We start from the raw sequence: 72,089 nt of genomic DNA, 5'->3' as shown, positions 1-72,089 counted from the left end.
CTGTTTATTGGGATTGTGTTGATTAATGCAAGAGGTTTTGGAAAAACCATGTAAGATACTACATTTAAACAGGAAACAGATGGCCCTTAACTGGGCATGCAGGTGAGGAAACAGTGGCTTCCTAATTTCACTGAGCCAGCAAAACAAGAAGAAACGTAATGCCCTCTTTGTTCCCTTCAGTCCAGTATGCACTGGATATTACTGGATAGATATTACTTTTTAGCTTTTTAAAATGTATTTGATTTTTTTTACAGACACTTCTAACAAGATTACACTCTGACCATGGGCTCATTTCTAATGAGTAACCTTCCTAATCATGAGCTTTTTCAGAGATGCAAAACATTCCTGCTGAATTACACATATGGTGGCACTAAGGCAAACAACAGAAATCTGTGCAAAGTTAACTATTTGCAAGGCATGATGGGCCTGGAAGAAACCACAATAATTTATAGAATGCATTAAAACTGGATTGCAAGGAAATTTATGATAGGCAGACGCACAATAATAAAAAAACCCACAAAGATTAATTAACATAAAAATTCTAGCTGTCATATTTCTCTAAGTAGAAATAATTGCAAGGCAATTTTATTTCACTGAATGAACCTCCAAACGGGCACAGAATAAAGTCAACATGAAAATGAAAGTCACCTTTAGACTAGTAAAAGAACAGGTCACAAACTATCTGGGTGGGCTGGTAGTAATGCAATTTCTTTGTAAAATGCAACTGCACTAGCAACAGTATGAAGTTAAGGACATAAGAAAATGTAAAGCATTTTTTAAAATCTATTTTTCTTGCAGTTTTTAAAATAAAAAGCAGCCTTAAAATAAATGAATGGAGTAAGGAGAGGAAAGAAGATTATTTTTTTTCTTTTTAAGGACAGTTAGAGGGTGATTCTGTATGAAAAGTATTATAATCCTGATGTGTATAAAAACATACATATATGTTTACTACACACAAATATACAATAATCAAACACAGAAGGCCATATCTGAGGTAAAAAAATGGAAAGACACCAAGTTTCGGAGTCAAAGAGGAACTTCTCCCAGAATTTTGAGTTTACTCTCTTTTGCATCACTCTGAATCAGGAGGAACCCCATTGAAGCCAGAAAAATCCCATCTCTCAGAGTGGATAAGGGGAAAGATGAACATGTTCCTCTGTCTGACCTGGAAAACAAAACCTATCTTATTTAAGTCACTCTGCATCTGCAACCTGTGAGTACAGATATCAGATATCATTAATGACAGTGAAGTGGGAAGTGGGATGTTTTATAGAGAAAAAGTCTGTGACAGAGCACAGCTTCTAGTGGTGTGCAAGCACTGCAGAGGCTGACCTGTATGCCTTGCTTTCATCCTCTCTAATTAAGCCAGACCAGATACATTCCTTGTTGAAATTGATAGCTGGTGGCAGATCCAAATGAATTTTCACATATTTCTGGTGATGTACAATACAGTCCTGTTGTTTATGCAGCATCATGCTCTACGCCAACATGATGCACCATACCATGTGAGATTCTGGCAAACTTACAAAGGGGAGCGGGAACAATTTTAATAGTTTTCTTTCAGATTGGATGGTAGGTATCTGATCTAAATGTTAGGTGATTTCTCTTGAAGTACCTATCAGTAAAGGCTGATGATTTAAACATCTCCAAATACTTTTAATCTTCAGATATGTTAGTGCCAAGTTCTTTTTAGTGAATATAATGGATTTCAATGTTGAGAGCAATGAAGAGGGTGGGGTTTTCATATACGTGCAGCTCCAAGCATCTTTAATGTCCTTTGAAATGTAGTAGAACAAAGCTGCTTTCTTCTCTGATTTAGCCAAATTGAAGAGTTTACTAAAGGTTTATTTACACTTAGACTCATTTGGAGGCATATTTCTTCCCCTACATTGTATCTGGATATAATATTGTAGTTAGGAAATCCAAAAGGATTTTGTCTACTGTTCAAGGTCTATTTTTCACTCATTACACTAACATTATCATCAATTCTTAGTTAGCTTTTTATACATAAATATTTTAATTGGATTCCAGTTCCCAAAATTTTCACCTAAAATTTTTCTATTTATGTATTATATATTTTTGACTTTTTTCATTTATGTTTCATAATTTGATTGAAAGGCTAATACTTCTAACAAGAGAAAAGGGGCATGGTCTTGTGGCTAGACCACAAGGCCAAAAAGAGAAGTGTGTATGAAATAAGCCTCTGATTTTGTAACTTACATTTCCCCTCACATATCTGGTCCATCAGCATAGTTTCCCATCCTATCATGAACCTCCAGCTTCCTTCTTCTGGCTTCTTATCCTGTGAGTTGCACTTTCTTGGATTTCATTAATGTCACTTAAGAGTGAGTGCATTTTAGACTGCAAATCAGAAGTCAAATATATTTACTCTTCTATCACAATTGGGTTCTTACCTCAAGTTTTCCAGTCTTTCAGACTAGTGTGTTACTACCCACTTCACAGAACGTCTGTGATATTGAAATAATTAATTTTTGTTATTAAAACACATGTGGGAGCAGTGATGATGCCTCTCTCACCCATGTGCCTCCTAAGACTGCACCTTCAAAAAACAGACTTGCAAAAAAAAATCTCTGACACCTTGTATGACATTAAAGCAGCAAAGCACCGATCTCTGTATAAAGTGCCACATTTTCAAAATCACCTCACCAATCAGCAATTTCTAAAATTTGGCCTCACTTACATGAACTGAGTTCTTTGATGGACCGTTCTGATTTGTATTGAATGTGCACATTAATCAAACATGTAGAGTGTGGCATGCTGACAATACTTTGTTCTGTAAAAACGTATCTGTGCTGATAATGCTTGAGTTTGTTTTGCTCTGAACCAGCTGTGAACTCACGCTGCCGGGTGTGAAGCAGGTACGAGATGATGCCAAATCAGAACAGCCTTTATTTTATATCCACTTTCAACCAGTGATGAACCTATGCAAGGAACAAAAATACATGTGCTCTAAACTAGTCTAAATCTTGCATATGTTTACATGTCTGTGCACGTTTGTTTTGTAGAAGGATGGAGCATGGTGGGAGGCTGTGCAGGTTTGTGCTACCACTTCTCGATGCAGGGCTCAGCAACTGAGCAGCTGAACAAAACCAGACTGTTCTGAAACGGGAGAAGCAGTGACTACTTAAAATGAAAAAGATAAATATCATTAACAGGTTCCTTAGGGCAAGCTCAGGGTAGAGTGAAACAGCCATGTAAGTTGTAGTAAATAAAGAGAATGTCATTTGTAAGTCTTATAAATACAATACTATTAATAACTTCGGTAATAAATAAAATGTGCTGTACTATCTTCAATGGTTGCACACACTGAGACTATTATTTTTGGTGACTAGTCGTAAAGATTCCAGTGCATTGCTGAAATAACAGCTGAAATAACTGAAATGAAGCATCTGGGTAGTGAGGAGGCTTTTGCTTCTCCAGGCTTCCTTTTGCTGCCTATTGTTCAGCAATTTTTATAGACCTTGTAAAAACTGGAATTCCCTACTTACTAATGAGACATTAGCATGCAAAATGGGGTGATACAAAATGCAATATTTTTATGAAATGAGCTATATTCCTGTAATCTTCACAACAGTAATATTCCTTGATCATATCCACTACATGATTTTACCTTGCCTGACATTGGATTTGTAATGTGGCAAAATTAATGCATTAAGACAATAGTTTAGCAAAAACCATCTAAAAATTCGCAAATAAACTCAAACTGAAATATTATTATCCTTTCATGTTGTGTGGTGTTTTTAAATGCATTAAAAAATCTTTAATTTGTTTAGTTTTTTTTCAAAATATGATTCTAGGCTTTAATGCAGAAATAAGAGGAGATCATGAATGCTGAAAAAATATATCCATCTATACTCAGAAAATTTGAGAGAGAAAGAAACAAATAAAAGCTTGGTAGTGCTTTGTAAATTGCAATAAGCAACTCAAGAAACATTGAAAATAGAAGCAGCAGTGGCATATGCAGTATTTGAACATCCTATCTTTTGTGACTATGCCATCAAAGTCCAATACAAACACAGTATGCTGTACCTAGAGAATCACTTGGTGCAAAAACACTACATATTTTACAATCTAGATGTTCAGTTATGATGAATATCAACAAAAGCAGGCACAAGAATGACCCTCCTGACTGCACTTCAAAATCTTGCCAAGAAATGTATTCCCTATACTGCCATAAACAATCTATTTGCCTTCATTGTCTACTGATAAACATTTCCTATCCATTCTTTTGAAGCATGTAATATTGACATACTCTGAGATAACAATAGGTAGTCTAAAATAAAATCCATTTGGATTAACTCTTAAGTTCAGTGTCTACTTTCCTAATAAATAAAGTAATTTTGAATTGTCATAAGCAGTCATCAAATGCTGTGAAGAACTTTGGATGTTGTAACTTAAGAAACATGACTACATCTTAGTAGCATTATAATTTTCCAGTTGTGACACCGCTTTCTTGTGCAGAGCTGCTACTCCTAAACTGGCAGCATAGTCTGAAAAAAACCCCTAGGAATATTATTGCATCAAGCAGCAGTCATAAAGTAGTTTTTTTTTTCTTAATTTAAATGGTGGAAATCAAGTCAGAGCATCCTGCCATCTATCAGTAAACAACTGATCCATAGTCTCTAAGAGATCTGTATCTCTAAACATATTATTTGTCAATCAATTTACCTAGTTTGTATTATACTAGTATATATAGTAGTATTATACCTAGTTATACTGGCCATGTTTACAATGTCAGGAATGTTTACTGAATTAAGCATAGTTGTCATGCTGATAATAGTATTAAACCATCAGTATTAATATTGACTCACTACAGTTCCCAGCCATGCTTTTAATACATGGTATCTTACCACAGATAAAAAGAACACAGTAAAAAGTTTCTATTAATATGGATTAATCATATTGTGCTATATTAAACTGATATCTAAGTCAAATGGGTGTTTCAGAAGAAAAAAGAAAAGTTCCACATACATTGACATTTCATCTCAGATTAGTGATGCGGCAACAGTTATGGAACACTAAATAAAATTTCAAGGCTTTTTTCATGTTTTATGTCGAAGGTTTTCTGAACATGTATCACATCTTGTCCAATTCATAAGAGAGGGTTAACTTTTATCACATCCTTTTTACAGTTTGAAAGAATTAAAAAACTGGCACGTATTTATTAGTCACAATTATAAAGGTGATTGTGTAAGCCAGGCACTGGGGCTCTGTGTCCATTTATTGTGATCTTCCTACCAGACTACTGTCAATAACTCAGACAATACACAGAAATACAGGTATGTTTATGACAATTTCCAAGGAGGCAGGAATAATAGTGTTGAGACTCATATTTTTTCCAGACACAGAGATAGAAAGAAATCATGAAAGGGAGAAACAAACACAAGTTCAGTTTTGTTTTTCTTCACTCTGTAAATTATAAGGGCTTATTTCTAAAAATATCAATTTTTTTACAATATTGTGTGCAATATTCATTCCAAGATATGACATTGCTAAGACATCTCTCCGAGTCACAATAGCTGAATTATGCAGCGTATTCCCAAATAAATACTCAGAGCCCCAGCACCTGCTGCTTGAAGCCTGTAAAGGAAGGCATTTGTGAATAAGGTAAAAATTTCTTGGGAAAACTGACAGTATCTCCCAAGAATCTTCAAGATGTAGAGAAAAGTGTGTCATTTTCTCACCAATAATCTACACTTTTATCTTACATGAAACAATTTTTCACAAAAAAGTCTGCACTCCTTGTATTTGATAAAGAAGAAAAATTAGAAATAGGTCCAATTTCCTTTTGAAAAGCAGGTTTCTTCTGCTTTTGATTGGCCTTTTCCATACCCTCTATACAAGAAGACAGATAATAAATATAATGATTTGTATTGAAAAGAAAACTGTAAGGATAATGGCCCAAACAGTGTAGTTTTTTTTATAATGTTACCATAGTAAATAATAGTAGCATAGATGGCATGGTTATAGTTATGGTCATGTCTGTGTTTCCATTATAAATCCTGTTTTTCACAAGTTTATAATTTCATTTTAATAAATTTTCCCTTGGATGAACTACAGCATAAATGTTTCAACAAGGAGTGCTTTTCCTTTAATTTAAAAAATAAGGGTTTTTTTGTCTAGTCTTAAGCCATCTGTTAATCAAAAAGAACAATTTACTTGTTTATAACAATGTTTTGCACCATCTAACCAAAAAAAAAAAAACAAACCTTCTTCAAATGAAGTCATGAAACAAGGCAATTGATTAACCTATAGCAAACTGTCATCAGTCTTGACTGTGAAACAAGTTTTTCTTCTCATCTGCTAAATGTATTTTTTGACTACACATATTAATACCTCCTCCAAGCCCCTATTCTGCAGTTAAGCATATGCTTAAACTCTCTCTTGAATAGGAATGCTTTCCAGAGCTCAGACCCTAGAAATATATACATATTTAATTAGATAGTAGTGCTCGAAGATAATTCAATCCTCTCCAAGCAGCATGTGGTTTTACTGACTTCTTCATGTCTAACAGCAGTGTATTTTTGCATTTGTATATTAATGATCAAGTATTGTTTTCTTTCCTCCACGCTAGTCCTGTATCTTGATGGGCACATTCCACAGCCAAAGCAAAATGATAGTTTGCTTACATGCATTCACTTGATTGGTCTGTGTCATAGCTCTGGAATTACTGAAATGCAGAGATATGTGTTAATGGGGAATATTACTCATTAAACATATTAGTAAAAAATCTATTTTACTATATACTAATATACTATAGTGGTTCACAGTACTACACATCTATTTTGCTTTACATGGTTAGATATTAGTGACATAATTTATTAGGGATGTAACAACAATCTAAATCTAAATATAAAAATATTTCATCATTGAATAACACTATATAAATATCAGAGATCCATGGAGCTGCAACATTTTAAGCAGCCATGCTTAAAGGTGTCCAGAAAAGGTGTCCAGAAAAGATCTCAGTAAAAATGTCAAAGAACAAACTTGAGCAAGCACCAAGGTGCCAAAGGCCCCCAGCAAGAGCCGCTGATTATTACTCTGCAATGACCCTCCTAGTTTCTCCTTTTTAGAAAGGAAAATATTTGCTGTGCTACTCAAAGAGAAGCCAAGTTGTTTGACTGTCTGCAGCTGCCAAGTCCATCATGGTCTTCTGCAAAGCGGGCGTGGGATAACCCCGCTGAGGGGAGGTGGGATAACTTTGGTGTCGTATCCAGGGGAACCAACACTGTAACAGCATTGTGCAAAGACTTCTCAGGTGCTCGGTGGATCATGAGGACTCAGTCTGTGAATACACTCTATATTCAGGGTTCTGGATGAATTATGGTCTAAAAATAGGATTCAGCTTTTATTCCTACACCCTGAACACCGGACTCATTCTTGGCCTTTATCCTGCACTAGAGCATCTGCACTTACTCATATGCAGCAGAGCTGTTGCCTTCCCACTGCTCAAAGACACTCCATGCCAAATAAAGCTGGTTTATGCCAGCTGCTGGTGCCTGTAGCTGAGGGCTCAGGGTGACTGAAAGGGGCAATGCAAGGCTATGGGGCAGCAATATGGGGGCATGAGTAGGCCATGGGACTCCCCAGACATGGTCACATCCTTCACCTCATCCTTTTCCTCTCTGCTTGCTCTGATGTGTAGTCCCAATACAGTGAATCTAATAACTAAAGAGGACACTGTGCTACGGACATTACCACTAAAAGCAGAATACTAATAAAATATAGGAACCTCCATATTACGACTTGCCTGCATGATAAACAGCTCTACAAATGTTAATTTCTCCAGTGCTGCTAGAAGTACAAACAGGACATATTGCTTCAATGCTGCTGCACACGGCTTGTGCATTTAGAGGGAATGTGTTTAGTTTAGTTTTTCTATTTATTTACTAGGGACACAAATTTTAACAACATGAAATATTTTGCTTGTATGGTATGAACACCAATAGTTTAACATAAACTATGGAAGGAATCCAGGCTGTGTTGACATATTTTATGAATGTTATGGGATGCCAGATTGGAGGTGTACATCTGTGTGGGTTGGCCAGTCATCCCACTGCCGTCTGTGTATCTGTATGCTTAAATGAATTAGCTATTATAAAAACACTGCATAAACAAGTTTAATGCTGTACACTTTTGCTGATCTAAAAGTATCTCAGTTGCAGCAAAGCAAACTAACAATGATATTCAATTGCTCTTTCAGTACTCTCATGTAAAAAGTTGGAAAGCTGTGCACTTTAAACCATTTCATTTCCACTGCTGAGGACCCCACTCTCTCCCTTTGACTCCATCTCCCTCCACGTCATTGGCAGCAATCTTCTTGCAGCCCCTCACGGCAGAAAGTACCACTGCATAATCCTGCAGTCAAAATCATTACCCAGTGACTGCCATCCTCAAGGTCATTCAAGGTCGCTGAAGTCCCTTCCAACCAGCTCAGCCTGGAACAATGACTGCCAGGAAGCAGCACCAGATTGCCCTGCTACCAGTGCCAGGATACCAATATAGAAGTCAGGAGCTGTGAGATACCTTAGGGATTCCTTATACCTGAGGCCATTATGCTGGTCATCAAGTAAGACATGGGAATTGTAAAGAAATCTTTTTTCTCCTGTGTATCTGAAAATTCTACTACAACAACTCTTATTTGCTCCTTTTTTTTTAACACAGCACATGGTAACAAAGGCTTTGGCTTCAATTATTATAACATTTACATTTGTCAGAGGACAAACATAGAAACCTTGGTGCTCAACAAACTTGGTAATAAGTGAGATACTCAGCACTGAAAGAAATCACAGGGAAACAGGAAAATCAAGCAGTTTCTATCTTACTGTATAAATAAATATTTATAAGCTTGGCATTATGCATCTTGTTCTGAATATGCTGGTCAAATGAAATTAAAAATGGATTAAAAGAAAAGTTCCTGTGTTTACTTAGAGAATTTGATCTTTGAGTCAAATTAGAAACAATAAAACATTTTGAACTTTATTTTCAGCTAGCAGTTTGTAGGCTAATTTTGAATTTGAATTCATTCCAAACATGATAGCTTAGATTTGCCCCAGATGGACTTTCAGTTCTGTTCAAATTGCTTGACAGCACCATAACAGCCATTTGTAACTAAGTCTGCAGAAATGGGCTGGCACTTGCAGCCTACTAGTGTTGCTGATCTTTTTGTGTGGGAAAAGCACCCATAAATCACAGCGCATTAAAAAGGCGCACACATCTCAAGCAAACATCATGGAGAATCCATTGTCCTGTAGATAAGTATACAAATAAGTGCAAAGCATCACTTAAGTTTTGTATAAGGCACATATTTTTTGGAAGGCAACCAATGCAGTTTCACATGCTGTACTTTTTCTAATCTGACTGACTCACAGTCTTGTGATAGTGAGATAAGCTAGGTAGGCAAATTTTTACAGAGTTGCAATTACTGAAATTGTCATTACGCTGCTCACTGTAAAATAAATATAGATAGAAGTGAAATTATGCACAGGCTAGAAGTAGAAAGTGTTTTGCTTCTGTTTGCTAAATTAATCTCTTCCTAAATGGCTGCAGGCCAGGTAGGTTAGCATTTGTGGTTTCAAAGGTTTTCAGCGCTTGCAATGAGCCATGAAATTACTGCATGCTGCTGAAAATGGCAGCTGATGAAAGGAAAAGAGCGAATCCCAAAGGCAGAAAGACAGGAGGAAGCAAAATTACAGGCAGAAAGTCTGATTTTTGATGTTACTCATTGTGAAATGTACACCCAAACTTTTAATAAAACATAAAACATTAATAAACCTGCTAACAATTCCTTACAATTTCTTTTGAAGTCTCAGTATAATTTCTGAATACTTATTAAAAGAGGCAATGATTCAATGGTGGCTGAGCAGTTTCTGTCTGCCGGATATGGTATATTGGTATACTAGTGACTTTTGAAATTAGATTTTTATTGATGTTTTTTAATTGAATTATCCAAAGGATTGATGTTTTCTGTTAATAATGTGACCCTAAACTCTTGAATTGTTGATCAAGTTTAACTAATATTAAATTAGATATCCAATGGCAAAACACACTGCTGATCAATGCTGCTTCACCATTCCAAATCTTCTCAGCTTGGTTGGGAAAATAAATCTAGCTTCAGCTAATCATGTTGCTAACAGATAGTTTATTATATTACAAGTATATGCCACAGGAAAACTGGCTTCTGTTACTTCTGGGGAGGGAGAAAACAATGATTTTAAGCACAAAGAGAATACTAGAAGCGGAATTGTGAGCAGCAATAGCTGGGATACCTTAGGATAGTACCATTTTAGTTTTAAAGGAACATGCAAATGTGCAAGTCCTTTGGGTCAGTATCATGCAATCAATTTTTTGAGGTGTATTATCTACTATTTTCAAAGACTCACAGTGTGGTACGATCATCTGTAATTTCTTTGTAATTATTAAGACACAGTTTTTCATCGAAGAAGCCTTTTGAGAAAAAAAACCCCAATTTTCAAGAACATGGCATGAAGAAATTGTGTTTCAAATAAAAAATACTGAACAGATTATGAATTATCCTAGAATTTGGTTATATTCTCAAGGGCTCTGTGCAGGCCGATAACTTGCTTACTGTGATCAAACCCAATGTACAATAGGGTACTTCCTGGCAGAAATAAGCCTGCATCTAATATCTTTGGGGACTGAGGAAGCTTACACCTTTCTGGTATGATGGGTTATATAAAGCAGTGTCTATTTTTGTGGCCCCTTTAAATAAACAGATTTGAATCAGGCAAGGCAAGCAGGCAAGAACTGAATTCAGTACTATGTCTACAAGGCATGGAAAGTAGGTTCACATCCTAAAATTTCATTGATATAGATGAGTGGCTTTAAAGGTTTCTTTATCTTAACACTGGACTTCTGACCTGAATTGTCTCCAAAACATATCTAAGTGCTCTATAACACAATGAAATTGTCTACAGTTAAAGGCAGCCACCAGAAGCACAATAGAGGATGTAGTGAGGGGAGAAGGTTATTTTGGCAAAGGGACCTGGTCAAAGGCACTTCTGGAGTGCCACAGGCTCCTCAGGATCTGTTGGGTTTTAAGATATCATTCACCTAAGAAAGGAGCACACTGTAATCTGAATGAAGACAAGAAAATCATAGCCTCTCAAATGTGTCCCAGCTGCATCCTGAACAACAGAGCTGCCGTGGGCAAATATCTTCCAAACAGAAGAATACAGTGGCCAGGTAAAACTGCAGGAGGAATGCCACAGGTAAGAACAAGGCAACTGCTGAATTGGAATCACAAGCATGTACATACACACAAACTGGGATTTTGTGTGCATGAGTTCAGTATGTGGTAATACATGTGCAAAATGTCATATCCTTATCTATTCAGTTGCTCATTCATACCACACTAATCACTGTCTCAGCACCTAATTTTGAGGACTATAAATATTTTATTATCCACACAAAAATCAGAGGTGGTAACTGAGCTCAAACTGTGCCCTGAGGAAAATAAAGCAAATTGTGACACATAATAAAAGATAAATATACAAAACCATTGCATGGACATAATTCATATTCATATTGAGGAGCCTTATATTATATCTAAAGTAATCACATTACTCATTATATACTGTATGCTATAGAAATAGAGAGTGTGTATTACATACATATATTGTAGCATAAGAAGCATTTTTAATTATGTTTTTATTAAAACTTGAAACATGGAACATGCTTACATCTCAGTGTGATAGGAAGAATTTACTACTGCACTACAGAAAAAGATAGTACAGCACATGTCCAAAATTTAAAACCAAAATTGCATATACTCAATATATGTTCTTCCTTACCAGACTGAAGGAATCTTATAAGTCTGTAAGAGAAGACAAACAATGCCAGCTTATACCAAGTGACACACGCACCAAGAATAGCATTGATCTTTATGGAAAAACACAGTAATTTTGAAGCTGACTTATAAACTCACAGATATTTTTGATTTTTTTTTAAAATCTTAATAGTCAAGCCACTTTCAGCTCATCCTCCAGGAAGGAAGGAAGGAAGGAAGGAAGGAAAGAAGGAAGGAAAGAAGGAAGGAAAGAAAGAAGAAAGGAAGCTGAGACAAACTAAATGCTGCCAGTGTCACTCTTCCTCACTAATAACGTAGAAGAGAATTTTGGGTGGATGCTTCATAAGGAAACAATGTTGTGTGTGATAAGTAAAGATAGAGAAGTATGCATCATTTGGCAAATTATTCTGTAATGAATGTATGGGGAATACCTAAGTGAATTTGGGCAGAGAAATAAATGAATTCCTTGTGTAGTGTGCTATAATTTGCTGCACAGAGTGGAAATCTAATGCAGGCAGGACTTGTAGAGAAAGTTGCAATTTACGTTCAGTTTCTCTGAGGAAGAAAAGGGAAAGAGGGAAAGGCCACACCTAAATCACCCAGCAGGCTGTCTCCCTGAATCAAGAGGAAGGAGTTCCTGCTTCCAAAATTGCCACTCTTTGCTACTGAGAAAGCATTGGGTGAAGTCAGTAACTTCATCAGATTATGTGTGAGTTAAAATTGTGTGTGAATATATGTTGCATGTATGGACTGGGCAATAAAGCTTACCATCAAGTGTTTTTCTGGTAAAGGTTTAAGTCTGATGGTACACATTCTTTACTACCACCAAGTAAATAATTAAGTGTAATGACTACACCATGGACGTACACACTGTACAAAAGTAAATAGGTCTATACTGCTGTAAATCAAAGCAGTCTGCAATTCTGCCAAAATTACAGGCAACATTTTCCAACTAGATTGCTGCTTTTCTTTGTGGTGCTGTGGACTCACATGCTCCCTCAGCAGGATTCATTTTGAAGATGGAGAGGTTTAACTTAGTGATTTGATTAAAAAGTGATTTAAATCAAAGCTATTTCTTCGTCTGTAGCAGGTGGAGTTTCACAGGAAATGGTTTCATAGAAACATGGGTTTGTTTCAATTCATTTGACCTCCTCACTCTCCTGCACTGGATTAGAAATGAAAATGAATCTCAAAACAAATCTCCTAAGAACTGCCACGACCTGTATGGTTTCACCTGGCAGTGTACTCAAGGAAGCTAAAGATCTCCATTTTGCACTACCTTAGCTGTTATCTTTGAAAACAAATTCTTTCCTGTGGGAAGCAGACTTTATTTATTCCCTGTAGGATTCAACATCTTTCATCATCTATTGTTACTAACACAGGTCAATTTAATGTTTGCAATTGCAGGTATTTTGCAGCAGAAATTGTAATTAAAAGAAGAACACTTGAGTGATATGATACAGTTTTCCCCCATATGAATAAAAAAGTTCAGAAGTTTTTGGTATCACTGAATTTGAAGCTGAACCATATTTTTTACTCTAGCATAATATTGATAATATGTGCCCAGGTGGCTTCTTCATCTACCTATATATGTGAATATTCTTAGAACTAAGGTGGTACAGGCTTAGTGCAACAGTTGCTGGAACACCAAACCTTGATGAATGACCAAAAATGTAGATCTCCCTTTAATTGTAGAGAGATATAAAGCTTTATCTCTTTAGTTTGACAAAGATAATGTGAAAGAAGCAACTTGATCAGAGCCTATAAGAAAGTGCTGAGGCAGAATATTTCTGCTTGCAGAGAGCTCTTTCTACCTTCAAAGAGTGAACAAAATTCAGTATATGGCAGGTAAAGCTAGCCAAATTCCAAGTGGAATTGGTATAATGTTCTAAACACTGGAAATAATCAACTATAAGAAGTTTTTACCTAAAGAGGTGATAGACATCACCTAGAATGCTACACTTCATGTCTTTCTAAAGGCTACACTTTATTGCAAAAGCATTGGCAGCAGTGAAATTATAGCTTCTATTTTATACAGAAAGTCAAGCTAAATTATCATTATGTCTCTTCTAGTTTTAAAAAGCTGTAGATCTACAGGCAAACAAAAGAACAGGTGGCAGTTATAAGAACAGACAAATCAGAGAAAAAAATTAGGCAAGCCAAGCCAAACCTTTGTGAATTCCTTTTGTTGATTATTCAGACCACATGTTCTCTTCAAAATTTGCCAAATCATTTGTGCTCATGCAGGAGCCCATCATACTGAAACAGATCACATTTTTCCACTCATAAAGTAGTTGGCCTTTTGAACTGTTAAGGTGATTTCTAGTCAACAGAAACAGAAAAGACAAAAGTGCCTCCCCAGTGGAGAAGGGCATCAGCCTAAAAAGCGGATAAGACTCCTCAGTCTCTGAAAGCAGCAGCGCGGGAGGGAGTGAGACAGCCAACACACATTCAGCCCAAAGAGCCAGTGTCTGCTTCCTGATGTGCTGGATGGAATCAGACCTCAGCACAAGTCAGAAGCAAAACTTCAGCTCACGTCTCCACATTCCTGGTGACATCCATTAGCTGCACTGTTATCTCAGCCCAGCAAGGCCATATGAGGGAAGAAGGATAAAACCAGGCTGAAGGTGTTTCAGGTTTCCACCTTATACATAATTATTCTGCTCCCATTTAAAGCAACTGCCTGTAGACACTGCCACTGCTGGTGGGTTGCTTGGCAAAGTTGCTACTTCAGGAAACTGCAGACATTACTGGAAAACCATTTTTTAAGGACAGACTGACCTGAAGGTCCGCCTTCATCTGAAACACAAACATGAAAACATTCTTAAGATGCTGGAAGCAAAAAAATTATGTAAACTCGTCACTCCACTGAGAATACACCCCCATAGTGACAATATTATGTTAAAGGAAGTATATATATATTTTAATTTTTTTTTATGCATTCCCTCCAAACACTGACTTTTATGTAGCTCTCTTGATGCAACAATGTGCAGAAGCATAGCAGGTTAAAGCATGCCCCAGCTGGCTCTCGTGAGCAAACATGGGCCGCAGGGGAAGGCTGAGGACTGCTGCAGAGATGGGGAAGGAGAGGTCATGTTTGCCCACCTGCCCTCTTGCTCAGGGCTTTCCTATTGCCAAGCAAGGGATGGTTTTGTTATCTTGCTTGATTTATGTTTACAAAAACCCTCTCCTACTGAACAGACCTTACTACCTTTTGCTGCATTTGTGTCTACTCAGTTATTTTACCAGTCTCTGTTTCAGTACCTGCTTGGGTCATAGCCAGTGGATGAATGAGGGGAAAGCAAGACTCATGTATGCATTCAATATATGAGAAAAAAGAAAAGCCCCAACCAAGACATGGAAAAAGGCGTATTCAAAAACCATTCAGAACGGTTAAACACAGGCAAATGGGGAAATCTGCACTTGCTTTTGTCAAACTAAAGGAAGATGTATAAATTGTGGTCTTCTTTCAGGACCCAATTCTGCTTTCCTTAAAATCATAACTAAAAAAACCCAAGCATTTATATATATGCATATATACCTATATATAAAAATCCTTGAAGTGGTCACCCTTACACAAGTTGCAACATGTCCTTGAGTGTGATACTCTGTCCGGGTAAATGAAACGTTTTGTAATGGTGCAAAATTACTGCTGATTTGCTGACATCATCATGTGCTCTGAGCTTTTACATCTTTACCAAATAGTTGAATTCCCTTAATATTTTTATCCAAAATGTTCAGACTAAGAAAATAATAATAATTATACGGAAATAGAAGGAATAGATGGAATTCAAAGAACAGAAGATCTCAAAACTATGCAACAGAAAGAATGTCTCCTTATGAATAGCCTCAGTAGAGATCAATATGTCAAAACCCAAGAACGACATCCAAGGTATTTAGAAAGACTATAAAGATGTTTTATGAAGATGACATAGGGAAAAAAAATATCCCTCTCTTGTGAGCAGGGAGTTCAACTTAGAATTTCAAATTAACTTATTGTATGATGCATTATTTAATAAATGTTAGCATTAATTTTTGAAGAGTTCAATTTGCATGCTATTACTGGGCCAAATGGTTGATGAAGATCACAATTAAAGAAAGATGCACCATTCATTTGGCTAAAAAAGAAAAATCAAACGAAGTCAAACCATCATCATTACACAGAATAAAGGTGGCCTCTAACTGCCAAAAATATAGAGCTCTGTGACAGATGTATTTAAAGTTCTGATGATATTTAAATGAAATTTCTTGTAGTCTGACCCTATACAAAAGCTCAAGATCCTCTCCTAGACTCAGTTAAAGTATTTTAGAAACAAAAGCTTCTATCCTAGAAAAAAGATCCAGTGAAGGAGAAGTAAGTTAGAGCTTCTTTTAGGATGACATCTGAAATAAGTTTTCATCACATTATCTATGACTCATTTTCTGATATTTTAATGAAAAATAAAACTGAACTGTTTCAGCAAAAGTGTTAGCATTAACTTACCCTGCCAGCTATATATGTTCTACCAAATAACGTTACGGCTACAAATAAACATTGGCACTTAGAAGAAATGAACCGTAAAAGATGGTAGGTCTTACAGATTCATGGATTATTATGCTGAAAGAGATGATTATGACCCTCTAGTCTGACCTCCTGCATAATGCAGGCCACAGGACTTCTCTGAATTAACTCCTGATTGAACCAGGGCATCTCCAATAGACTTAAGAGTTCAAAGGCTCCCATTGCCTACCACCTTTTCCATGGTACACAGAGCTCTGCCATGAAAATCTTAGTTTACCACATGTCACCTTTGCTTTTGGATTCAGAGAAAAATATTAAATAAAATATTTTAAAAATACTTTTCATACCCCTAAGGATCGTTTTGTGAAGAAAAAAAAAACAACAAACCCACACCAATAAGTGAAAAATGCTAAGAATTTCCAGTCTGTCATCAAAAACTGGATATTTGTATCAAAACATATTTTGGCGAGAGGGTGAAGGAAGGAGTTGTTGGCTATAATGGTCCAGTAAAAGACTTTAGCTACTTTCTTTTCACCTCAGCACAATCACTTTCAGGGACATGAATCGCGGTTTCTTTTCTGCTGTGTCAATTCGGAAGGACTCAAACACTCAACTGCCCTGGCCTGACACAACTGCATCTTCATACCTCTTTAATCCCGCGTGCTTTGTCACAGCAACGAAAAGGCACCTCAGATGCTGTTAAGAGAAATTGATACTGACGAAGCATCTGGCATTTCCAGCTTTGGACCAGGACTGCATTGTATTTGGGGCTGCACAAAACAGAGCAAAAGGAAAACTGTGTCACAAAGACAATGTTTGGGATACAAAAGGAGCATAATATGCAATTTCAGAGTTATTCAATGACATCTTCTTTTAATCCAGCATAGAAGTAAGCACAAAAACTTGAAAATTGGCCTGCTGGGACTCAACATCCACATTTAGATATTGAATAAGGGCTGAGTGGGACGACACTGGTTGAGCCTTGTACATGACGACAAGTAGGGCTTTTTGTTTGAGGTGATAAAGGGTAGAGGATCACTGAAGAGTTGTATAGATTCAAGAGGATTCTCTTGAAAACCTGCCATTCCTGCAAGGATCTGCAAAATAGTTGTTACAAAGACTAATATTGTCTCACTATTTTCTTGATCTTCCCTGGCTACCTGCACCACCTGTTGTTTTTTAGAGCTCCTATGCCATAATATGCACAACTGAGTCATGGTTTGGGCATGAAAACTAAAAATCTGAGGCAAAGATCATGTCCATGTTAGTGGTGTGAGTAGCAGGCAGAAGGGTGCTGCTGCTCATAGCAACAGAGAAAAGTCTGGGGCAGAAAGGATATTTTTCTTAGTCATGTTTCACTCGAGTTGAAAGCCACATCCATGAAGAGATATAAAGGTTTAGCTTTTCAACACAAAGATCAATTTCAGGACAGAGCATTAGAGATACATGTATATGATTCATCTGCACAGAGATGGTAGCTGAAGTTGGGTTATTTAACTAAATTGTCCAGATATCAGATGCTGAGGAAATGTTACCGCATTAATGTCTTCGAAGAGTAGAGCTGACACACAGCATAACATTGGGAGGCCAATGTCCATGGAAGCTTTATCTGGTATTGAATGTTATGGTTCATTTTATCAGAATGGTACACTGTACTCATACTCTGTGCTTTTCCCTGGCTACCCATCTACTGCTGGGTCAAAGTGTTGGTTATAATCTTTAAATCCCTACAAAGCTTTAGGGTCTGCAGTTCTAGAGACTGTCTCTCTATTTTATATTCTCACACAACAGTTAATCCTAGTTATGGCTGTTTCAGGTAAATGGGAAAAAGAAGCAAAGGATGCTGTTTAATGAAGACACAACCTAATTTATTTGAGAACTATTATCTGCACCATGAAACCATTTGTAAATCCTTTCCTACTGAAGAAAACTAACTCCACCCCACTGAGCCACTGGACTCATTTGTTTGTTAGATATTAGAAATTTGACTCTATACCACTTTTTAAAAAGATGCCTTCCCTTTATAGCTATTTTCATTTGTGAGGAAATCTTTTTCACCATGGTCTGAATAACTTCATTAGTTATTAATATTAACTTTGGCCAGTAGAAACTAGGTAACCCCATGACTGACTAACCAGCTGGAGTAAAACAGCATACCCCATACTGAACAGTATAAAGGTGAGAGGAACAGTATTTTGAAAGCATCTAACGTATAATATCTCCAACTGACTGTGTTGATCTTGGGGTAGGGACCACTAATCCAGATATGTGAGCGGGATCAGACTTTGGAAAGACAGCAGATCTTATATCCCTTTCTGTATATAAATCTACATCCAGTAACACATACAAACCAAAGGGCATGGGGGGAGTAGGGTGGGGGAGAAGGACCATTGAAAGGACACATGGCTTCAGACTGAAAGAGGGTAGGTTTAGATTAGATATTAGAGAGGAATTCTTTACTGTGAGTGTAGCGAGTCACTGCCCAGAGAAGATGTGGCTGCCCCATACTTGGCAGTGTTCAAGGCCAGGGTGGATGGGCAACCTGGTCTAGTGAAAAGTGTCCCTGCCTATGGAGGGGAAATTGGAACTAGATCTTTAAGGTCCCTTCCAATTCAATACATTCTACTGATTATATGACTCAGTGATGATTCTAAGAAGAAGCTTTGATATCTATCTTGAAAAGCACTGGATTCATGCTAAAAATTCATGTTAATCTCAGCATTTTGAAAATGAAAGCTAAACTAACAATAGTCTCGCCACAAGTTTTTGTAGATTTTGTTATTGCTATACCCGCAAAATCTGATAGATGCCTCATTTCCAGTGAAGAAAGTATGGGAACCTATTTAGGAAGAGTTAAGTACATTAAGCAGTAGGTACCTGAAAATGTATTTTATGGAATAGCTGTTTTAGACAGATTATGCTAAGAAAGAATCCACATGAATACACCTGTGTTGAGAACCTTATTCCAACTCAAATATCTTGGCTATTTAAACTATATATGTATAATGCCAAAAGTAATTAAACCATAGAATCACAGAATCAACTGGGTTGGAAAAGACCTCCGAGATCATCAAGTCCAACCCTTGATCCAACACTGCCGTGGTTACTAGACCATGGCACTAAGTGCCACATCCAGTCTCATCTTAAAAACCTCCAGAGACAGTGAATCCACCACCTTCCAATGTCTGATTACTCTCTCTGGAAAAAATTTCTTCCTAATATCCAACCCCCACCTGGCTGCAACCTCCTTTCAGGGAGTTGTAGAGACTGATGAGGTTTCCCTTGAGCTTCCTCTTCTCCAGGCTGAACAACCCCAGCTCCTTCAGCCTCTCCTCTTAGGACTTGAGCTCGAGTCCCTTCACCAGCCTCGTTGCTCTTCTTCCTTTGCCAAATTTTCCTGCTTACATGGCAACATTTTCAATTCATACAAATACTAAAAAACCTTGATAGAGAACCCCCAAACAGCTGAACTACTGTCTTTGGAAAATAATTTTAAAATTTCATATCAACCTCAAGCTAAATCTCTGAATCTCTGGATGCCAAGTTTCAGTCTGTTGGGGTTTTTGTTTTTTTTTTTTTTTTTACTACTGAACTTTAAAACTTAGAAATGAAAGTTTTTAACTCAAGTGATTATCCAATCTGATTATTGTGATGCCCCTGGGTGGTGCTATAATTTGTAATATATTCTTAGAATATGAGTAGAAAAAAATAACAAATCATAACAAATATAAAATAAAGAAATACAGGTAAAAAGTGAACATTATTTCAGGGGTTATACCACTATGATAATAGAGACTGATTCTTATCTGTTTAAATCTTACTTTGCAGACCTTTTATAGAAGGGTCTTCCAATAACCCTTGTTACTTACAGTAATATTAATGGGATCTAAGGCAATCTGGTTAAAACAGATACTTTGGTCAGGTTAACTTAAGATTTTTTCTCTGTCACTAATAGACTAATGGGAAGTATGAAAGGTGTCATTAAACTGTTAAATATCTGATCCTTGATACCATCTGAAGGACTATTTTCTTTTTGCCTCAAGACCACTATTTAGTACTTTAGAGGAAAATATTATTTTGATTTTCTTCCAATACAAGATGAGGTGAAAGTCCCATTAATAGAAAATGTCCGTTGAGAATAAATAATCCAGGAAGGGTGCAGTCAGCTGAAAGATATTGTCACCCAACAGCAAGGATTGCATTGTCCAGCAGTGATTCAGAGGATTCTGGACTCAGCAGCCTTTGGAGGCTAACCTTTCACAGCTGTAGTGAGAGGGATAAAATGTATCCTCTGCAAACCAAGTTCAAAATCTCCAGAGTTTGGCTATGTTAGTATTTTTATAATCTCTGGTGTATTTAGAAATGTTAATTATCTATGCATGGTAGCAACAGATGAAGGATCAAGTGTTTAAAGTAAAGGCTGGTATCAAAGCTACATTTATTCTGTCAGAGATGGTGTTTAAATATTTGGCTCTTTCTGTATGCTGCAAGATGCACTCCCAGATACCTGGCCAAGTGCTTTGGTCTCACAGGACTTGCTTTCTTCAGAGGAGGTCAGTCACCTCTGCAGAGCAGAACTCTCGGCTCAAGATGTCCCAGGGCCCCACCTGTCAGCTGGGAGTTCTAGGACTGTTTCTCCTTGTGAGGGATTTTCAATTGAAAGTGCCTGATACATTGTGAGTTATGTCAGAGCCCATCAGAGTGGTGTCTTCAATAACAAAATACTGAAAGCATCTTTTGCATACCTGGAAGGATGAATGAAGTTTGAAGGTACTGGTGATATGGACAAGAATTCCAAGGCTATTTGAGGGTGTTCTTGTATCTCTTTTCATATCTAGCCTCTATTGTTCACCCTGGGGGCTCTGAACTCTTCAGGAAGGACCAAGTGAGAAATACGGTCTTGAATCACTGACAGCACAGCAACACTGCTGGGATATAACCCTATATCTCTATTTCTTATCTATCTCTTATTCAGAAATCTAATAATCAGGACAGAAACTAACCAGAAGATTGAGATTTCATTACAAATACTGGAAACCATAAGGGAAAGGCCAATAAACAGAGTTCAGCTAACTTAAATGTGGTTTAACAGAATACTAAGAAAGTGAAACAGTTTGGAGAAACAAACAGGTCTGTTCTACTATTGTGTTGGCAGATCCTAACTTGAGGAACAAATTACACATTTTCCAAGAATTTTGGTCCTTTGCCATAGGCCAGGCAAAGAACCCTTGAAAATCCAAGACATGTATCCTGTGTAAGTATTAAAATGTGATTTACATGAATTTGAATACCCATCTCCACTATTAGTATTGTGCATTACTGGTTTTATTGCATTCCATGACCCATGTTTTGCCTTTCAATATCTGTGAAAATCATTGCATATCTCAGAAAATCTCTGCCGAACATGTGCAAAAGAAGGAACTTTCTTCCTATGCTGAATAGCAGGATGGAAAATCACAACAATTTGCATGCTAATATGGTTGCATGAGTGGTCTGATATATTTTATTAGAGTAATTCTTGGTTTTAGCATAAATCAGAAGCAGAGAAAATTATTTATCATCATTTTTCACTATATTTTCTTTATTTGAATGATTAGTTAAAATATTTTAGTTACTTGTATTAAACCTTAATAAGATCCTATAGAAATTAAAAACAGGGGTTGTGAGATATCAATTAACATAAGAATCAATTTAATGGTAATTTAAATAGCTAACTTATAATTTTTGCATAATGAAGCAGCCTGTGGGCTTGAAGTCCTAATCATGACTAATTAATTTAAAGGATGTTACTTTTTATTATCATTGAAATGTCTGACAGGTGATAAAACATTTAGGGTTGCAGTCACAAACTTTGTACATCAGCTGTAATATAAGGCAACAGGTTGTATAAACCACTTCCCTGAAAAATTAATATTTAAAGAAAATAGTGTTAAGCAATTTGGATCAAATGGGTGAGGGTCCTATGAAGAAATTATGTTTGCCTATGTGAAAGTTCAATTTTACCCTGTCTTTCAGCAGGAACTGGATTGAGAAATTCTGGTTTTCTTTGTTATACATACAGAGTCCTATTGAATTGAAAGTATGTATCATGCAAGGAAGTCTTCACCACGTGACCTTTTCCATCAAATTTTTCTTTCATTTTCCTTCTGTGAGTCTGAATAAAATTAAAAGATGACCCAATAAAATCATAATATGTGGTATCTTTTAAAGAAAATAATAAGTCAGGGCAAAAACCACTCCAAGACATAGAAATTGCCCCTAAGACATAGAAATTGCAACCTGCAGTATGTGTGTGGCCACACCAGGTAATCCAGGTTGTAGGAATCTCTAATAGCAGGGAAAGAGGGCAGGTCACAGAGTATATGAGGATAACACATCTCAGAGAACTGTAGTCAGTGTCAGGTGGGTAAGAGAGTGAGCCTTCAAAGGGTAGCCTAAGATGTGCCACTCAAGGTGAACCCCAAGCCCTCTCCCTGCGGTCAGGAATTTGTGCTTATGGGTTTTTTTAATAGTTCGTCAAGGCAGCTTTTCCAAAGGTATCAACTCTCAATGTCTAGAGTAAATGAATAAAGCTATATGGAAATTGAGACTAGTCTATCTCTAGAAGCTGCAAGAGCAGGGCTGTACCAGCCTGTAAGGAACACCTGTAATATGACCAACTCATGTAACTAGATAAGCTGTCAGAAAATTTTCAAGATTTGTCAGCTGTCACCCAACTCACCGACGATGGAAGCAGCTTCTGGGAGTGAATGGAGGAAACATTTCCCTCCATTCTGTGAGTGACATCCTATGGGTAACTCTACAAGGAACTTGCATGCAATTTTTTTTTTTTTTGAAGCTAAAGAAGGAAAACTGTTGCCTGACTTAAGTGAAATCCGATGTTAGGCCCCTGCATATCAGACTGGGGAGTTACAGTGTTACAATGGCACTTAGTGCAATGGTCTAGTGACTACAGTGGTGTTGGATCAAGGGTTGGACTTGATGATCTCAGAAGTCTTTTCGGACACGGTTGATTCTATGCTTCTACAATTGAATGTTTCACCAGGACTAGTAAGGCTAACCTGGATTTTTACCTATATCTTTCAGGTGACCGATTGTTTTATGCTGCCCTCAGTGAAGAAATTCTTGATTGCTCGACTGTCACTCAACAAAGAATTCAAAATCCCTCATTTTCACACTGATTAGGAAGATAAATATATTTAGAGATTATATTTTCCAGAAGCACTAGTCACCTTTTTTTATAATACCTTAACTTCAGCAATCCATATTAAAGTTTTAAAAAAACTTCAACAAGATGAGACACTCTTTCCTTGAGAAATTAGTTAATATCACAGAATTCAATACCAATAATAAGAGAAATTATATAAATGGTGAAAATCTGAGAAAAAATGGGAAGAAAAAAACACAGCAGAGAAGGATCAATAATGAAGTGTATTCTGAAATTACTAAAACTACACAGATGAGAAGAGGAAACTTGTGTAGGACCCATGAGTACAAAACTGAATATTAGCCAGTAGTAGACAGATGGGCTATTTGTACATCACAAAAAGGACAGAGAAACTGATATACAGACAGTTATGTATGGATGAGTAGGAGATAAGACCTATATGAAAACCTTTACATCATACCACATCAAGTTACCTTGTTTGCTGGTTTTGGCTCGGGCAGAGTCAATTTTCTTCATGATGGCTGGTATGGAGCTGTGCTTTGGATTTGTGCTGAACACAGGATTGATAGTATAGAGATGTTTTTGTTATTGCTGAGCAGTCATTACACAGAGCCAAGGCCTTTTCTACTTTTTGTGCTGCCACAATGGAGAGGAGCCTAGGGGTGCATGAGAAATTGAGAGGAGACACATCTGGGACAGTTCACCACAACTGACCAAAGGGATATTCCATACTATGTGATATCATGCTCAGTGTATCAAGTGGGGGGAAGATGGAAGAATGGGGGGACTTTTGGAAGTTTGTCTTCCCATGTAACCATTGAATGTGATGGGGCCCTGCTTTACTGGAGGTGGCTGAACACCTGCCTGCCTAGGTGAATTTATCTGTTTTACTTTGCTTGTGTGCATGGGTTTTGCTTTCCCTATTAAACTGTCTTTATCTCAACCCATGAGTTTTCCAGTTTTTACCCTTCTGATTCTCTCCCCAGTCCCGGTGGAGGGAAGTGAGTGAGTGGTTGCATGATGTTTGGTGCCTGGCTGGGGTTAAACGGTGACACGTTGTGAATAAACACTTTTAGTATAATAGGTTCCAAAATAAAAAATGCCATATATTCCCCTACAATGAAGAGGGAGCATGCCCTAAATGCAACTAAGACAAGTGAAGAATCCAAATGAAAATCCCATTTCTTTTTATAGAAAGATATGCAGCTAATTTTGTTCTGTTACTATCATAGAAATTACATGTTTTCTGCTTTAACTATATTCTGTCACAGTTAATAATTAAAACACAAACACGTGAAACACTAATTTAATGGCAGACTTTGTAATTACACAAGTACCGTAAATGTTTGTTTTGTAAACATACATGAAATTCTTTTGTACATACTCTAATTAGGAGATCATAAAAATCAGAGACTATCTCAAAAGGAAAAACTAGTCCACTTTTTTTTTTTCTGAAACAACTGTAATTTTACAGAAGCCATCATCAAAACAAGTTTTTCACAGAGCTTCAAAGTATCTAAGTGCCTAAGTTAGTCAATGTGTGTTTATTGCTGATTCTACTGTTTATTTTTTAGAAAATTAAAGCTGTTGGCTTAACCTGCTCATAGCTGTAAGAGGAAACCCTCCACCAAAGTGGCAGTGCTCAGGAACTCCCTGACGAGAAGGCAGGGCTGCCAAACCTGTTCTGAAGTCTGAAGAAAAGTGACAATGGCTCTGAAGGTAAAGACTTTAATTTGAGCCGTTATGAGAAAGGATTTAGATTTACATCCTATGGTGGGTTACTCAGTAAACAACTTCAGGTTTTGAAAATATTTGTTTCCAAAGAACTTGCACAGACTGTGCTTTTTTGTTATATTACCTGTCTAGGTGTCTCTTCTTCTGTGCCTATCTCATGGCAAAGAGTAGTTGGGGAAATGAAGGAGGGCAGAAGAGAGATCTAAAAGGAAGTGACTTGCAGAAGGAAGGAAAGAAACATTACAGAAATTAACGGACTGTGCCGTAGGAGAGTGGAAGCCAAGCTAAGGAAAACACTGAGGCCAGAAAGGAGAGCAATCAACAAAGGTAAGAAGAGGAAGAAGTAGAAATACCTGAAAATTTGAGACAGAAGGGAAAAGAGAGAAGGTTCTCTGCAAGACAGGAAGAAAATGAGACAGGCTTCCAGTTCCTTGCCAGCCCCTCTTTACCTTCAATCTTATAGTCATCCTCCTCAACTTTCTACTGAAAAGCTGGCAGCTTGAGTGACCAGACAAGCTCCCCTTCCCACATTCCAGGTCCCTTCTTCCCAGGCAATTATTTTCATTTCCCTTTTGTCACTCAGTTTTTTTAATTTGATTTTGAACCTTCTCATTGTTGCAGCTGGACTTCTTTATTTTATTTTGCAGCAGGGATGCTGTTTGACAACTGTACTTTTTAAAAGGAAATACAAGATGTAACAGCTGGAATCCCAGACCCTGGAATCTCTATAATCACTGACTGTTGTCCACAACTTCTCCATTTCTCATCATGCTCACAATTTTCTTTTCATCTGAGAGTAAAGTCTCTGTAAAGCACAGACTTTAGGCTGATTTTCACCTCTCACCGATTATACACCTCTCCAGAGGATGGTACTTCCTACTCTTTTTTCTCAGTAGGACTCAGGCTCTAAAAGCAGCCTTCTCTGGGTGAAGTAGCAGAATATTCACCTGGGCCTCCAGAACTCAACCATCGCCCACCCTTTGGTTATTTTAAAACATTAGCCTAGTTTGCTATTCAGAAGGGACAACATTTGGGCACTGTTCTAATACATAATTAGGCTCAAGTAAACAGTTTTACATACTTTTTATTCCCTATTTTTTCATTCAGATCATCCTACCTTCAATTAGAGGCATCACCTCCCCTTCAAAGACTGTTTGAAAGCCATCTCTGTCAACACACTTCTCAAATCAACATCCGAACAACCAGACAAGCTGCTTCTATTGACTTCTGCTGCTGTTTCAGCACATAAAACATCTTCTCATTTCGTATCCCGTCTTCACCTGCCCTTGTAGTCATGTGGCCTCATTTCCGTGTTTCCTTTGAAATCCACTCAATCATCAGCAGCTGAAATCTTTTCTGAAATCCATCCATGCTCAGTTCATGCATCCTGGTGAGCCTTCTCATTGATGCTTATCTCAGCACTGCTTTCATTGAACTAGGCTTTTACATTCACACCAAGACTACTCTGAAAGTATATATATGTACATGTAAGCAGTCCTGCAAAGTGAAAAAAATTCAAAAGGAAGTACTGCAAACACACCCACTTCTGATTCTCTAAGGTCTAGACACTACAACAGGGGATATATGTTCAGATCTACATAGATAAAAGGGGAACATTAAATGCAGGCAAATCTCTCTATTCTTACTGAGATGAGCATCAAAACTGTACAGAGGATACTTGAATTTACTGATACATTTTGTTTGTGCCCTGTCTTCTCCTAATAATTCCCTGCTTTCTGTTTTGCTTTTGTTTGCTTGTTTACTTTTAATGGCTACTGTGTGTTAGGTTAAAGTTTTCTTAGAATTACCTATTATGACTTTGGGATTTCTTTACTATGTGGTAACAGCTCAGAGCCCAATACTGTGTTTGTAAAACTAAGCTTGTTTTTCTCCAGCTACATTACTCTGCATTTATTAGCACTGAATTTCATCTCCCATTTTACTACCCGATTACTCAGTACTGTGAGATCCTTCCACAGCTCTTCAGAGCCAGCTTTCATTTTTACTACACTGAATAATTTAACATCATCAAGCTTTATCATTCTCTGCCACCTTTTCTAGATCCTGTATGAATATGCTGAATAGGACAAGCCTTAACCCAGGTCTCTGCAGGGTGCACTATTTTCCTCTTCTAATGACCATTTACTCCTACCTTTCTTTTGCTATCTTTTGAGAAGACATTTATCTGAGCTAGATATTTATCTGTTCTTGCTAACCTGATCACAAGTAAGTTTTTACATGAAATGTTGGTGAAGATTGGTGAAACCTCTGAAATCTCAGAACACTGTATCTTTTGTCTCATCCTCGTGCACATGCTCAATGACTCTCAGCCAGATTACCTGAGACATAAGTTCCCTGTGTAAAAACCATAACAATACTTCTGTCTATGTTGGTCAAATTGTTTGCTGATTAATTTATTTTATGATAATTTCTACAGGCTTCTCAACCCAGATGTAAGACTTGCAGAGCATTCAGGAACCTGTTTTAAAAATTAACATCATATTTTCAACCTTCTGTTCCGAAGGCATGGAAGAAGTTCTAAGTGATAAATAATACACTGTAAACAAAAGGTCAAGACTTTAAATTCAAGATGTTTTATTATTATAGAATATATATACTATAGAATATCAACACATCTATTACAGAATATCAACATATCAACACATTTTCTGACATTTTTGTTTCAGGCAGACTCTCTAAGGTGTTCCCCATGAAGGTTCTAGCATTGAAGCCTCTTTACAGTGAACATAAATGCAAAAAAATTCTTCAGCTTTCCAGCTGCAGGCACATTTGCTGTGAGTGTTTGCTGCACACTCTGATCAACTGTTGGTCTCCGAGATCCCCAAGATCATTAGAAAGGCTTTTTTGATCCTGTAATATTGGTAAGAAGTACTGGTGATTAATTTTAACAAGTTTAGCAAACCTCCTTTTCTTGCTGCTTTATTTTTCCAGCCCATCTTTTATCTCTCTAGAGTCTTGTTATGTTCCCCAGATACAGTGATAATTAATCTGTGACACTTGCAATGTTACCTTTTGATTATCTATGTTGCCTTACAACTGCATCCAGGAGCATTGGCAGCTAAGAATGGGCTGAAGATCTCCTTTGGGAAGTTTCAGGAGGTGACTGAGTCTGCTCATGGCTCTGTCTGCAGAGAGTCCTTCGTGCTTAGCTGATGATCTGCTTCCCTCCTCATCCCCTTTTCTTTCCTAAGCTGTGCCCCTGCTTATCCTTTATTATCTGTTTTTTCAGTAGGCATTTTTAACAGAGGAACTGTTAAAACTATGTAAAAATAAAGGAGTTCTCCCAATATAGAGAGAAAACAAAGAAGAAAATTTTACCTGTACAAAAAAAAAAACTAAAAAGAGCTTAGCTTAGGCCACCTTTGCCTTGCCATATGCTATAGGCTTAGAGGATGTATGGCAGACCCCACATGTACACATACACTCTGCTGACATCCTCTTCATGTTTGCCACCATACACCACAGTCAGATCAAGCCCCTTTCACTGAACTGTCAAACCATTATGTCTGGGTTTAAATTCTTACCTTTGGGAAAATATTCACAATTATATTTCCTTAAGTATGAACTTGAGGAACTCCATAAAGTCTTTACATCAGGCATCATGGAGAAACAACACTTTTGCTACCCACCCTTTCCTGCATGTGTCTTTCTAGTGTAAGGTAAAATTTCAGCAAATGTATTTAAAGGTACTAGTAGTAAGCTCCATGCCATCTTTTTGATAACTTCTTTTAGACATTTACCAGAGAATCAGAAGAAAAAAAGCAGTGAAAATATTATTAGAAAGGCTTGTTTCAATACTTTTTTCATTCCTATCTTTTACCCCAAAAAACATAGCATAGCTTTGGAAATGAAAAAGGAAAACATAATATAAGGTTAGAAATATCTGCCTGAAGGAAAAGAAGGAAATGAAATAAAGAATAACAATTTGCCACCTGCATTTTCTGCCTTTGCCGAAAGGAAAAGTCCTCCTCTGAAGGGCGTATTAGGTCAAAAATTCAACCAGAGTCAGTAAGGATTAAACTATTTAAAAAGAAGACACAAAAATAAAAGAGTGTCTGCTTTCTGCATATCTCAGCTATATCACCTGTTTCTTTCACTAGGTCTGCTTCTGTCGTCTTCTCTACAGTTCTCAGCCAGCTACTTTTCCTTCTGCTGTATGCTGCTTTTGCCTCTCCAGGTTCTTAGAAACTGTACTCACTGCCCGAATTCCAAGGCATCAGACATAAGTTTCTCTTTCACTGAATATTTGCTCTCACATATCTCAATTCCATTTTTACACAAGATGAGTTGGCTCAGCACTCTCACATTTTTAGAAGCAATACTCCATGGAATGAAAGTATTTCTTTTACTATTATATGACTTTTTAATCTGTTATGAAAATTTTCATGGGAAAAAACCCTAAAGTAATCTTAAAAGAATACCTTTTAACTGAATATGCCAGACCTCTCTACAGGGGATTTGTTTAGGAATCAGAGCTGTCTATGGCCCTTCATGTCAGATGATACTCAGCTAAGGTGCACTACATGAAACAGGAGTTCAGTTTTTCTCTCATCAGCAACATACACAGTAATTGATGGCTGAGGCAGTTTGTGAACATAATAGAGCCCCAAGAGTGATTTTAAACTTGTATGCACTACATGGCCATCTGTTGTTTTTTCAAATAGAAGTTTTATTAACTTTTCCATTTTAACCTTAGTATTTCTACAAAGGTCACAATTAAATATTAACACTTCAACTTGCAAAAAAATTAATCATTCCTTTTATACTAATAACACTGGGTTTTTGCTTCTGAACATGTCATAAATGTGATAATAAAAGTGCTGGAGTGCAAGGGAGGTCTCATCAGCAATCTGGTCAGTGAGGTTAGAAAATTTGTGTATCATTTCTTTCTCTCAAGTGAAGAGTAATTAGGATGTTTTGTGTTGAGAAGAAAAATCATGCACATTTTATCTTCATGTGCACATTCTGTGTTGCAAATACAGAGCAGGTCTCTTTCTGAGCACATTATGAACTAGAATTAAGATGTTGGAACTACTAAAGTTGACACATCCAGAAATGGTTTAATTTAAGTTGAAATGCTGAATAGGATAAACACCTGATGATTCTGTTGGAATAAGGTTTGAAGCACTGTTCACATCTGGAGCAAAATGGTTTAATTTAAGTTGAAATGCTGAATAGGATAAACACTTGATGATTCTGTTGGAATAAGGTTTGAAGCACTGTTCACATCTGGAGCAATTATTAACTAATGTAATTTAAAGTATACAATGTCTGAGAACGCAGTGTAGCAAATAGGTGACAAGAATCCAGAAAGAAGCACACATTTTTGAAGATACCAGTCTTGAATGCCCAGTTTAAGTTTTCTTGCATATGATTTAAACTTCTGAAATGACTGCCTGGAGATTATTTGCTTTTTAGTTTGAAAACATCGAGCCTATAAACAGTTCCAATTCTGAAAAGGCTGAGCATATTGTATAGTGCAACATATATATATTATATATATTATATTATGAAACTCTAGGCTTTATTGCTTCCTAAACTAGTATTCTTGAAATAATTTCTGATTCACAAAAAATATGTTAAGGGATTCCATGAATCAGGGAAGATATTCTAAAAATATCAAAACAATGAAGGGACTACTGCAGTGACTGTTTGGTATCAGAAGATAATTTTATCAGCATAAGTCATCTGGGAAAAACATAGGTAAAAGGCAGAACTTGCAACAATCATATCACTAGATAGGTAGCACTAGCACATCTTTCAGCATCGAAGACAACAGTGAACTGGCAGAAAGAACCCATAATCTGTTTCCCAAAGGAAAGTTAAGTGTGACAAGAAATAAAAGTAGGTAATACTGAGTGGGAAACATGAGTACTGCAGTGCATCTTAGATTCACTTCATAATACGTGGAATTGTGAAAAATATTTGGAACCCTCTCAATATTATCCTTATCAAAGAGAGTTGAGTTAAGCCTGTAAAGACTTCTTAGAAATCCGTCTTCACATACATGTTTTATTTAAAAAAAAAACACTCCCCCCAAAAAACCCCCAACCCAAACAAAAACCAACCAACCAATCAAACAAAATCACAGTAAAAAAAAACCCAAAACATTCTGACCATCTTTGAAACATTTAGAAAATATGGAGCTGGTAATGACTATTAAACAAAACCAAACACGACATTTAACCTAGCATGGTGCAACAGATATGGCTTGGTATGGAAGTAAATTCCAGAAAAAATAGTCCACTAAAGTTCATTTTATATATTACAGCCACCTGGACTCCAGGATACAATGATACACTGCAGAGAATTATACCAAGTTAAACTGAATCCTGGAAAGGATCTGGAGGACACAGAAAAGCACTGTGATACTATGTGAGATCTACTGTTTATCAGAATAGATTATTTTAACCCCAGTAGAAAGTCTACCAAATCCAGATATTTTCTGTGTAATGTTCTGTTATCAGTAAAATCTTTTGCTGATAAATATCTTGTCAGGAAGATTTTGAACAGTCTAAACTTTGAACATACAATCCACTATCTCTCATTGTTTCATAACTTGGTCATACTTCCAAGGTATTACTTGTCTGAAGAGGAAGTGAGTCATGTCAACATGCTGGGGGAAAGAAAAAAGTACTGAGAAAGGTGATTGTACTACAATGCTGCTGCAAATGCTCCATAACTGTAGTTCTTGCAAGCAAACAACAAAGCCAGGGCAATGAATGCACTAACTTAGCTTATTTCCTGAGCATGGAGGGACTCCCTGTGAGCTGTCAACATCAAGATAACAAGTTTGTCCAAACAATGCCCTGACATGCTGGGTTGATATCCCCACAGAGGGCAGCCATTGGATCTGGCTGCGTTGTGGCACATGCCTTCCCACATTAATTGTAAGGTTTGTACAGGCATAACATTGCCAAAGTATAGGTTTTATGCTTCAAATTCTGTAGTTAATGCATCTAATGGTGTCTCAGATGTATCTGTAGGTAAGGCAGAGATCCCTCCTTTGCTCTTCCATTTCAAGTGAAAAGAACAGTAAAATACAAATTATTTCTAGGCAAATACCAAGATGTACAGAAAAGCACAACTACATGGAGAATATATTTTACAACCTTTTATCTCCTGCTGGGATGAATAAAAAAAAAACTTTCTATGGAAAGGTGATACTAGAAAAATAATGAAACAATCTCCAGAATGAGAACTCTAAAATAGGTTTTAAAAGTTGTCTTTGGATACTCTGTGAGGTTTACAGAAAGACAAATATGACTGACATCCATCCTTGTTGCTAGGGTTCATATCAACTCCTGCAGAGTTTCACTAATGCTGGTGAAACTAGAATCAATCTAAGGTCTCTGCATTCACTGGAGAAATTCAGTCCCTGTGTCATCTTCTGGAAACATCTAGCCCTCTTCGCTGGCTTCACAGAATGTCAAGGGCATCTCTAGCCCTAGTTTAGACACCACAGTCACGTACCTAACATTAGATAATTGAGTATGAGTCTTTCTTTGAAGTTAACAAACCACGGACAAGGGGAACAATACATTTAATAAGGGTATTGGGGAAAAGTATGTGGAGGTCTATCATTTAAAAGTCAGTATTAAGAAACCAGATTGGTGGAAATATTCTCTTCTGCTTTATAAGGAAAATATTCAGTTACTGTAAAGACATGCTGTTCTACACACACCATCTTTAAGTGCCATATGCAAAAACATCATGCTGCTATTATTTAACACACATGAGCTTATGTGTGCATCACTATTGCTTCTGCACCCTTACTGCATTGGGGCCTGTTATGCAGTGCTCCTGATGTTCAATAGCACATGGTCTCTAAAGCCAGGTGCTCGTGTGACTATACTTTAAATTTTCATGTATTATAGAGAATTAAGTATAATTTTTCACATTTTAACAAAAGTTTGAGGAATTTTCTATACAAGGCTTCTAATATATAAATGACCATGTGATAGAGGGACTTGAGTTGGCAGAGCCCCTCAGAGCACTTTGCAGTCCTATGCTTTTTCAATGTCTCAAGCTCTTTGATCAGTTTTGCCCCATGGTTCTATTGACCTTGACTACAGACCACCAGTAATCTGCCTAAAAAGATAGAGCCTTCAGGCTACACAGTTGCTATCTTTGAGCTTCTGGGGATATTGTAGCTTTGGGACTGGGAGCATTTGGAAAAGTTTTAAAGGTCTGTGTCAGTTTTACTTCTCTGACCACAGCTTCATAGTCATTACAGTCGGATGTAAATTCACATTGCCATTAAGGTCCTTCCCTCTATCCTCAGCTACTCCTTTCTGCTGGCTCCACAGTGCTGGCACTGGCCTTTGCACAGCTGTTCAGAGAGCTGGGTATCGTTGAGAACTAACCTGAAAGCCAACCTGAACAGCTCTGAGTCCCAGTGTCCTGTGCAGCCCTCTCAAAGAGGGCACATATTTATGGCAGATATAATTGATGTAACTACAACCTCTGCAAACTTGTAATTCAACCAAAATGTGCTTTAAAATACCATTACACAATTCAAATGTTAGGGAATTCCAGTAGAGGAGGGAAATGAGCTGTAACACCACCATGTAAACTTTTCCTGCCCCTAATCTTTTTTCTTTCCATTTGGAAAACACTATCAGTACTTTATTTACACTTATTTATGGTACATAAAGTGGATAGCATTTTATAATTGTTCTGAGACTAATTATAGAGATTGACCTGAATGATTAAATAAGCTTCATCTTTGGATTCACAAGCAACTGTTCTCAGCATGTAAATACAGGTTCATAAAAGATACAAAATACAAGAGGTTTCCTTTTGTTCACTGATTCCTACCTTCACAACACAGGCAGGCATTTCCTTCTCTGTTAGACATGCAGCATTCATTCTACTCCTGAATCATGGATTTGAATGGTGTAGACTTTTATAATTGGGATTTCCTTAAAAATATTGAACATTTTTACTATTAACTGTTATCTTCAAAATCCTAGGGCAACATTCCAAGAGCTTTGATTTGCCCCCAAATGATTTGGTTCCCAGAATGTTTCAATTTCTGGATTTAGCAGCTCTGAGCTGTGGTGCAGAAAAATATGTTTTAAAAAATCTTTGAAGCTAAGTGCAGAGAAGAACCCAGTAGCCAGCTAGAAATTGCAGCATGCTTTATTTTTTCCAGCATCAGGATTCCAGCCTAGCAGGCATATAAACATCCAGTGTGTGCCAGAAAACACAGTGAATGAACTAGATATCAGGATTTAACTTTTTCTAATAATAAAAAAGGAGAAAAAACATGACTGCTGATGTTAGTTTGGTAATTATAATCCTCCATACTATCTGTCTTGTCTTCTCTCATTGCTGATGGACACAGCCAACAGAACTCTACTTTCAAGTTTATACTCCTAGCCATAGGTATATCTGCGCTAGTACTATAAGGACTTAAATAAAGGTAATTTTCTTTCTATTGCTATCTCCTCATCTTCAGCAAAGGCAGTAAACCCTTAAACAGTAGCTGTGTGCCAAGCATCTCAGTTTTCAAGCCTTGCTTTGCTAGTTTATGTGTTGGCAAGAAACTCAAGGGGATGAGAGAGATTATACTTAGTCCTGGAGGAATCTGGATGACTATCCAGAAACTCCCACCAAGTAGAGAGGTGATTTTGATATTTTCTGAAAAGTCTTTCTGGGAAGAAAGTGATCATATTATAGCAATTGGAAGCACTATCTGGTGTATTTCTAGGAAGGCACTTTAGGTCCAGTCTCATTTAACATTTTCATTAATGAGTTGGAAGTGAAAGTAACTAGCCTGTAATTACATTTGCTGATACTAAATTGAAAGGAGTTTCAAACTTCACTGGGGACAGAGAAATAATGCAAGGGGACTTACGGTACAGATATAGGCAGAAAAATCACAAAATGAATCGTAAAGTTGGGAGTGAGGGAAAGAAGAAAGGAAATAGAATACTATTTTAATTATTTTTGTAATTGATTTGTGTTCCTATCCACTAATTTGCTTTGTATCACATACAGACAAACACTAGTTCCAGGTATTGAGTATCCAGTCTAATACTATGATTAGGTATTTGGAATATGTCTAAAAGGAATATGAAGGAACTACAGGGTGGGAATCAGGGGGCTGTGATTACAAGGACAGTTGTGGGTTCACTGTATCTGTATCTGGGAAGTAGTTTCACAACCAGCAGATGTGCTTTGTTCTTGATATAGCTTGAGAAGCCCTTGCCTGCAGCCTCTAGCAGAGGGGTGCTTTTGTAAAGGTGTATGGACCTGTATTGGTAAATCTGGTGACCAAGAAGTGATTCATTGGGTCTTTACAGGGAAGTGAACCCATTTTTTTAACTTGATTAATGCAGAAATCGAAGCAGTTTGTTTTTTTTTTTAATGCTCCCTTAGGCTTTTCATAATATGACCCTTGTTCAATGGTGAGATGATTTGTTTTCTCTTATTTACTTAGGAATTTTTGGCAGACAAATATATGCCTATGTGTGCATGTTAACACATGAAGAAATAAACCAGTTAAAAAAAATGAAAAACAAAAAAAAGGTCTTTTGATGTTCACTGCAGAAAGCATTCACCGTGTTACTATTAAAAGCCCAAGATGTCAGAAGGCAGAGCAAGTACTGTATGTTAAAATATTAATGTTAGTAAACATTGATTTGTTTAGATTTAACATAGAGGATTAAGGAATGAGGAATTGGGCATCAGGTAGTGCCCCAAGGTAAAATATACCTTCGTAGTTATGAAAATTTAATTTGACTGCATTGGGAATAATTGCTTCTGTTTGATAACAGGTGTATGCCAGCAAGATAACAGTCACTCAAATGGACATCATCCTGGGTACACTCTTAAGCAGCTGCACAACATTGTCAATTGGAGAATGATGTTGTATCCTTCTCCTCTCCTCTCCTCTCCTCTCCTCTCCTCTCCTCTCCTCTCCTCTCCTCTCCTCTCCTCTCCTCTCCTCTCCTCTCCTCTCCTCTCCTCTCCTCTCCTCTCCTCTCCTCTCCTCTCCTCTCCTCTCCTCTCCTCTCCTCTCCTCTCCTCTCCTCTCCTCTCCTCTCCTCTCCTCTCCTCTCCTCTCCTCTCCTCTCCTCTCCTCTCCTCTCCTCTCCTCTCCTCTCCTCTCCTCTCCTCTCCTCTCCTCTCCTCTCCTCTCCTCTCCTCTCCTCTCCTCTCCTCTCCTCTCCTCTCCTCTCCTCTCCTCTCCTCTCCTCTCCTCTCCTCTCCTCTCCTCTCCTCTCCTCTCCTCTCCTCTCCTCTCCTCTCCTCTCCTCTCCTCTCCTCTCCTCTCCTCTCCTCTCCTCTCCTCTCCTCTCCTCTCCTCTCCTCTCCTCTCCTCTCCTCTCCTCTCCTCTCCTCTCCTCTCCTCTCCTCTCCTCTCCTCTCCTCTCCTCTCCTCTCCTCTCCTCTCCTCTTCTCTCCTCTCCTCTCCTCTCCTCTCCTCTCCTCTCCATATATTAAATAAATAAATTCAGTTTGTGTTCAATGTAGGATATTTTGACATTTCCAGGGCAGGATAGAAGGGCCTTAACAAATCGAAAAAACAAAGTCCTTATGCTTAATCTGCCAGATTCTCTTTTTTTTAAATTTGCTGCTAGCTTCCAAAAGAAGTGAGAGGCGGGGAAGGAACCAAAAAGGTACAATATGGTTTTTCTTTCAGACCACTCTGAGATAGAGCAGGGAATAAGTGAGCAAGGAACTAGCATCCCAGTTGAAGACTTAGAGTAGCAAATCTACTCATTCACTGTCTGAATTTCCTATAACGCTTCCTTTCATTCACCTTTTTCCTCTTCTGTTTTCCACAACACTTCATGACTACTGAGAAAACGTCATTAATAACTGATACAAAGAATCACACATGAACATATAGATAAACTGGGGATGACAAAATATCAACTTGCAGCTGCTCAATTGAAAGCCGTATCTACACAACGGGTAATTACTTTTAATTTAATTAGGACTCCTGGTATTGTTTCTATCTCATAGATTACATTATAACATGTAATGTGTTAAAGCAGGAAGACAAACTGTGAGAAGACTCTGAAAATATTACCTATTTTGTCTAGAAATGCCATACTTCAATGCCTCTAAGCAATTACTGCTCACGGGCAATGATCAGTTCTTGCATCCTGCTCTGTTTGAGCACTTTAGTACATTCAAAATACTCAAGTAATATACATTTTAGCTTTGCAGAAGTAACACAAATCGGCATATATACATATTGGGCAAAATTGTCACTGATTTTATGCTACAGAAAATGCAAATTATTAAAACAAACTTCACTTAATCAGCTTCAGAGTATAATAATCAAGCTCAAAGAACAAAATATATGATTTACATAAATAAATTTTAAGATCATGTGAGCAAACTTCCTACTGATGTAAATGGGAATCATTCATGGCTAGGCTTCACAAACAAAGATTTGGGAAATGGGAATAGTTCCTTCTCATTCACTCATGCCACCAGAGAACATATTGGGTCTTAGGAGGGCAGTAAACTGAATGAAAAAAATAGCCCTAAAACTTGATAAAATGAACTCTTCATGTAACTAGACAGATTTCATTGCTGTGACTGCCTTTACACAATCTGATAGTCCTTCAATCTACTATGATACATAACTTTTTGATAGAACTTGATCCTGTACTCACAATGCAGCCTCTTATTTTAACATATAACAGAGTCCATATTTTTTGTTGATGACCTCCATTATGTGGCCGCTTGTTTTCTATTTATCAGTAAATCTTAATAAACATATTCAGCCAGAAGTGCAAATATTCTTGCTTTATTATTTTATTGTATTGAACAAACAGATCTATAGAAATAACTCTTGAAGGTTCAAGCTAGCATCTGGCCCAGCTCTTTCTCCTTCTCTTCCCACTCCTATTCACTTCTTGCATTGTCAGTGTAGAACAAACAGGGAAGGAGAGGCTGTGTACATGACAGATTATCAACCCAGATTACTGTCCAGTTTATATTATGTCTCATTTCCACTCATATCTCTGTAAGAGTGTGCCATGGAAAAAAATTTTCTTTTTATATTGCTCAATAATGGTGGCATTGGCTTCCAAAGTTTCTTTGTCTTTACTGCTAATGCTAGAAATTACTTTGGGGCTCATTTTATCCATATAACAACGTGAATTTTTTTCACTTTGTGCAATCAAACAAAAACGATTGATACTAGTGTTCTAGTTTTACAGCAAGTAAAATAAATATATTTCCTATAATATGGTCAAATTCTGACCTTGAAAAAAAAATTTATATGACTTCAACTGAAAATGAGGGTAACTTGCAATTTAGATGGGAAGAACCATAGTCAAACCACCAGGGTTTCACTGATGGCTCTTTCAATAAATTGTTCTGTGTATTGAGCAAGTTCAGCTCTCTAAGGCTGGTGCATATGTCTAATGCTAAATAAAAGCCTTCATAGCATATACAGCAAGCATTATGTGTAACTTGAATAATGAAAATGAAAATATCAGCCTTTCGCACTGAAGTGAACAACATCCATAAATCCACACTGTCCCTGTCCAAAAGAAGAAAATTCCATGTGAAACCAACTATACAAACAAAAAAACCCCAACTGTCAACTGCTGCACTTTATATACTTTCTACTAAAATGATTAATCCTCTGAGAATTGCTTTGTGAATTTTCTCTGAACTTCAGTGCATTATTCATGCACCTTGGCAATCCTATCCTGAATCTGACATTTTGTTCCTGGAGTCACTCATACCACGTGCGGCATAATACCTAATAATATTCTTAGTAAAGAATCAATATTTTTTATACACTTGTGAAAATATGAGTGATTAATTCTTTCCATTTGGACATTTTAAAAATAACCAAATAGCAGGACACTGAGGGACATGATTTCCAGAACATTCTGATGAAGGATGCTATCCTTCCCTGAGATGAGTGTGGTGGAGGACTGATAAACTCCCTGCAAACAGGAGATAACTGACAAACTTAGACCTTTCAGAGCTGTGCTGGCATCACAAGACATCATAATTCTTCAGAGACTAAGACTAATTAACAGAAAGAGATGAAGACCCAGGGCCCAGGTTTAATAGGAAGTTCAGAGCCACTTCACTGAGTCTGAACCCAAATGTCATCAGTTAAAGTCTTAAAAGCTGGTCTTGGCAAGAGTTATGGCACACAGTTTTGGAGACATTTTTTTTCTCTTATAGTTTAATTTCTGTTTAAATCCTGGACACTGGAGGTATGCCAGAAGGTGGCAATAGGTCTCTCTCTTTACTCTGACTCTTTTTGCCTAAACCAAGATTATCATTGAAGGGAACATTGAAATCTTATGAAAAACATGACTGTTCTGCTTTAAGAGGAGAAAAATGAGCAAGGTTTGAAAGGACTGATAACAATATCTCCTTTTAATCTCCTTGGTAGTAAGCATTTAGTTTTGCCAAGGGAGAACACAATGCATGTAATACATGTACAAAATTTCATCTCAGTATGAATAGACTGAAAGTAGAATCATAGAATATCTTGAGTTGGAAGGAACCTGTATGGACGATGGAGTCCAACTCCCTACTCCTCACAGGGCTACTTAAAACTAAACCGTATATGTTGCATAGCTAGCAACATTTGGCATCTTGGTAGAAACTACATGTTCTCCTCTTGTTGTATGGTCTGCTCTTCAGCAAAAGGTGCACTGGCTTCTCTCATCTCATCTGTTTATTTCTCTCAGGTTCTGCTCCACCGGTTGTCCAACCTACATGCACTCTGAATTGCTACTTGGCATTTTCCTTACAATTATTTGTCTCTGAAGTGAAACTCACATGTGACCTTGAGTGGTGTTTGCTCTAAGATGAAAGAAGACTTTACTGAAGTCCAAGTCTGCATTTGTGAGCTTTACACGTACAAGAACCTTGCCCATTTCCCATCCTGCCAGTAGTATGCATCATGTTTGCAGTGTGCCACTATAAACACCATGTCATAGGCCATAACCGAGCTGTCACATCTTAGTCACTTCAAATTGAAAAAAAATATTGTATTTTAGATACATTTCAGAGAGGTGTCTATGACCTGAAAACATCTGGAGCAAGCATTGCCTATCTGGAGGGCAGTGGGTGTAGCTGCAGTGGGTGTAGCTCAATGTGGGAGATATTTTTTTCCATTTAGTCTGTAGGTCAGAGACTGTTCCTTCAGCGCTGCAGGTAGAGCCAGAAATCATGAAACACCAAAGCAAATTCATCGTGTCTTTTACTTAATTAGTCAATGATCCTGAGCATTAATGGAAGTCATCTTCAAGGAGGTCATTGGTTTTGTCTACATTAGCAGGTAACACTACAGGAATGGATCTGTATAGCTGAATCCGAAAAATCCGGTATGAAGAATTGCTCAGAGACTTTTGCATCTTTAAGCAGCAAGGTATTTGTTTATTCAACACTGGGAGCAAGCCAGTTCAAGTTGGACAAACTTGCTGGACTTAAAAGTGCAAAATCAAGCCATTTTATACACTTTAGATGCATGGTTACATCATTTAACAGACATATTAATAAGTGGGCTAGTCTCTGGGTGGAGTCTTTAAAGACATGCACAGTCTTCTACTGGGGGGGGTTTCTCCTCAAGCCTTCATCCCTCTGGTGGTTGCCACGGACGTCTTCCTCAATTTGACCTCTTCAGTTAGGTGACCTGAATTCTTCAAGCTTGCAAAATCCTGGCTCTGGGCCTTCTAGATCTTATTCAAATGTCTAGTTTACCTAATTTATTACTGTGTGTATATTACTCCTATTCTTTCTATAATAAGGCCTTTGGTCCAGTGAGCAGAATAGAATATGATATTAGTCAGTGCTCCTAAAATGTTCTTCTAGCAAAACGGGTATTGGGGTTTCTTAGCATCTCAGTTAACTCTTTTAGGTCTGGCTCCTGTTTCATAACAAGAGGAGTTTTTCAGGCACAGTGTCTATGTCATGTTTCAGGATGAGCTAGCTCCAGCCTCCCCGGCCAAAATACCCTTTACTGGCTGGACCATACCAGGAGTAGTCCTTCTAGAACTTTGTTTGTTGAGTTTCCTCCAAGGGGAATCCAGACTTTATGCTTGGAGACCTCTCTGCAATGTCAACCTTGAGCCTGGTCAGGGATTCTCCTAAAAACCACATTCACCAAACAAGAATGGAAAGATGAACCTATGGCATGAACCTCAGTAAAAAGGACAATAAACCAGCTGATGATGAAATGTGGTCAGTTAACCTTGGCTGACAGTCAAACCACAGCACATCAGAGAAAGAAAATAGGATGAGAAAGCTTGTGGGTTGAGATAAAGACAGGAAGATCACTTACCAATTATTGTCATGGGCAAAATGGGACTGGACTTGGGGAAAATAAATTTAATTTATTGTCAATTAAAATACATTCAGGAAATAATCACTGCAGCTTTTGCCTTTGCTACTTGGTCATGTTCATTTTGAAAAGTAATAGTGATCCCTTTCCTGTGGCATATAATTTCTTCCTATCCATATTTCAAATCTTTCCAGGCAGACTATTGAAATAAATGAGGAGGAGATGTGTCTAGCTGTGATGATAGCTAATCTTATAGCCATGATCGAGGTGTCACAAACATTACTGATCAAAGCAGACATTAATACTGTCTTTTTATCAATTGCTTTTTGCTCCCATGAATCAAAAAGTTCTGAGGCTTCTCTCTCTCTGAATAAATTAATTCTACGCTGAGTTTACCGCAACTCTCTGAAGGATTCCACAGATATCCATAGATAATTGTTCTTCATTCTTGAGGTTTTAATCCTTTAACCTTTCATAATCAATTCCCATATAGAACTGGTGAGATGGCCAAACTTCCAGTCTGTGGGTTATACCCAAGAGCATATTTTCTTCAATAAAAGGAGTCCAGGTAAAAGTATTTCTACAGAAGAGTATCTGATGAAGAATGAATGAACAAATGAACAAACTCCAGAAAAAAATTATCCAGAGATAAGTTAAGGTAAAATGAAGGAAATATTTGGAGAAAGAGGAAAATCACTAACAACAGAAAAATACACATTTCCAGTGGATAAGGTTATTCAGTCTCGGGAATGAAGCAATTCATAAATGTTCGAGTACATAAAAAAAATCTGCAGTGACCTCAAACTTTTTAGTGTTATAAAAAAATTTTCCCATTTACCTGAATTTGTAATAAACAGGTTATTATTAATATTCATCATTTATCCGACACTGAGCAAGTGAACCATGCCTTCCTTATCTGTAGACTAAAAGATATGAAAATATAAGTCATGCAGACAGAAAAGGTGTTCAAACAAAATACTTTATTAGGAGGAATCTCTAGAAACTTTCCAGAGCCCATCAAGTTGTGCAGCAAAATCCCAAACAATCTTATTAAGCAGAAAAGCAATACCAGGTGGATTAAAGATCCTGGAACAGAGGTCTAAAAAAAAAAAAAAACTAAAATTAGCAGGAGAAGTGGTCAAGAGATCCCTTAAGAAAAAAAAATGGCAGGACCAGATGTTATCCACAGTTTTTGGCTTCAGTATTTTGTATATTTGCACCCAAGATTAGCTCAAAACTCCAGACAGTTCTCACAGGAGTAATCATTAAGGTGCATGTCAGAGTAGTGTTAATTATAGAAAACAAAAGCACTGGCCATCAAGTAGTTCATCCTCCAAGACTGCAACTTATACCCAATCCATAACCCTTGGGGAATTTTCTGGGGGGACTTGTTATTATCCCAATTTTCATAATTTACAACTTGTTATTTTTCAGCCTTCGAAGGAAAACTTGAATGGAAATTCAATGTATCTTGCAAAACTTCACTAATAACCACCCCACATATAGTCTTAAATGATTACTAGGTCAGGTAAAATTATCCTAACTTCATGAAAATCATCAAGTCTTTCCAGAAATCACACAGCTCAGACAAGTTGCAAGAAATTATTTATTTTTAACACCAGAGGAAGCCATTGAACTGTTATCCCTCAGAGAAAACTGACTCCTTAAACACAAAATTAGCAGAAAAAGCCTCTCTTCAAGACAACTAATTTCATATCCTATCCTGACTTATGTTGCAGGGACTTACTTTAGTAGAACTGAAGCAGTTGGAAGAATAACCAAAAAAAGTGACTTACTCCGTAAAGAGTATTACATTCAAAAACAGATGCCAAAATACTAAATACACTTAGAAGGAAAGCTGGAAGAAGCCTGAAAAACTTGTGTTTAGTTGTTTCTCTGACAAGCTTTAAGTTATTGAGCAAGGGAGTAATTGTGGAAAATGCAGGGAAGAAATCCAATCATGGGAAGAAAATCAGTTTTAGAGGCAGAAGGCCCAGATATAGGAAATGGGTGAAGAGACGTGAAAATGTCAATAAAGACTTCTCTGGGTAAGATAACTCAGCTAAAATCATTCACTGCAGTCCTGGCTGCAGTTGCACACTGCCTCTTGATACACAAAGGGAGGAGGGATAACGCACGTGAAAGGCTATAAAACATAATGTCATAATATATTTGGCACAATGTGTAAAACACAGATAGCATCAACACTGCCCTTCACTATGATCTGTGTGGCCAATATTTCCCTCCAAGACATCACAAACAACGAGATCAGAAGCCTGATCTACTAGCAGATGAAAGTAAAAAAGGGAAGAACCTTTGGGATCTTGTATCTGGATAGATCAGAAAAAGGCAGAAAAACAGATTCCAGAGACTTCAAGATCATCACCACCATTATCAACATTTCCTGCTTGTAAGCTTAACACAAGACTGAAAGGAAAGTACAGTTCCCATATTTCAGCACAACCACTTTGAATATAAGCCTTCAGGTGAGCCCTGAAAAGGACAGGAAGGAGAACGATCAGAGTAATGATTTTAACAACTTCTGTGACTCAGCCTAAAACGCCTAGGCAACCTCTTAACAACTTCAACAATGATCTGAACATTTCCATCAGTAACTATAGTTCCCAGGAACCTGGCTGTTTCTTTCCCTGACATCTTTCACACTTTGAACACACTCTGACCATAAAGATCTAGGGTTTTAGCTGGAGGTGAAACATTGCTAATTTATAAACAACACCACCAATACATTAGAATGTGATATGAAAAAATAAAAACAAAACCAATTTGTCATCTTAATTATTCCAAGAAACTAGAGGATAAACAAGAGAATATCACAAGGATAAAATAAACACATAAACCCAGTGATGACTGCAAGTTATGCAGCCTAGTGTTCAAAGGTGATAACTACTTCTTTCCAAAAAAAAACATGCTAAAATTACTGTCTGTTCTCTGTTGGCAAAATCTACAGCCATGAATCGCTGTCTGTGAGTTAAGAAGGTGTGTAAATCTGAATGCAACTTCATATAGCACAAGACTTGTTGCCATTACATGATAGAAGAGGATGGAGTTACCCAGGACAAAATGGAATGAGTTGCTCTGAGTATTAGCTACTTAAAAAAAAAAAACCAAATAAATTTCTGACTTTGGAGGACCTTAGCATAGTTCAGATTTAAAAGAAAAAAAAATGTATATGAAAATGACTGGAAGTGGTCAATAAAAAAAAAAATTACTAAAGTGCTGCCCTTACTAACATTCCTTGGGGATGACTGCTGTGTCATGTTGCTGTCGTAGTGGAGAAACTCATTTACCCACAGGGCATATGTTGTCACACATGCTGCATTTCTAATAAACAACCAATAAAGAGTTTTCAGTGAAAAGCAATCTTCATCTTCATTTCACATGGTGGAATGTGTCTTCACAGACAAAAAACTAGGATTGACTTCAGCAGTTGGTTTGGATTTGCACAAACAGACAGGATCTGGCACACAAAGCCGAGGTGCAGCAATGTTAGTGGGGAGCAGAGAATGAGAAATCAAATGCAATCTCTTGTCCTGTTTCTGCTTTTTCCAATTTTGTACCATAGTGTTCAGGTCCTTCGGTATGTATCTTCTACAGATGTTTCAGTGCCAGCACACTTAGTCTGTGCTCCTGCCAGAGTGAATTTTGTTAACACAAGCAGTGATCTCAACAGTACACTGTATTTGATCAATTGTGGCCACTGTTCTCATTTCTCTTCTCCAGCATCATTATCAGATGGTTCTGTCTCTTATACAGCTGAGAAGATATTATTTCATCTAGAAGAAAAAGATACAGTTGGTCATGGTTCTGTGTCTTCCTGCATACTGTTCAGCTACTGCAGATAGAGTTAGAGCTATTCACATCCATTGAGGCACATACACAATTGAGGTCCTATGGTGAGGAATCAATATGGATTCAACACACTGAATTATTATTTTATGGTTAACAAAACTTGTGGTAAAGAAGAGAGTTAATTTATTACTATTGATATGTCTGACCTGTAATTAATAAACTTTCCACCATCTTTTTCAATTTAAGAAATGTTCAGAAGTGAAGTGCTGCAGTAAAACTTCCTTTTCTTACAACTTTATTATTTTTACTGGACACAGTCCGTGCAGTATTATAATAAATAATTAAAACTAAGTGAGAAAAAATATTCCAAACCAACACATCTTGAAATACAGCATCTTATTTGAAAGACTTCAAATTGCCCTTTTTTTTTGTTTTGCTTTTTTAGTCAGTTTCAAAACCCAGTAAGTTATAATGAGTCTCCAAGGCCCGCAATGCAAATCAGAACATTTCCACTATACTCCTGCACACTAATTCTCTTTCCATCTAACAGATTTCACACATGATAAGTAATACTTTATAATTAGCATCATAAGTGGGATATCCCAATATCAAGTGGCATATTAATGTTATTAACTACAGTTCTCTGAAAACTGATGTCTACTTGGAGGACTGTAATAAAAGAGGAACAATGTTTAAAAACTGAGCAGCAGAAGGAAACTCCACTTCACAGCTGTGATATGAGTAGCCAACCCAAGGCCAGAACACCTGATGCACACACAAATTTGCTACTGAACCATTGTGTCCTATACAGGTTTGAAAGCTGCAGTGCTTCGGGAGTTGATTAATATGTAGTTGGGATGTTTCTTCCATAAGAGTGGAAATATTTTTCAGAAATTTGGGCAGCTGGCTATGAGGCAGTAACAAACTCAGTTATCCATTTTAATGTTCTACTGTATCTTTATCAAAGCTTATGCTTGTCATCTAGGTTCCCTCTGTAGACAGTGGACTGATGTTCTTAATCACAGAATGTGATGAATCAGTCTCTGGAATTTCCTATCTCCTTATTGACCACAGAAGAAGTCTGTATGACTAGCTTGGATTATATTTCTAAGTCTTAGATAGTCTATTTTAAGTATAATGAATCCCACCTAAAGTGCTTTATAGTTGTCATCAGGTTGACCTACGTTGGTTTGACACATGACCATGTTTCTTACCTTGGCACTTAATGCTAACTGCGTTTTAGTTTGTAATTTCCACCATTTTAAAATTTTGGTAAAGTAGTTTTGGGACATAGAAATATTAGAAGCCTGACTGCAATGCAAGTTTGATTGTTTGGATACACAGAATTTATTAAAAGCTCTATGTCTATCAGAATTTCTTGACTTCATTTTGAACAAATTTTAGTTTAACAAATTTTAGTTTAAGTAAAGGGTAAAAATCCTGATTTCAAAGAAGGAAACACATTTATAAATGAAAAGTAAAAAGCATGAAAATGAAGACATGCAGTTGCACAGTCTAAAGAGTGCATGTTATGGAATATACTTTTTTTCTGAGGAGGAGTCCATTCTGGTTTTATCTCCCCTTTATATTTGGTGGGCTTAATATTGCTAACTGCTAACTAGAGCTTTTCTAAAATACTTTATGTTTTCTCTTTTTATTTGAAAGGTCTTAATTTAAAAAAGATTTTTTTAATTTATTTGTCATTTAAGAGAATGCTAATGGAATAATCTAAGAATTCTTTAAGGCTGAATATTACAGATAACCAGAGTGAGAGTTTTGACTGATATTCCGTGCCTGGTTAATGCTGCATTAAAGCAGTAGCTGGATTACAGTTTCAAGAGTTTATCAAAATGGCATCCTTTTGCTTTTTTAATAACAGCGTAAAAGCTTCTTGGGTCTCTCTAACTGTTTACTGGTAACTTGATTTTCTAAAATATTTGCTGACTATGTACAGCACACTAAAAAATGCTGATAGTCAATTGTAGAGACTATGTGTGACTTCATTGTACCTGTGATAGACTGGGCTTTCAGAATACTTCACTCAATCTCCCCTTAGTCTTGGCAGATTTGAGGTTTCTGCTATCACAACAGGACTTCAGTTTCTCTGAAGAATTCAATATCCTGGATGTTGACTTTTTAAAATATTGTCTCTCTGGAAGGCAACAAAAGCATTTGTCATTTGAGTGGTCATGCTTTGACCAGGGTTTCCACTTCTTTTCTTCTGTGTTGGGATCATACTTGAACAGTTTTCATTCAAAGGATCTGCATAACCATCTGTGCCCTATTCTGGCATTAATGATGGCATTCGTGGTACTTTACAGCAAGAGCTTGCTTGAAGTTCCTTTCATTGACATCTAATTAATTTCAGGTACTATAAAATGCTGCCGGCTCACACTCGAAAGTTCTAATAAAACAAATTCCTTACTCCCTTTCCCCTAATTCTATCCCACTATTCTATCTCCATTTTTCCTCTTCTCTTCCCCGCCACCCCTGGTTTGACCTCAGGATGAATGAGCGCACAAATACACAAGCACACAGGTGCAGTCTCCCTCTAAATACCCTATGGCCTCTTTTGTTTTTAACAGATTTCTGCCTGTTTGGTGGCTCTGTCAGCATCACAGCTCCAGTCAAACTTGTTCTTCGCTGCAATCCTAATGGGCATTTTAGGCTCATGATGAAGAGTAAGACAAACAGGCACGCAAGCTTGAAGGGGTTTCATTGCCAGCTCATTATAGCTCCACTAATGAGATTTCCATCCAATTTGTGGAATAGCAGAGCTCAACTCAAAAGAGGGACAGAGCTACCAATACAGTGGGATTAGTATGCCTTATTAAAAAAAAATAACCTTTGTTAAATTAGGACTCAGTGTTTGGGGCAGTGACCTTAGACACTGGTACAATACGAAAACAATTGCTGGATTATTTACATTACACTCATCAGCTTGGTATAATTGCTGAAGTGCAGTAAAACTCATACAATTCACTTAGGCAATAACAAATACATACTTCATGTACAATCTGCAGTAAAGTACAGTTAGTAAGATTTTTGATAGCAGGTAAAAATGAGTGTTGTTTGAGAAAATGCTTTTACAATGAATTTTGGGATGCATAAAGTAAATAGCAAAGAGAAACAGAGATCCTGTGACACTAAAATAGAAACCTGTGAGGAAATACAGAGGCATTCCCCAATTCTGTAGTTTCACATAAGGAAGAGATATTCCAAAAAAGTGAACAGGTTCTAGAAATTTAACAAAAGTTTCTTTCTAATTCATCCAGAGGTCTGTCATCTGCACTCCATGATTGCTAACCTCCAAGTCTCAAATGAAATGGTATTTATTATTGCTTAGGTATAATGATTTCTTTTGATTAATCCAATCCCTGAGTAAACCCCCTTGAAACACAGACCAATGTCTTCAAATTCTGAACTCAGTAACAAAAGGTGATTGCTTCATTATTCAAATATGCAGTTATGCATTTCAATAGGCCTCTTATTAGGACAGATCTAGCATATAGTCAATTTGAAAATAGGTATGGATTTATTTCATTCTACCAGAAGTAGATCTTATTTCCCTAAATTGTATTGCCTTTGCCATCATCACAAAGGATGTACTTGTAGTTCTCTGTGTTTTGAGGACCTCACTCTCCTGGACTTCTGGAAGTAGCAAATAGTATTCAAACTAAGAACTAACATTTGTCCTTGCTGAACATTTCTCTGTCTCCATGGAGGCAGATATTTCTGTCTAAATCCATGTGATTTTTTTTAAAAAAAACTGCAAAGCACTGTAACAGGATTTTTTTTCACAGTAGCAAAACCTCAGTTCTGTAACCAAATGGAGTCAGCCTGGTTTAATCAGGCTATCAATCACTCTGCAGAAACTAGAGAGGAGGCAAATATTTTTTTTCCATCTCCTGCAAGGCACAGAATACACCATCAAAGTGTCTCAGTGTTGCAGTGGATCAAATTTGGCATGGGACTTCCACCAGAAGGTAGAAGTATCAGGCTCTGCTACTTTACACACTGCAAGTCATTTTTAAGTCATGCTAGAAAAAAAGGCAAAGCTACATTTATGGACCTTCTCAAAAATGCTGGAGGGTAGAAAGATCATTAGAAGTTGCTATCAGACTGCTAATCAACCAGCCATCAGCCAGTATTTATTGCAACAGGCTGGAGATTCAAAGCACCTGCTGGTCTTGTAAGGCAGGCTCTCAAAGTGACACACACCCCTCAGTCTGTTATTTTTCACTCATTGCACACCAGCAAGACCAGCTGCTAGCTCAAGTGTCCTGGTACGCACCAGACTCAGCAAGGAATCATCCATGCTGTGGACACCTGGGGCAACAAGAGAGCTGTGCAGTGCTGGCTATCTTGAGCTATATTCCCATGTACTAACCACAGTCTGCTTTGCAATTATAGCTTGATCTTAAGATGCTTCAGAGATGAACACGCTATACCAGAGATCTGACAATCCTCATAAAGAGCAGAAATGGAAGACTTTATTGAAATGTCAGTATTCTCAAGTGCTCTAGTGTAGAAACTGAAACAATTCTAGGGTGGTCTCTAAAATAAAACTATTTAACTGCAGACAAATACTGCAGGAGCTACTTGTGCCGTTAGCCTTTTCCTCAGGGCAAACCACTACCTACCTTGCTGTTTAACCCACAGATATTCTGGGAGATCTATTGAATATCGTACCCCACGGATTTTAAAGCCTCATAAGTTGTATTTCTCCCCTGGCTTGGGGGCTGGCCGTTGGGCTAAGTCAGACCTTACTATGCTCTGGCATAATGCTATTCAAAGGAAGTTGGGGGAATGTGCTGTTTCTTCAGGAATCTGAAAGTAGCTCTAACATTTTTGTGCAGAAAAATGCAACAGTTTTATAGTTTGATGAGGAAACCATCACAATCTGCTTTGGCAGCATGTTCACTGTGATTTCTGCAGTGTGTGAACACAGCAAGGAAAGTGACAGGATTTGGGAGATTTCTCAGCCAAGCAGTGTAAGTCAGAAACAAGTTGAACTCTGGTGAAAATTTTTCTGTCTTTAATTATAGTCTCTTTATATATTTGTAAAATCTACTTGCTATAGGGCAACAGTGTTACTATATACCTTTTTTTTTTTAAGTTACTAGTTTCTCATGTGTTTATTGTTTTTCATCTCAACATAAATGAGATGAGAGCTTTGGCAAGTTCCTTGTAGAGTCCAAAGAGAAAGGAAGGATTTACAATGGCTTTGTGTGCATGTTGCTTTGGAATCACAGTCTAATGACTCTCATGATGAAAATATTGAGACATGGAAATCCTCTTGATTTTACATCATTTCAGAATATTTCCCAGTAAGTATTTGTTCCGATAGATATTTCAGAATTTTGATTGAATTATTAGTCTCAAAAACTATTTTGGGTCAATGCACATGTTACATACCATTGCTATCCTGTTATTCAGTAGTACATTATTGAAGGAAACCATACAGAACTGTACATATGGAAATTAAGAAGCACTTTGAGGAAATTCATGCTTTCCCAGGGAATTACATTAATATCCATGCATCTTCCAGAAAAATCAGTTCAATACCTCCCTTCAAAAATGTCCTATTTTTCACAGAATCTTGTAGTAGTAGACTTAGATACACCAGGTAAACATGAAGTAGTTTCAGAGCATAACTTTTCTAATAGAGTCCAAAGAAAGACAGTCTGTTGCAAGGCACCCCTTGATGAACAGGTTGCACTACCTAACTCTTTTTCACTTGAAATAATCTGCTTATATCTTTCCCTGGTGTTGAACCAAAGGCAGTGTAGAGTTTGCCTGTATGAGCTACAATTGTTACATTACTTGATTCATATGAAACTTAAAGGACAAACATGGCAGTGGAAATCTCTTCTGACAAGAACATTCTACTTTAGTTTTCATATAATTGTTCCTGAAGGAAGGGAGTCTTCACAATGAATGCACCAAAGATGTAGGAATTAGGTTTTAAATCAAGTGTCTTCCTGCTGTAGGAATTAGATTTTTAAAGTGTCTTCCTACAAACAAATAATTTGTTCCATGACTGTAAAAATAAGGACAAAAAGTTCTTATGTGTTCTAGTTCACAGCTATGTGGTAAAATAAGCCTATAAACCACTTGTCAACTTGTCAACAGACTATGAAAAAAGCTTTTAAAATAAGCATAGTTTCCTTCTTTTCTCAACACCTGCTTTATGAATATTTTTTACTTTCAGATCTTGTATATACCTTACTCGTTTTTTCATTAGTATGTCTTGTGTCATAACTGATTTAGGTTCAGCTAGATGACAGGAGAATTCCTCTTTCTTTGAACGTGTTAGTCCTTTAACCCCGGATTGGAAATCACTCTTATGGTGCCGAAGGCCCTGGAAGTGAGATGAGGAACTCCATCTGCTGCTTGATCAGGCTGGGGAACGTGGGGCTGGGAAGGGAAGGTGCCCTGCCTGTGCCCAGGCACCAGGAAGCTGCCTGGATGTGGGCTGCCAAACTGGTACTGGGTGCACCATCAAGCCAGGCTCCCCAAAGAGCATGCAGCAGTCTGGTCTTTTAATTAGAACACTGGAGTCTGAGAGTTAAGGAGTCAGTTCCTTATTCTATCATAGGATTCCTATGTGACCATGCTAATAGTACTCATTTTTTCCTGGAATAAGAACTGTTTCAAGGATATGTCATACTGCAGACAGCAGTGCATTAGAAAGGTAACTGAGTTAGCTTTAAACAGGAGGAATAACTAGTACCTATGATACCTTGAGCCTATACACAAACATATCTGTACTGCTTCTGGCAGCCAGGCTATCTTGGACACCTTTACATTGTACTGCAGTTTACACTGAGAGCCTCTCTTTAGTGTGGTAACATCTTCCACAGATAAATCCCAGCCCAAGATGGGGCTTGTGGTTATGAACATAGAACAACTGCTGAGATGTACAATGGCAGATTCTTGTGTGTACTTCTAATTTAGGCAGCATTGTCTGGATCAGGCATCTCCACTCATGGCAGAGCCATCCTTCTTCTCCCTGGTTTCAACAATCCCACTTGTTTTAGACTGAGCTACTGCTCAGCAGTTATGATGGTCACAGTTTGGCTAAGTAAGGGAAACAGACAGAAACTTTAGGAAATGTGAATGAAATGTTTATATTGCAATTGTTTTCTTCATTTGATGTTGGGACATTTCATTTATCTGACTCTAACCAGACATCTTCAGTGTGCTATAGATTTTGGGAGGTGTGCACACAATTTTTAGAAATGTATTTTAGAAGTTGCCTTGGGCTGAGAGAGGGAAAGATGATGAAATTTTAAGATCCCTAAAGAAAAATTAGAGCACAAATGAAATATGGTAGAGGACTGGGGTTTTGGAACAGTCACAAAAGCATCCTTCCACTAGATCAGTACTTAAATAGTTAAAGAATGTGACACCTCAATTATCTTTAAGTTTCACAATGGACAATCCAAATGAATGAACCAGTTTGGTTACATCTCTCTTACAGATAAAATTTCAGGCTCCCTGTAGATTCAGAAAAGAGTACTTTTATCAGCTCGTACCTGGTACACATTTTAAAAGATCACAGTGATGAACATATGGTAGCTGTTTTTATTTTTTAAAGTTTTTTGATTCAACATCAAGGAGATGATTCTGCAGCCAGTGATAACTAGGAAGAGAAAATCCTGGGGTTTTAGTTTTAAACATAAAGCAATGCAATAATCCTTATAGGCTTATTGACTACAAAAATCTAGGTTAACCAGACCTGTTCATCCCAACCAGTACTAATTCTGTGGTCCTAGGCTGTAAGCTTTCATGGGTTTTATTTCTAAAACCTGACATCTCTGCCTGTAGCTATCTCAAGTAGCTGACTTCTTTCAAGTGAACGATATGGACAAAGATTTACTGCTTTATAAGAAGTTTCCTAGAAACCATCTATACCATGGTTGAATCATAGCTTCAGTTTCGTCGCTTGCATTACTGACTTTCAGACAATGAGTAAGCTCAGAAACAGAATTGTCTCTTTCTTTTTTCTTTTTTCTTTGTGAGATTCCTGTTAGTGTTGGAGGTGGTAAGGGAATCCACAAACAAGGGTAGTCACGATGGAACTAAAGGACTTCTTCTAGTGATATTACATTGTCAATCCACTTACATCTTTTCTTTTCTCAACCTCCCCATACACTCATACATAAAGTTTTGTTGGGGAAGTCAAGAGAAGTTTTGTTGGTCTTTACCTATCTCAACACGTGCTTCATCCTGGCTCTTGTCATGCAAGAACAAATCTGTTCAGTCATATAGGTAGACATCCTGGATCATTTGTAAAGGAAATGTCATCTCTTCTAGGCTCCTTCTCCCACAAAAGGTTGGGCCAGATGGTCTTTTGAGATCCCTCCAAACCTGGGCTATTGTATATTTCTATTTCATTAGGCTTCAATACAGAGTCTAATTTCCTGTGTTTTGTTGCTGTTGTTAGTTTTCTTGCTCAATTTGTAGAGAATTCAGTGTCCTCAGAGCGCTTAGTATAGACCACCTCCGGTATTACCTCTCAGCAAGATTTACTTCTTTGTGTAGCATCCATTCTCTGTTGATTGAGAATAATCTATCTCTACTCAAGAAATGGTCATCAGCCCTTTTTTAATGTAGTGTATCAGCTAGGAATCTCTTTCTGGTATGCAGAAGGTCATAGTTTCAACTTGTCTGTGGAGCTGTTTGTCTCTTCATTCAGGACATCATCCCAAAGTTTATACAGGACTAATGTTCACTCTACTCTTGATGTCATTATGGTCTTCATGGTTCATCCCTCCTTGTGTGCCATATACTGAGAAAGTCCACGCTCTGTCATACACATAAAGAGGCCATTGTAGTCCTCCTGTGTATTCCACCACAAGTAAGTTTCTGATATTTATTTGATAGTCTATGGTACCAAACAGTGTGTGAAGCAGTGACTAGATGTAAAAATTTCAGCCTCTGAAGTCTTAGCAGGTAATGTTTTCCAAAGCATACTTCTCTGCCACAATGAAACAGCATGATTGTCCAAATATCTCCTTTCACTTTTAGGATAATTCACCTGACCTACACATTTAAACTCCATGTCTGAGTCAGTCAGATTATCTTTGTATTCAGTGGAGTGCAACAGGCAACTACTTCATGTCATCTAAAGTAGACATCTAAAATAGCCTTCCTAATATCCTGTTCTTTTACACTAAATGACAGACATTCAACTGTGGACAAGTCAGACGTGAAGTTCCTTTTACTGTGCACCCCTCAATATAAGGGGTTAAAGCAAAATAAAGACTATGGAGTGACTTTATAAGTATTTGAGTTGTGTGGAACATAAAAATGCAGTGAAAATAATGGGATAGTTTTATCCTGGCAATGGATTAAGATTAGAGAATTTAAAGGATGTAAACTAGGACTGTTTCTTAATATATAAGAATGATGGGCAGAAAGGATGAAAAACAATGTGACAAAATGTTCAGATGACACAGTATCATTCAGAATAACCAGTACATACGCAGATAAGGAGTTTAGAGCACCATGCAAGTCTATGTGAACATGCACCCTAAAAGAAGTCAGTTCATTGTCAACAATGGTCAAAGAAATAAATAATGTATAAGATTGAATTAAAAATAGGATAGACAATTACCATAACAAGTTATATCAGGTCATTTGCCCAAAAATGCAGCACATCCTCAACTGGACCGTTTTGTTCTGCTGTGGTCATCCTATCCTAAATCAAAGGCAGTGGGTAGAGAAGAGGTTTACTGACAGCTGGTTTCTATTATTAGAGTAATGAGAGAACTAATATAAAATAATTTGGGGAAAAAATGTGTCTCACTATTTTAGGATAAGCAAAAAATGAGAGTCTAGTCATAAAAATAGTGTGTAATAAGAGATAGTGAGTGGGTTTTGCTAGTTTGCTCATATTCCATTCATGTTTCTTGGTAAAAGATACAAAATACTGACTAAAGAACTGTGGTACATAGGAACATAGGATTGTGAGAAGACCATCTAATACTACTCCTGCCCTCACAGAAGATCTAACATGAAGTAAATAAATGTTTGGTTTACTAGATATGAAAAAACGTCAACTGAAATTGCATAAGTTTCTTCATTTGGATGCTGCATTGCTTAAGAATCTTAGTTACAAAGTCATGCCTAATATATAACTCAAGTATTTTTTACAGAAAAGAGTTCCAATTATTTATGAACCTGCCTATAGTTGTCATGAAGAACAAGTAGTTTTAGTCTTTTTGTAACAAACTTTCACATATTGAAAGGCTGCTACCATGTCTCTCTCACAGTCTGTTTTCTCCTAGACTAAACAAACCAAATTCTTTCAACCTTTCTTCATAGACCATGCTTTCTAAACCTCTAATCACTCTTGTCACTCTGTCCTGGACTTTCTCCAAGCTCAGTTTTTCTTAAAGCATGGTGCCCAAAACTGGATAAAATATTCCACCAGTAGTAGATAGACCAGAATAATTACCTCCCAAACCTCCCATCCAACAATCCTTTCTCTGCATCTTGGACTAAGATTTTCTTTTAGAAACAACATCATGTTTCTGCCTCACATTCAGTCTGTGGTGCTGAAGATATTTTCTGCAGTACATCATTCTTCCTAGTTACTGTCCATTTTGCATTTATGTGTTTGATTTCGCTTTCCATTTGTATCACTTTCTACTTTTTTTCACTTGCATTTAAACTCATTAATTGCAGATTTCATACTTTTATTTTGTTTTATTCTTCAAAGTGTTAGTAATTCTCCCACACATTTTTGACATTCACCAATTGAGCTTTCCAGTTCTTAATCCAAGTCATAAAAAATATTGTGCATGGTTCAATTTGACATCCAGTTTTATGGAGTGTTATTGATATATTCTCTTTTAGTATTGTTTTCCAAACCGTTGTTCATCTAAAATGTAATTATTTAATCTAGTTCATATATGATTTTCTTCAGAATGTAATATGACAACATAAAAATCTTTACAAATGTCATGATAAATCATCATTATCTTTTAATTCAAGTCACTCTGACAATGAAAGAAAATAGATAGGGTTGGGATCATTTTGTCTGGACAAAACCATGTTTATCTTCTATGTGCCTACACATAGTTGGCTAATAACTAGGTTCAATATAAAAAAATTAAGTATACAATGTCCATTGTAGTTTTTTGTATTTCTGGGGTTTCTTTGCTTTTTTTTTTTGAGTGGAGTACTTTGTTTTCCACTCCTTGGCTTTGTGCATCTCCTCAGCATTGTAGGAGTTCCTAAACATAACAATCTACTGGATTGTTTTGACTGGTTGGTTGAAAAATTTAGGAAAATATATCTCATTTGTCAAAGAGTTACCTGGCCTTTTTTTCTGGTCTTACCTACTCTATGGTAAGTCCTTGCTTCCCTTCCCTTCCCTTCCCTTCCCTTCCCTTCCCTTCCCTTCCCTTCCCTTCCCTTCCCTTCCCTTCCCTTCCCTTCCCTTCCCTTCCCTTCCCTTCCCTTCCCTTCCCTTCCCTTCCCTTCCCTTCCCTTCCCTTCCCTTCCCTTCCCTTCCCTTCCCTTCCCTTCCCTTCCCTTCCCTTCCCTTCCCTTCCCTTCCCTTCCTTTCCTTTTTTATTTTTCATTTTTTGACTGCACACAAAATTTCCAGGTACAGCAACGTTGTTTCTGCATTGCTTATGTTTCACAACATTTTAGTGCTGTATCTTTAAACTCATTTCTCTTATGAATGGCCAGTTCTTCTGTAATTCACTTTTCTGCACAGAATTCTTTCCCAAGGAACTTACCTAACCATGGTTACTGACATTTTCCTTTTCAAAGTTAATTTTGATTACTTCCCTATTCTTCTGTTCACTAAATTAGAGTCTTTTCATTTTATGAAGCTTCTGTCCACCAGTTTGTCAAAGTAAATCAAATATATATTGGCTGCATCCAATTTCTTCTTTTTCCTTCCAAAATAAAAGATCTTGCCCTCAAAACAATCTAGAACAGAAAGAACTATACAAATAATAGTAATTGACTGATACATTTTTTTCCACAGTACAAAAGAAGGAAAAAATTAGTGATATTGAAATTTAGTAAGTTTCAAGTTAATGAAAAGATGTTTTTTCCCCCATAATAAACACTTTGTGGAACTCACTGCTGCTAGATATTGTGAAAGTAAGGAGTCAAGTTCACAGGAGGATTAGATATAACAAGTATTAGGCATCAGGGAAAAATTCAACCATTTTAATATCTTAGAGTAGCTCCTTTGAATACTTATACTGTTCCTTTTTCCCTTTATTTTTTTTTTGCACTTTTTTTTTCTGAAGGGTCTGGGGTTAGCCACTGTCAAAATAAGGAAAGTGGACTCCTAAGCTGATCCAGTTCTTCTACTTCCATGGATAACCTCAACATTTAGCTTGTCTGCAAATTCTTTCTAATCTAAACACCAGCAAGTTAAATGTAAACCATAAATAAAAAAAAAACATTGGCAGGCCAAAAAAGATTTTGAGGAACAACTTGCTAACAGCATAAAAACTAACAGTAAAGCCATCTTTAGACACATCAAAAACCAGAAATGTGCCAGAGAATCTGTAGAGCTGATGGATAGATGGTGAAGGTGCAAAAGGGGAGCTCAATGAAAATAAAACTTTAGCAGCTAGAAAACCTCAGAGAATTCCTCGCATTAATGTTCACTCTTGGGGGCATAGAGGTAGTACAACGCTGGTGTCTTTTTGTGAAGTTATAAGAACTGTCTCAAACAAAATGTAAATTAAAGAGTTTTTAGGTTCTGTGGAAAAAATGAACAGGAAAAAAACAGATAGCATTCACCCAAGAGCTCTAAGACATCTCAGTATGTTGCTGAACTATGATCTGGTACTCACTGCTTAGCTCTGGTTCAGTTCCAGTACCATGGGAGTAGCAAATGTGACATCAGTTTCTAAAGAGGGTTCCAGGGGAGACTTGACACTATGGATCAGTAAGTCCCATTTCTGTACCAGAAAAGCTGGTAGGAACACAGAGAGAAGTTAATCTCTGGAGGGGGAACAAAGAATAGGGTTACATTGACAGTGGAAAAAGATTACAAGAAGGGACCCATGCAACTCTATGCTGATGCAATTGAATTTCAATTAATGTAATGTAAGGTATATCGGGAAAATAACCCTCAAGGTAAATTAAATAGCAGTAATAGAATAACAGATAGATGTTACCCCTCCAAAGGAGATTCTGGAGATTCTCTATTTTTTTTTTTTTGCAAACCTCAAGTCAATGCTGTACTGTGACCACTAAGTGCTAACAGCATGTTAAGGACCTGTTATACGGGCAGCTTCTGTCTCAGGAAACCCCTAATCCATGATGAGAGTAACAGGATATGCCAGGGAAAATACTATTCTCTCTTTGCCCTGTGTTCCTTTGCTTGGTTTGGGGTTTTTTTGAGTGTGATACTGGCAACTCTTGGACACAGGCCAGCAGGCTAGATGGATGTTTCATCATCTCCAGTACAAACATGCTAATGTTCATATGAAGCTGGATTTACAGGCTAGTCCTGAATTCACACTGTTGAAGAAGCCATGAAATTCCCCAAATCATACTGTGATGTATTCCCCCCTGGAACCTTTTCTGGTTTTGGCTGAATATTTCTTGAGTTACTTGAAAATTTATGGCCAGATTTTTTGAACTGCACATAAACACATTTTTTTAATCAGCTAATGCAGCAGATAAACTCATGTTTAGGCACCTAAAACTAGAGATAAAAACATGCCTAGGTGCCTAAATACCTTTAAAATATGGTTTTACACATCTTTGAAGATGATGCCAAGACTTCTGTGAATATCGTTAACATGGGGCTGAACTTCAAACATATTTAACAGAATTCAGATAATGTACAGAGCCTATCTTGGCACAAGCTCTTCTTAAAGGTCAAGAACTAAAAAAGGAAATTCTCCTATAAAGATGCAGTGTACAAAGAATCTTTTGGAAAAATAGAGAGTTTTGGGTGTCCCCTCTCCCCCCTTATCCTGATAAACAACATAAGAGTAATGAAAAACAAGGAGAGACAGATAAGGAAACAGAGATAAAAAAATAGATAAGAAAATAAAGCCAAAGTTTTTAGCATTTAATGCCATTAGAAAGCAACGTGTCAGCTGAGGAAGTGAAAAGAATATAAGTTTCAAAAAGAGCACCTTGGATTTTTTTTCTTTTTACATGATAGAAGCACCTGAAAGAACTTTTCACATACATGAAAGAGCTTTAATCTAAACAGGACAGCCCCTGCAGAAGAAAACTCACAAGTCTATCTATTTTTAGTAAATAAAGTAACACAGAAGAAATAAAATTTAATCAGTACTGTCTTGCATATCTGAATTCAAACAAATTTTGAAAAAAAATTTACCTGCCCAAATTGTGTCCTATTTTTTTCAAAATACATCCCTTTTTGGAACAGAGCATCAATACTAAGCCATATTTCAATTAATTTGTTTGCAGTGAATACTAATTTATGACAAGAGTAGATCCACTGTCTGCCCAGGACCTAGTTTCACTCTGCATTATGAAAATGGATTACATCTTTTACTACAGACTATAGTATTCTGCCATTAATTTTATGAATTAGTCTCTGATTTTGGTCTTGAGTCAGGATGATTGGTGACCAAATGTCTCTTAGAAGTCTTTCTGCTCTCTACATCTTGCTGTAAAATTGTTGTGACTAACGCATATGGTATTCTAATAGTTCCATGCCTATGGAGCTAAAATCTGCAGCAAATTTACTTTTTAAAATTTCTGTAATAGCTTTTTACAGGTATTACTATTTTTCTGGTGTACTAAGTCTGGCCTATCTGTGGTTTTGTACTTTTACTTTTGAATTGCATTTTTATGTTTCCACTTACAACTGTGAAAAATGTGTCCTATCGTACTGAAATAGAAACATTCCTCATGTAAGAGGAGATGTAAATGAATAAACCATTGAGTCTTGTGTATTGTTGAAGATGATGGGCATTTTTCCAATGTTAAAAGTCAGCAAATACACTTCTCCAGTGAGCACTCCTGTGATAGAGAATATCCTGATAAAATGGACTAAGACACCACCAGCAGGAACAAAGGTATCTCTCTGTAAATCATAATTTACTAATAAACCTGAATCATTAAAGATCTGTACAAGTGAAATCAAGTGCTATCACCATATGCAGTGGTAGTTACTGTAGTCAATCATTTCCACTACTATATGTCTGTATATATTTGAGTGACTAAATACAATCTTTCCATGATAACCAAGCTGGTTTTTATTTTGCATTTTATTAGTGTTAAGGCAGCTATGTCTTCACAGTTAAATAATGATTATCAATTCCATGTTATTACACTGAGCAAAACATATTGTGATAATTGTAATGGACTTCTGATATTATTTTGCTTATCAGTTGCACCATTTTAGTAGTTTTCCATGTCTGTATATATGACACTAATTATGCTCTGGAAGTGCTAATTAAAATAAATTTAAAAAAAAATAGAAGCTCCATATTAAGGCACCAACAAAATATGTGAACTGTCTTCATTTCACATTTCTTTACGTAGGGATGACCTCAGTCATATATTCAAAAATATTTAGTTCATGTTCATTTTAAATTTCTAATAAAAGACTTAATTCCTTTGACTCTTTGTCAACACTGATTTTATTAACCTCAATTTTCAAAAATGCTGGTTAAATAGTCAGCAGTTATCATGGCTATGTAAATGAGAAATAAAAACAATGCTTTCTTATATTTCAGACTGGGAAATAGTAAGTATCTCAGAGCCCACCATTGGTAAATGCTTTCTTTGAGTTCCTCACTTTGGGGGTTTTTTCCTAGCTTTGTTATATAATGTAATTGAGAGGAGTGCTGAAATTAAAATATAGTGTTTATTAAGGTTGACTAGTCTCAGGAGAGTATCTAAACAGATTTGGTACTTTAATACTTGGGCAAAATTCATTTTTGGCTTAACTCTTGATAGATACATCCAGAGATGGGTTTGGCCCTTTTATTTTTCAGAAATATATTGCACTGATTTATCCCTGTTTTATTCAGTTTCCAAGACTTAGAAAGATGTAGGAATATTATGGACTACCACTTTAAATCCCATTCCACATAAAAATCCTTTGAGTAAAGTAAGGCAACTAAATTTAAAGTTTAAAATAAGACAATCCTTGCAGTAAAAATCAGTCACTTATCAGTACACTTCCATGCAGCTCATTCGGAATTCAGAATTTGGAACACAAATTTAGAATATTGAACATGGCATTATTCATTACCTGGCACACGCTCATTCAAGGCAGTTAGCCAAACAAGCTATCTCTCTACTTACAGGTGAAACAACGTTTTTGAGAATCTTAAAAATTTGAAAACATTCATAAATCAAAATATAAGGGTTTCTAAGAGGGAAGCTAACATCATGCTAATTTTAAGTATGCTGGATAGGGAAACAAGTAAGCAGTTTGAAAGGATTCTCTGACAGGCACTTCCACTTATTCAGACAATATCAATTAGTGTCTGCAGAGTGGACTTGCCCATGATGATATTTCAATTGGTGTGTTTTCCAGATGCAAAGAGACCCTATTTTCCCTCTCTTTGTTTTATAGTGCATCAAAAAGAACATTTATTAGTGAAGGTTAGGACATGAATTGGGGTATAGAATTGGTGTTTAAACATACATTTGAAAACCTGTCAGGTCCAGAAACTTTTCCAGTGATCATCACCACTCCTCGCAGTGGTTTTTCTCTACCCTCAAGCTGTTTTTCTATTTTCACCATGGTTGTCCACAGTGAAGCAGGTGGCAGGACTGCAGTGGTGGGAAGGGCTGGTGGGAAGTGGCCCAGGAGAGGAAAAAGGCCCCAGCCACACAACCTGTTCCTGGGGGAAGGACAACCTGCCAGCCCACATGCCTGTGCCTCAGCCACTGCATTCCTTCAACCCCCTCACCCTCGTGTCTGCACTTGCAGCCCATGAGCGGTATTTCTTGGGATGGTGGGTGGGAATGAGTGTTTGCATGTGTCCAGGAGGAGCAATCCCATCCCACCAAGCTGCAGTACACACAGGACCTTCTTCCCTCCTTGTCAGCTTCTCACAGAACCGCAGAGTTTCAATAAAAGGGGGAGAAATTACGAATTTGAGATGAACATTTACTTAATCACAATATTGACTGTTGACCAAAAGGAATAAAGCCCAAACCAACTTACAGCCAGTAAGTTGTGATTTCCAGGGTGACCTCATGTCCATGCAGGTAAGGAGAGGCAGCAGTAAACTGTCAAGTAGCCCAGTGACCCTTCATTAAACTACCTTAAATTGCTGTGCAATCAAGAGAGACAAGGTTAAATTAACAGCTCTGAGGCATCCTCCTCTTGTGATGCCTGTGCTCACCTGCATCATCTTACCAGCAGCATAGTCCTGGTTGAGTGAAAAGAGACCTCCGGGACAATCTGGAAAATTGCTGTTGTTGAATGAATACAACAGACTAGTTTAAAAAAGTAAGCGGCTAACACTGTGCAACTCTTTATTTCTGCCACTATATCTGTCTTAGACCCTGCTGAAAACTTCCACTTCATTTGTAATGTCCATGATTTCCAAGACTTTGACTAATTTCATCATGAATATTTATATAAATACAGTGGTTTGGCATTCACTTTTCATCCTTTGGTATTCCTTTATTGAGGTAGCAGGCCTTAAAAAGTAACCATATCTCAGGAATACAGAGTAATAGCACAAAGTTTAGAGGATCAGCTGTGCCCTATGGACAACAAGTATTTTATATTATTAACCCCCATCAGTGCTTAAAAAATATATTGGTTGTAATAACTTTCTCAAAAAGATAAAAGCAAATATTTATGACTATAATATATCTGCATTAATATTATCCTCAGTGTATGATACAGTTTATGATGCAAAAACAAGATACATTAAAAAAAGTCCTAAAATCATGGGAAAAAAATCATTCCTAACAAATAATTTAATCACATCTGCAAATATTATTCTGTCTGCTTGGAACCCCCTGGAGTTTCAGCTGGATTAGTTCTGCTTCACTTCCTGTCCTAGACATTTGCTTTATGTTTCTGTCTCCTGTTAAACAGAAATTACCTTTCACCTCAATGGATGCCAGCATTTCAGTGACACAGGAAGAGCTTCATGTATGTATCCTATAGGAAGTTAGACAAAAATGTAAGGATAGGTAAATGGGTAAGTATGTAATATATTCATTAGTGTAAAAGAAAAGTCAACATGTACTATGCAATGCTTGTAACCTGGGCCAGATTTACATCAGTAGAAAGGGGTATAGCTGCTGTAATTTCAACAGAGCTAGACTGGTGTAAACCCTTCTAGCCATAGAACTCAATATTTATGTACGTCCTTCAATTCAAAAGGATCCTAAAGTGCTTGGTGTTTTAGTAGAAATCTCTTATCTGTACTATAGCTGGATAAATAGTACTTAAGGAATACATTATCTGAGAAACTTTACCATTTTTCATCAAATAATATGTTCAACAAGTAGTTTTATGAGGTGTTAGAGTAATTCTGTGTGTATTTGAATACTATATATACTTAAATAAAGAATTCAATAAACAATGGTAATATTTATCAAAAATGTGTTTAATTGATTTATTCTTTTAAAAATGTCAATTAATTTTTATGTAAAGAAATACTAATACAACTCTAATACTGACCACCTTGAACTTTTTATCAACATTTCCCTACCCCTGCCTGCCCTGTCCACCAAAGGAATAAACGTCTGAATGAAGTCTTCTATTCTCATCTTACAGACCAGAGATACAGGGATGTGAAATATAGACCTCAATTTAGACTTTTTTTATATACACAAAAAGAGAATAAGTTTTTTTGCTTGTTTGTAGTTGATAAATGACAGTAAATAGTATCTACATCTTAGAACCCTCAGCAGAACCAGTGAAAAAGAGGTGTTGACGAAGGGCGGGTGTTTCACATCCTGCTGATCATTCCCTCACTGAGAGCTCGTCCGGTGCATCTTTGTCCACCTGGTGTGCACAGCCTGGCTCTCTTCCTATAGTTTGTCTCACATTTTCTTCTAAAATACTGTAACCTCCACTGGTGTAACCTGCATTTTGTAAAATATGATAGTGATTACCCCTTCAAACAAGAAAATATCAGACATCTTTTAATGCCCAGCTCACTCTGAAGGGATTTAAACACCCATCCAGTTGGCCAGGGCTTAGGAAAGGTGGAGTTGAATTTTTAGACACTGCTTAAGAAGGATTTCTGTACTTTAAACTGAGCAAACTATAGAAATAAATCTTGAATCAGGTCTTGGAAAGCAGTCCTCCCTCTCTTGTGCTCTCTCTCCTTTCTTGTCTTTTCCCACCCCCTTTCTCTCCCTCCCTCTCCATCTCACCAAAGAAGTCATTTTATTTTGTTCATCTGCTGCAGCCTCAGAAATGAGTTAGATCACACCCAGACCTATATTTATGTCCTAATTTCTGGATCAGCTGTCTTCCCCACTTACTGATACAGGCAGTGCATAGTATCTAAAGACTATGTACCTCTGATATAGACATAGATCTTTTATAAGAAACAGAAATAATTTAATGAAGAAGCAGCAGACATAGTTTGCTAACCTTCTTGGGATCCTGCACAATGAAAGGTGCCTTTTAAGTTACTATTAGTGGTACTGTGATTGGTACAAAAGCCTTCATAGTGTCTTATCCTGGACAGATTCTTACAGTTGAAAAGACAAGGATATATTCAGCGTTTAAAAATTGTGATCTGCCATGATCTTACCTAATTTTATCTTATTGGGAGTCTTCTGCATACATTTAAATAATGATCAGATCTTGCTTCATCTTTATCTTTTCAGAGTGCTCATGCAGCCAGAATGATATCAAGGTATTAAAATTCAAGCGTTATTCTTTTAAAAACCAATTTTTCTTTTCCTGTAAGTGTATGGTTTAATTCCATGTAAATTAATTTCACTTGGGAAAGCATTTTTTCACTTCAAGTATCTTTTAAATGCTTCTTTTTACACCCAACCTGCTGGCAAAAAAATTAGAAAGCAAACAAATTAGATGATTTGCAGTGAAGAGATGGCATGCCAAAAGAGCATAATATATAATTGGATGAGCACAGGAGAATGTTTAAAATAAGTTCAAGAACTTAGCGATAAGGCTAAAGATGATGTTATCTCTTGGACAGAAGAAGCCATTAACATACACCAGAATGTTTTCAATCACTTAATCAGAAAACCCTTTTCCTGAGCACTGTTTCTTGTCTGTGTGCCATGAACAAACATAAATATTTTGGATTTCCTGCATCCTTCACTCTGATAATGGGCTCTTAACTGTAAGCCCTTCCCACCTCAAAGAAAGAGCTAAAAACAAATGATAAAACATGAACCATAGAGATGATTTCTAAACAAGAGGAGTTTCAGAATTCAACTGCATGTTCAAAATGGCTTTCGCACTACACTATTAGTCCTACTTTAATATGAACGCAATTTAAAATGAGACAAAAGGAGAAAAAAGTCCATGGATGAGGATAAAACTGTTCTCAATGAGCTAAAATGACTAAATTATCACTGACTGCAGTAGTATATGTTCAGCAACACAGAAACAAAAGCTTAACTGTTCTATTTTTACAGTAAATAACAAAATTTTAGTTTTCAGTGAAATCACATTTAATTTCATAGAAGTAAAATTAGAGAGAGACAATCTTGTGGGTGTGGTTTTTCTTTTCATATACATTTTATGTGTGTGTGAAATATCAAGGAGCTCAGATATGTACTTATTCCAAAGAGATCTGGATAATTTCTATAGCTGTACAAAGCCATCAGAGCTTCATGCACATATTCAGTCTTCTTCCTTATAGCTGAATGGCAGTCAAGTCCTTACAGCACTGCAAATCCAAATATTGCACCAGGAAGGGCAAAACAGCATTCAGTCTGTAACAATCACAGTATATTATCAAAAATATTCCAAGTTTGGCAACATCAGTATGACTTCAGGAGCTGTTTTCAGATAATTCTGGCACTCCTGATGCAATGTTTCCCTCGGTCCAAATGAGCTGTATCAGTCATTTGAATTATAATGAACTAGGAACTGCACAGCGTGTTTCAACAAATAAATCAAAGTGGAATACTTGGGCATCAGGTAAACTAACTTCAAGTAATCATTACATAGAAAAAAAATAGATACATTTTCAAATGGTTTTGTACTGCTTTAAGTGACCAGGAGACAAACTTGCTTGTTATGTTACAACACATAACAGAAAAAACATGCCACATAGTAGATTGATCACTAGTCAAGACTTTCCAGAAGTTATATGAGAATAAATAGTGCCACACAGTCAGCTGGTTTAAACAGCAACTCTGCACTGAACAATACCAATTTGCATTTGGTGAGGATCTAGCTGTTGCACTAGTTCAGGAACTTGAAAGTGGCAACTTGCATGGCTTTAAAGTACACACTTTTGGAGAAAAGTTGTTTTAAATTCTGAATTAGCCTATGAGAATACAAACAAAAAAGGGGGTTATTCTGGCACTGAACCAAAGTCACAGAAAATAATTACTAAGTTTCATTAAAATATTTGGAAATATTATACCACTGAATTAATGTGCAAAATCTGCATTTTCACAGATGGAATGTAATAGTTATCAGTTTTATACTTAGGCATAGGAGGTCATGAGTTATTTTTTTACCATCACCGAATGTGTTTATGGACTCACACTTGTATTCCAAGTTAAAAGAAACAAAACCCTCCATGCATGCAGAACGCCGAATGCAGAGTCAATTCAGTGCTCTTGGTGTATATTCCCTTTGTGTTTCAAAGCTAGCAACAGTAAAATATATGTGAATTTTAGATTTATGACATTTTGTGCTTGTTTTTCTTACAGGTGAGATGCACTTTTTACAATAAAAAGGTGACTTTTTTTTTTCCTGCTAAGGAAATCTGATGGCTCATTAGAGACACTGTTTTCTCATCATAAACATTTCCTCTCATTACTGAGAAAACTGCCACTAATCAAATGTGTTTCTGACGCACTACAAAAGGATTTGGCATTAAATTTCAAGATAATGGTTGTTAAGTGCAGCTTGTTTCATTCTTAGTCTTCATTTTAGTCTGTTATTGCTTTATTCTTTTTTGTACCCTGGAAAATGTGCAGCATTGTCCATTACAGAGTGACGACAGAAATATGAATCAAACCTGTTTACATATGATTTTGATTTTGGGGAGCGGAATTACTTCTCAAACAATCAGACTTAATAACTGCTACAGAAACAAAATGCAAAGTTGGTTTGTTTTTTCATTTTAAAAAATGCTGGTTGAATCACATCAAAATCTCAAGACAATTCCAAGATGAACTGACTCTGAGAGTAAATGACCTCTTCATCTCGGTGATAAAGTTCCAGCCAAAATATTCTCTCGGTCTGAGACGTGATTCATTAGAAATATGTGCATGGTGTGGAGCTCTACTTTCTATCTGGCAGAGTCCAGCCTGCAGACTGATAAGAAGCAAATGCAAATGTCCTGATAAGAACTGAATGCAAATATTTATGATATGATATTCCCTGGGAATTATGTGCAGATAAAACAAAGTGTATTATTTTCCCGCTTCTCTTTCAGGTTTGCCAAAATGCCCTTTTTCGCTTTCGGAATTTGCATTTCTTCAAAATTGATTCGGCTTGCGTATTATGTTAAGCTATTTGTTTGCTAAGGATGGTAATTAGTTACTGTAATTACAGCAATGACAGTTGCTAAATTGTTTTTAAAGCATTACAGTGAGCCTGTGCCAGAAGATTGCAGTATTTTTTTGGATTTAAGCAGAGGCTGGAAAAACTCCCACTCTAAGGCCAGCATGGGATTTTCAACTACAAAGCTGCTTTTCCTGATTGAAATATTTTTTTAAGAAATCATTAATTTGCATTGATTGTAAGTACTAACTTTAAATTTTGGTTTATTCACAGATCACAGAAATATTAGTGATAGTGGGCCCTGTGGGAAAGGAGATACAAGGGGGACTCCCATCGTAAATAAAAGTGAAAGCTGATAGCAGAGGAAAAATGGTATAACTATTACTCTGAGCCTGTTAATTAAACTCTTTAGCTTAGTTTTTAGATAAATTAAAAACAATTTAAAAATGCCTGATTGAAAGTCATTCCTGAACTTTTCTGAGGTGGTCAGAGCTAAGTAAGAAACTCAGAAACAACTATATTCACCAAGTCCTTATCGTATAGCACTTTCTGCATTAAGACAGAGCAGAAAAAGGAAATGGACAGCTCTTCCAAATGAACTCACTAAGTCACAAAGTCAAATAAAGGTTTTTTCCTTGGTGTCTTGACACAGTAGTCATTGCTTTTCCATTTCTATTTAAAGACTAACACTGGACACTTGCATTCAGAGTATGTCCAGGGTGAATATTTAGTGATAATGCCAGAAAGCTCAAAGTTTCATCCTTTCCTCCTTCCCCCTAGCATTTCCTCCAAAGGAGTTATTGTCACAGCAGGAAGAGTGTGCAGCTCAGCAGTGGAAGAGCCCCAGGCATCATAGCATGAGCTCTTCCTCTTCCAAGACATGTGGTCTCGGGAGATTAGCTGGTGTGTGTGTGGGAACCCTAAGGCTTTCACCCATCTCTTCATTCTGTTCCTCCTTCCACTCCACCCCCGTATAATCTCATTCCCCACAGTTTATAGGAATAGACATAATCACTGCACTTTTCTTCTTTCAGAGAAAAGGCAGCCTCCTTTGAGGCTACAGTTCAGCTCTGTAACTAGGAAGAAGAACACCTGTAACCCACCTTCCACCACCTTCATCTCTCTCTTAGATGCCAATTCACCTAAAGCCCTAATGCCTGAAATGCTGGGATTTATTTTAAAATTCCTTCCAGCCCCCAAACCAGTCTTTCTTGATTGTTCTTCACCGTATCCTGATTCCCTTTCTTACCAGTCCCATTTCACCTGCCCATCAGTTGCAGATGGCCAACATACAGTCCCCACAAGCAACACACACCACCGTGTTTGTGCACGTGGAGCGTTCACTTCTGACAAACCTGCTGCCACTGTATTTAAACCAACAGGACAGAATGAAAGCAAAGTTTGCTTCATGGTTTGCAGGCCTCTGTTTTCATTTTGACATAGAGTCAGTATTTCAAAGGTACATTGTGCTTTGCAGTATCATTTATCTAGTTTCAGTTAATAGGCATTTCCTGATGATTAACTAAATATCCAGCTCTTATCCCAGAACACCAGCTTGAATTAGCTATTTTCTTTGTGCTAACCCAAAATTCCATTATTCTCATGATATAGAAGTCTTACATCTATCTGGGGAAAAAAAAATCTGTTCTGTATTGTATTCATGAAGTAGCTAAAGATCCAGAGAAATGCAAGTCCCATGATATTACCATTCGACACAGGGGAATCTTGGCATTTCTACTCACTAGGGAATAGCACGCTAACAGCTCATGAGAAACACATGGTGTGACATTCTGAGGTCACTTTTCTATCCCATATATAAACTTACAATAGTGGATTTTGACTGAGCAGTATTGGATCAAAGAACAACTTCAGGAAACATAAGTTAAGATTCAAATATCAGCTAAGTGATTGCTTAGTTACAGAAAGAAAAACATCTCTCCTGAAGTGAGAGAGTTTTCTTGTCCTGAGTTTCAAAGGCTTATTCTTTACAAAGTTTATTAGCTTATATTTGGATTATACTCTTCACTTTGAAACTCCTACAAAGGATTTACTTCCAAGGCCCTAAACTAGCTACATAGACAATATATCAGGATATAACAGTCCCATTTGCCAGAAGCAGTTTTGTATCTAATTTATATTTGTATTTGGATGATAGTGTTTTTAGAGAAGGATGAGAGACATCTTTAACCATTAATTTGGATGAAACTTTAAATGGCATTTTCATTTTAAAATGGAAAATAAGTTGACAGTGTGAGCATGTAAGGTATGTCATAAACTATCCTCAGAATCTCTATTAAAGGAGTTATGAGAGATTAATATAAAACCCCTAATTACTCATTAGGTTCTTCAATAACTCATAAGTACTGATAATTCATTAATCAGCACATCTGGCAAATATTTAGTATCATTTATTGACCATTTACAAATCAATACATCAGATCTAATCAAGTGAATGAGAACTGTTCATATATTGTCATGTTTCTTATGGAAAGTGAGTTGCTACCTACTTTGGGTTTCTGAGAGCAGTACAATAGCAGATTATATTTAAATTTAACTTACATAATAAACTAGTAAATATATTTGATTACTGCAGAGTAAGCATGACTGTAAAAATGATGTTCTTACCTCTATAATGACTTCCTTCTGTTTTGTGTATATATATACACACAATATTATCATTTACATTATGCATGCAGAGCCTTAAACTGTACTGCTTGTGAGTTTAGCAGATATCATACAGCTAGATGCATAGTGAGATGCATGTGAAAATATGCAATGCAAAGAACAGAACAGTGATATACATATTTGCATAAACACACAAAACACAGCAATCTACTTCTTGAAATCAGGACCAAGGCTGTGAAAACAGGCATTGGTCCAACACAGAGGTTAGCACAGCAGGTTATAAAGGACATATGAAGAGTATATATTGCCAGTTTGATTTTAGAGTTAAATTGGTTTTGCAAAACACTGGGATAACAGATTGGTGTCTGCTTTATTTGTCCCTGGGTTACAGGAGAGCAACTGGGTCAGGGGAAAGCCCTGGAGGGAGGGGAACATTGCACTATCTCAGCATCTGAGGGGCTCTCAGAGAAACTGTTTCTGAAATCCGGCGCGGCTGGGAATGAAAAGCAAAGGGACTCATCGAGAGGATTTGGGAGTCTTGGGAAGGACTACTGGAAGAGCAAGGGAGAAATGCACAGCTAGTAGTTTGAGGTGATGGACAAAGAAAAAGCTCAGGGACAAAAAAAGAGGGGTGTGTAGAACTGGTGTGATCCAGCTGACAGTTTCTGAGTGGCCTGAACCAAGCAGCAAGCAAAGACAGACCTGTGAGGACTCAGAGGGTTGTAGTAAAGGGCTTTCTTCCCTGCTTGTGACTTTTGTGCACTTTGACCTGATTACTTTGCTTTTCTCTATATAAGAATTTATTAATTACTCTAGTTTAGATAACAATAAAACCTGGGATTTTGAATTAAAAGTTTTTGTTTTGCATAGGGGTTGTCACTTGCAGTGAATAAAATGTAGGCAGACGCCTCTTACTCCTTTCTTGGGTTTTTGGGGGTATTTTTTTTTGTTTCATTTGGTGTGTTTTAGTTTTGATTTGGGGTTTGTTTTGGTTTGGTGGTTTTTTGTCAGTCTTTTTTTTTCCTTAAGAGCCTCATCTCTTGGAATCAAGAAATAACAGAAATCCATTCATTAAAAAAGGAGTTTCCAGACACGCAGAGTTTAAAAAAATCTTGAAATTCACCCAAATGAAACCAAAAAGCTCAGAATAAAAAAAAAAAATATTACAATGACGGGGGGAAAAAGCCCTTAGCTGTATCCTTTTTTTAAATCGTGTTATTTTTAAACTAGTTTCAGGTTTTTTGCAAACTTGAGGTTGCTAATGCTTTGACTGTTTTACTCTGTTCTGTCTAGGGACTGTGAATACAGAACATCACAATACCATGTGAAGAAGTTTTACACTCCCTGCATAATAAAGAAAATGATTCAACAGATTTCTCTGATGTGATGCATTGTTTAAGGTACCGTCTGCCTGTGTGCATCCTGGCAAATGTTAGGGATTAAAATCCCATACAGCATTTAATTAACAACAGT

Source organism: Manacus candei, unplaced genomic scaffold, assembly GCF_025592945.1.
Source record: "Manacus candei isolate 608988 ecotype Guabito, Panama unplaced genomic scaffold, ASM2559294v1 h1tg000019l, whole genome shotgun sequence".
NCBI classification, from domain to species: Eukaryota; Metazoa; Chordata; class Aves; order Passeriformes; family Pipridae; genus Manacus; species Manacus candei.
This window is presented reverse-complemented; position numbering follows the sequence as displayed.